Source organism: Glycine soja, chromosome 5, assembly GCF_004193775.1.
Source record: "Glycine soja cultivar W05 chromosome 5, ASM419377v2, whole genome shotgun sequence".
In the NCBI taxonomy this organism is placed as follows: Eukaryota; Viridiplantae; Streptophyta; class Magnoliopsida; order Fabales; family Fabaceae; genus Glycine; species Glycine soja.
In genome coordinates, this window is record NC_041006.1 from 4,730,694 (window position 1) to 4,802,782 (window position 72,089).

General features: G+C 32.0%; 3 protein-coding genes, 1 long non-coding RNA gene and 1 other non-coding gene across 6 annotated transcripts; 1 reads left to right on the forward strand and 4 right to left on the reverse strand.

Annotated features, from left to right (window-relative positions):
• The first annotated feature begins 236 nt into the window (after positions 1–236).
• Positions 237–14,724, forward strand: LOC114412107 (SNARE-interacting protein KEULE-like). Of its 2 annotated transcripts, none has more exons than XM_028375892.1 (22): positions 237–475; positions 576–757; positions 2,353–2,411; positions 3,474–3,555; positions 4,027–4,105; positions 5,243–5,293; positions 5,386–5,482; positions 5,586–5,618; positions 6,024–6,149; positions 6,257–6,448; positions 6,540–6,623; positions 6,712–6,810; positions 6,929–7,005; positions 8,219–8,315; positions 12,407–12,532; positions 12,689–12,784; positions 12,914–13,039; positions 13,113–13,190; positions 13,623–13,813; positions 14,082–14,172; positions 14,264–14,353; positions 14,451–14,724. In XM_028375892.1, the coding sequence occupies exons 2-22, from the start codon at positions 682–684 to the stop codon at positions 14,502–14,504; spliced, it is 2,004 nt and encodes a 667-aa protein (XP_028231693.1). In that variant the 5' UTR covers positions 237–475; positions 576–681; the 3' UTR covers positions 14,505–14,724. The 2 variants fall into 2 exon arrangements, with proteins under 2 accessions (XP_028231693.1, XP_028231694.1); XM_028375893.1 differs by having other exon boundaries at positions 238–475; positions 12,914–13,033.
• A 6,304-nt stretch (positions 14,725–21,028) lies between these two features.
• On the reverse strand, positions 21,029–23,007 carry LOC114411447. The gene is made up of 3 exons (XR_003666439.1): positions 22,823–23,007; positions 22,491–22,587; positions 21,029–21,232 (listed from the first exon to the last, which is right to left on the reverse strand). It is a non-coding gene; the product is annotated as an uncharacterized LOC114411447 (long non-coding RNA).
• Positions 23,008–27,043: 4,036 nt separating this feature from the next.
• On the reverse strand, positions 27,044–29,941 carry LOC114412108. The gene has a single exon (XM_028375894.1). It carries the CDS (start codon positions 29,663–29,665, stop codon positions 27,398–27,400), a length of 2,268 nt encoding a protein of 755 aa, XP_028231695.1. The 5' UTR covers positions 29,666–29,941; the 3' UTR covers positions 27,044–27,397.
• A 13,471-nt stretch (positions 29,942–43,412) lies between these two features.
• Positions 43,413–43,485, reverse strand: TRNAK-CUU. Its single transcript has one exon. It is a non-coding gene; the product is annotated as a tRNA-Lys (tRNA).
• A 1,316-nt stretch (positions 43,486–44,801) lies between these two features.
• Positions 44,802–48,079, reverse strand: LOC114412109 (methylsterol monooxygenase 1-1-like). The gene is made up of 5 exons (XM_028375895.1): positions 47,750–48,079; positions 47,259–47,581; positions 45,638–45,785; positions 45,506–45,538; positions 44,802–45,312 (listed from the first exon to the last, which is right to left on the reverse strand). Exons 1-5 carry the CDS (start codon positions 48,077–48,079, stop codon positions 45,253–45,255), a joined length of 894 nt encoding a protein of 297 aa, XP_028231696.1. The 3' UTR covers positions 44,802–45,252.
• Positions 48,080–72,089: the final 24,010 nt, after the last annotated feature.

The following is a 72,089-nucleotide window of genomic DNA, read 5'->3' on the forward strand; positions in this document are numbered from 1 at the left end:
GAATATTTTTATCCTTAATGAAGAAATCGGATAAAAACTTAAAAAATAGAATTTAATGATCAATATTAATAATATAAAATAGTTTTATACTATTATTTAATTATAATATATTAATAATATAATTTTTAAAATAATTATCATAAAAATAAAAAAAAGTTATAATTGAACGCGGTATAAAACTTTCTTTATCATTTTTTTTTCTCTGAAAAGTAAACGAATCCGACGATAAGGAGGGAGGTAGTTGTAGAGAGGCGCATGATAGCAGAATGAGTTGGCGTTAGGGGGGTGGAGCCCACTGGCGGTTCAGCGACATGCGGTTCCGGCTCAGGAAAGGACCTCGTCCTCAATCGGTCCACTCCGCTTCTGCGAAATTTCTTCGTCTCTGTCTCTGACCTCCTAACGCCTTCTCGATTCCTAACTCCTTCAACCCTTTGCACCATTCAACACGTCGTCATCATGCTCCCTTCAACTCTCGGTAAATAACAATGGCACCATAAATTTACTCTTCCGTTCTTCCTCTTCTTTTGATTTTAGTTTATTCATTCAAATTGAAGATACCGTTTCCGTTTTCGCAGCCTGATCAGATTTTCCGTTTCGTCGGCGATCTCTCTCTCTCTCTCTCTCAGTTCGCGATCCATCACCGGTTGGAGGTTTTAGGGCACAGAGACCAAGGTCGCCGCCATGTCAATGTCGGATTCCGATTCGTCCTCCTCTTATGGCGCTGAATACAAGAGTCTCAAACAAGTTAGCCGCGAGCGTGAGTATCTCTTCCTTTTTTTTTTTGTAATTAATTTGATTCCTGATTCCTGATTTGCTTCTCTCAGCAATTCGCATTTAAGTTCTAAACTCACTTTAAGTGTCTGTGAGGATAGTCAAACTTTTCTTTTCTCTTTGTTTCTCTTTTTCGCTTTTGGTTCTGTTAGAGGTTCTGATCTCGGTGAATACAAATACAATTTGTGCTTGGTGAGTGTTGTCAGCTAAATGACAGAGCGCGTGAAGGCAAGCCAGCAGCTGGTGAGTTAAAATGTGAAGCTTGCCGGTAGTGGCATCTGTTTGTGGTAATGCTGGACAGTAGATTCAACTGCTTTAAGGGGAACTCTGCGGACATTTTACTTAGTGGGGATTCGGATCTTCTAGTCCGGGAGATAAGGAATTTGCTAGAGTGACATTCAGTCATTAGGATCAAGTTTCTGCACTTTTCTTGTTTGCGGTGAAAATTGTTAAGAAAGGACACACAAGAAAGGACATGTTAAGAAATGATTGTATACGATTATGAGAAGATATTGGTGTAACACTGATTGAGGAAAAGATAACAGGAAATTGGTTAAGATGGTTTGAATACCTACAAAGAAGGCCACTGAAAGCACCAATGAGGAGAATAGATTGCATGGTTTTCTGTCCTTTGAAAAAGGAAGAGAGGGAGACTAAGAAGGACATTAGGGGAAGTTGTTAAGAGGGATCTCATGGTAGATTATATCTTTGAAATTTGGTCTTCAATCGAGCTGAATGACATTGTGTGGTCCATGTAGCCAATCCCACTTAGTGGGATAAGGCATTTGTTGTTGTTGATGTTGTATGTATGTTATTACTTGGTGCTTATGGTTAGAGAGGAATGATAGAGTTTTGGGATAATTTCTTGCTATTAACCATTTTATCTCTGTGGGATGAAGAGTTTGTCTGAATCTCTGTTACACTACTGCAAAATTGTTTTTGCTCCTGCTAAAACTGCTTTGGAATGCGTGTTTTGACATCAAAACTCCATTTGAAATGGTATCCTATCAGGCTAGAAGTGGTCTTCCTTGTTCCTAGTGTCCTTATGGTGTGCATATCATAATTATTTTAGAGGAGTCTTTTTAGTAGCAAACATGTATGGAGATTGACAAGCTTTGGTTAATTTATGTGTTTTTCATGTTTGTTGGCTATTTGTGTTTTTCATTTGTTTAGTTGATTATCTATTTGTTTGTTATTGTACGCCACTTTTTTTTCTCTAACTGTATATCTACTTATGTCTCCAGAAACAAAACAAGGAAAAATACAAGATGAATGAAATCACTCCAAATAACTTTTACTGTTCTTTAAAGAGTTGAGAGAACACTCTATTACTGTACAATGTCTTATGATTTTTTTTGCTATTAATATTGACACCAAACTCAATACAGGATTGTTTTATCCTCCTCATAAGCAGATGGACATTGAAAGTTTAAAACATGTTTTGAATAGTTGAAGTGCTTTTGTATTTTCTTTTTCTTCCCTTTAACATTTTAATAGTAAATTGCTTAAAAGTTAACCATGATTAATTGCTTTCTGATCTGATCATCTCGTTTAATTTCTCTGTTGTGAAATTTTCTGTAGGATTATTACATGAAATGCTTAGGTCAGCGAAAACAGGGGATTCAAAATCTACATGGAAGGTATAAGATGCTGAATTCTTCCTGAGTTTTTCTGCTTCACCATAATTACAGATGGACCATCCTTCTGTCTTTTTTGGCCTCAGTCTGTAATTTCATTCTAGGAATTTTTAGAAGAAATTTCATTTTATGATGCTGATGATTGGACATAGGACATATTTAGAAAATCTTTCCAATATTTCACCTTCTTGTAAGTACAGTCAATTAGCTAAATCATGTTTAGAATGGTTTCTTTATCCATTGGATCTATATCTATGAGCTGCATGTCCAAGTAGTTACTAGTTAGCAATTTATAGTTTCATTATGGAAATTTGTCATTTTTCTGTACATTCTGTACTACTATCAACTATTAAGTGAGCAGCAGAGTTTGATGACTATTAGTCTGTGTGTGCGAGAGAGAGAAGGGAGGGGGATTGAGTTTGGAGACAAAGTGCTGGCCTGATCAGGAGATTCCTGGAGCATTAAAAATATTGTGAATCTTTTTCCTTTCAATTTAAGAAGGTTAATATAACATTTAGCAGTTTGTCAGGATGAGATCTTTTTATCACTGCTGTTGAGTAATTTTTTTTTGGGGGGTTTCTCTTCAATGTTCTCCTCACAGTGTACTCTCCTTGTTAGGTATGTAGAGTGATTTTAGAGCTTTTGCAATGTTCTTTCCTTTTAATGTATAGGAGTGTTAGATATCAAAACCATTCATAAACCTTTACTGGACAACATAACCCTTTGGAATAGTTGGTTCATTACGTGGTATTAGAACTTATAACGACCAAGTGGTCTAGAGTTCGATTGGGCTTGTGCATTATTCATGCTTCAAGCTCAAAGGACTCTAGTGCAAGATTGTGAGGGATTGTGTTGGATGTAAGAACCATGCACGAGCCTTCTAAAAAATAAGCTTTTGGGATTCTTGGTTCTTCACATGGAGGATGACTTTAAATCCACACACAGACACAGTCACACACACTCCTTTCTTTTTCAAGAAATCTGCTAGAGCTTGAAATCTAGTAAAAACATTGATACTTCAATTGTTTATCATCTTGTATTGGTTCATGAGCTGCTTGCCTGCAGGTACTAATAATGGACAAACTTACTGTAAAGATAATGTCTCATTCTTGCAAGATGGCTGATATCACTGATGAAGGCGTTTCATGTAAGAATCCCAAGATTGATTCTTAAACAATAAGTAATTATTTTTCTTCTGTCCACTGTCAGTGAAAGACTTTCCATGAATTTTTCATGATTTGGGTGTAATGCCATGCTTGATTTATTCTGAGTTCTGATATTCAAATGTAAAATTTAACTTATTTATACTCCAAAAATTGCAATCTGAATATACGCTATTCTAGATATTTTAACTCTGTTATATGTGGTTAATTTTCTGTTAATTTGTTGTTTCTAATACCACCATCCCTTTGCCTTCACTTTCTCTTTTCTAAGAATTAAAAGAAAAAGTTACCTAAACAAAAAGAGTTAAGAAAAAACACAGTTGCTTCCTTTCTAGCTTGATGCCATTGAAGGAATATGATTACACTTTCGGAAGAAAATTATTCCATAGACACCCATATTTTGCTCAACTAGTTCTAATTCTTGTATGGTATGTGATTTGTTTTTCTTTTTGTAGTGGTTGAAGACATATTCAAGCGAAGGCAACCATTGCCCACCATGGATGCTATATACTTCATCCAGCCAACCAGAGAGAAGTACATATCTTTTCTCTCACGTTTGTGGCATATTTAATGTGTTGTCTTAAATTAATTTGAATTCCTTATAGACCGTAAACACAGTAGTAGAGGGCCTAGAGGCTGATTTTCTGTTGGCATGTCATGGTTGTTTTTGCATGATTTCTGTTAGTTTTACTGGAAAAATTAAACTTGCTCATGCTGAAGATTATTGTTTGGCATCGTGTCAAAAATACTTGTGAGGAAAGTAAGAGTGTTGATGCTGGCCAAGAAAACAAAAGGAGAGATTGTGTTACTGATAGTTTTCAGTTTTAGCATTATTGTTTTGAAAATGTGCAAGGAATTTATCATTGTTGTGCATGACTCTTCCTGTATATTTATCTGCTTGTTTGGTATGTATATTTCAAAGTTTGTTGTGAAGTATGTCGCTAATCTCTATAGACATGCAGTTTCAAAGTTATTTTGTGAGTATAACTCTAATTCTTGGTTGAAAATAAAATCTCAGTTAATGGGCCAGTTTGTTTAAACTTATTTGTTGAAAAAGTGCTTATTTTAATAAAATAAGCAGTTTTTTGTTTCTTTAATGTGTTTGTCTAAACTGCTTCTACTTAAAAAAAAATAGTTTTCTGCTTATTTTAAGAAGCAAATCCTATCTGCTTATTGAAAAAGCATTTTTTTTAAAAGTGCTTATTTAAAATTATTTTTTATAATTGTGAACAAAGTGGCCCAGTAAAGGGTTTTGAATTTGAGTGTATTATTTCTTTTAATTTTTGTTCTTCGGTCTCTTATATTTTCTGCCAATTAATTTCCCTTTTATTTTATTGTTTATGAATCTGATTCTTTGTTAAACTTCCTCCCTCATGTCTACTCAATATTTCATGAATTATACTGCACTTTTTAATATTTTTTCCTCTTATCTACTAAATGTATCATGAAACATAACTATTATATTGTCATTCGTTCTATCACTTTGTCCTTCTTTCTCTCCCTTCTAGTGATGCACATATCATTGAAGTTATTGAATGATAAATATTCTGATCTTTTGTGGCTGTAAAATGGTTCCATTTAGCTTTGATGGAGGCTTTAGTTAACCTATGCAATGGGGTTTTATAGAATTGTTTCACACCTAATTATTTTCCTTATTCTTTTTGTTGGCAGTATTATTATGTTTTTGTCCGACATGTCTGGAAGGAAACCCTTGTACAGGAAGTATGTGATCTTTATGCTATCTCCTGTGAGTGCAAGTTCATCTTGACTTCGGGAATTGGTCTTCAATCCTGTTTTGTCCTGTGTTCTTGTAGGGCCTTTGTTTTCTTTAGTTCACCTATTGCCAGAGAATTGGTTATGGAAATTAAAAAAGATGCACAGGTGTTGCCTCGTATAGGTGCTCTGAGAGAGGTGAAGATTTTTTTTTTATTTAGAATCTACATGAAAATTGAATTTTCCCCAAAATAATTTCACATTTTGCTTAGTGTAATTTTGTCCCCTCATTTGAATGCAGATGAACTTGGAGTATTTTACCATAGACAGTCAGGTATGTGGTTGTACATTTGTACTTTATTTCACTGCTCGACCATCATATTGTCATCTCTTTTCATATGAATACAATTACTTTCCTTTGTTTCATTACTTAGTAAGTTTTAAAACTTATGACATGTAGGAGTGCGACATGTATATTACTTAGCAAGTTGACAATTTTAATCATTCATGTATATTGCTTTTACAAGATCTCACCAACAAAAAAATTGATATGTATAGTTATGTTGTTGGAACTCAAAATTCATGAAACCTGCTTGCTGAGGTTCTTCCCCTTAGAGATATTTATCAACCTTCAAATGTGCTCATTATGGTTTCTTTGTTAATTTCTAATGCCATCCACATCACATTATTTGGTGTTGTCATTCTTCTGTGTAATGTAATCTTTGTCATGATAATGCAGGGCTTCATTACAAACAATGAGAGAGCTTTAGTGGAGCTATTTGGGGATGAGGAGAATAATCGTAAAGCTGTTGCATGTTTAAATGTGATGGCTACTCGGATTGCTACAGTTTTTGCTTCATTAAGAGTATGTAGTCAATGCCTTGCTCTTTTATCATAGAAATTAAAAAATTGTAATCAATGTTCTATAATTGTTCTAAAATTGTAATCAATGTTCTGTAAATGTTTCTCTAGGAATTTCCTTTTGTCCGCTTTCGTGCTGCCAAGTCCCTAGATGCAACCACAATGACTACCTTCCATGATCTTATTCCTACAAAACTTGCTGCTGGTGTCTGGGACTGTCTTATGAAATATAAAAAAACTGTACCTAATTTCCCTCAGACTGAGTCCTGCGAGTTGCTCATCATTGATAGAACTATTGATCAGGTTTCTTATCTCCATTTGCCAGTTATGGATGTGTGGTATTATTTCAACAAACTGTTATCATATTGCTTATAATGCTATTCTGGATATGTAGATTGCTCCTGTGATACATGAATGGACATATGATGCCATGTGCCGTGATTTGTTGAATATGGAGGGAAATAAATATGTTCATGAGGTGTTCTATAATATCTTTTTCCCCCTCTAAACTGTTGTGACTTGTGTCCACTTTCTTGTTATAAATACAAATATACTGTATTCTTAAGGTTCCTAGCAAGACTGGTGGTCCACCTGAGCGAAAAGAGGTTCTTTTGGAGGATCATGATCCTATATGGCTTGAACTTCGTCATGCACATATTGCAGATGTATGTCCTTCTTTTACTATTTGGTGTAGGCTCTATAGTTTACTATTTAGGGTTATCTCTTCCATTTACAACTTAAGCAACATGATCCTTTGGGTATTGATGGCCTTGCCAATGCCAGGCTAGTGAACGGCTGCATGAGAAGATGACCAACTTCATTTCAAAGAATAAAGCTGCACAAATCCAACATGGTTCAAGGTTAGTCTTAATTTTGTGGGAGTTTTTCATCAACGACATGGTGATCTAAGAGGCTATTGATTCTGCCCTAACTGTAGTAATGGTGTAAAATATATTGGAAATAAAAAATTGTCTAATTTTGTAATTCGTATCCAAAGCTTTTATGATTTGAGAAGATAGGAAAAAATTTATTTCTTTTTTGTGTGCTTGTGCGTGCATGCGGGGGGGGGGGGGGGGGGGCCCAAACATGGAGTGTTGAAAGTTCTGTTTATCTGTATCAGTAGTAACACCTCCACTTACCACCCAAGGATACAAATAACATTTGGATATTGATAGGTAACCCCTGGTTAGTTAGTTAGTTAGTGAGTGAAGTGGGTGATGATGTATATAAAAAGGAAGAGGGGTCATGAGGGAATCACTCATTGTGTGGGAATTTGGAGAGAGTTGGATCTTTCAAAAGTCCAGGAGCGTTCACTTCATTGTCTTTGCCTTGTTTTTGATTGTGAAACCAATTGGGACCAGGATTGGGAATTAGGGTTCTTAATAAAATTCATTCCTTGTGTGCTTAATCTGAACCAGTTCCTTTCAGATATCATTTCACAATGATATTTGTACTATGTGAATATGTAATTTGACAGTTTTATCCAACAGTAGGAATATTCAAATATGTATTATGCATGGCTGAGTTACATTATTTAAAAATTTGCATGCCTAATATTTAATCATAGTTGGAAAGAGAGAGAAACAAAGTTGAAAAGTAAATAGGCAATTGACAAAATTCAATCTTTTCACCTTTATCATGAATGTTTTACAAAAAACATATTTGTAGTTTTGTACCATTTATCATTTTTCTTATGTTTTTATATCAGTTAACACCCCCTCATGCAGAGAGAGCTTGGGCTAAAAGCATAGACAGTATTCAAGCCCACTCCACTTTGTGTTAAGATTCAACTTTTTGTTTAGAAGAATGGGCATCGATGGATCGAACTCTTGACCACTTGGTCCTGATTGCATGTCAAGGACCAATCCTTTTAAAAGCTAATATATACTGTAGTGTAGTGTAAAATGATCAAATCCTTGATTTGAAAAATAAACCAGAGGCATGCTTATTTTCTTGTTAAAATAGTGTGGCCCTTGTAAAATTTAATGAAGCCTAGATCTGTAATTTATATGTTTATTCATTATCTAGTTACTGTCATCATAAACTTTAAACAACTTTGCTTTTCATCTATAGAGGTAGTGGTGAAATGTCGACAAGGGACTTACAAAAGATGGTTCAAGCACTTCCACAATACAGTGAACAAATTGACAAGCTCTCCCTCCATGTAGAGGTTAGTTCTATAGATTTTCTATAAACATTTTAAATTTTTACACTCTGGTAATACCATATTTTAATTGCATGTAGGATTAGTTGGGCATTTGTTTGAGTTTTGTTTTTGCCCTTATTACCACCTTCTCCCTGTTTAGAAAAAAAAGAAGGAAAGTGACACCATAAGTAATGGCCTTTATTTATGTTTTGGGAATAAGAATGTTAAGGTGGATGTATAGCCACATAAAAAAGGACAAGATACAAAATAATTGTATACAAGGAGATATTTGTAAGACACTTGTTGAAGACAAGATGACAGAAAATTGGTTAAAACTTGTGTAAGGAAAACCACTAAAGGAACCAATGAGGAGAGTAGATTGCATGGGTTCTAGTCTGAAAAGGGGCAGAGGAAGACCAAGGAGGACATTGGAGGAAATTATTAAAAGCTATCGCATGGTGTATAATGTATATGAGGATTTGGTTTTTGACCAAGTTCAACGGTGTCATGTGATCCATGTAACCAACCTCCTCTAGTGGGATAAAGTTGTTATTGTTGAGGAAATATTTTGTTGACAGAAAAGAAAGGAGAAACACATTCCTCCTTCCCTAAAGGCTTATTATTTCATTAGTAGGTTCCTTACTTTTGAAGTTACAGCGATTACTCATTACTTACAATATTCTAATGGGTTAAATATTTTTTGCCCCAACAAAATTCTAAACTTTTGATTTTAGTCCCTCATTAATTCAATATATGCAAAATCAGTCCTTGTTAATTACCTAATGTTAAATGATAACGTGGGCATTGAAGTGGCTAACAAAGTGGTACGTTATCATGGTAAAACTAAATGAGTAAATATGTTTTTGGTCCCTACAAAGGTTGTGAATTTTGGTTTTGATCCTTGACTCGTTAATTTTTGTTCTTTTGATCCCTATTTTATTTGAAATGTTCACAATTGGTCCTTGTTATCAATGAAGCTCTATTGAGTGATAACATGTTCATGATTGGTAGCTCTAACTAGGTTCATCTGCATTCTGGGCTCCATCTTTGCAAAGAAACTTATTCAGTAAGAACTAATTGATTAGCTACAAGGACATAAAATAGAAGTTAATAGATATAGACAGTTAGTTAGTTAGCAGCTGAGTCATTGTTGACTCAGCATAACAGTTAGTCAGTTATACAGACAGTTAGTTAGCAGCTGAGTCATTGTTGACTTAGCATAACAGTTAGTTAGTTAGACTAACTGTTATGTAGTTAGAATTCTCTTAACTTTTCAAGCCTCTGTTCTTGAGCCAAAAGAAGAGATTGGATCTCCTCAAATTCAAACTGATCAATCATGTTGCTTATTGCAGTAACCAGTGATTTATATTCACTTGGCAAACCTTCAAGAATAACATCTATCTGTTCCTGAACAGAAACAGTTTGTCCAATGGCTAGTAAAGAATCAACAATTGTCTTTATACGAGTGAGAAATTCACCTATGGAGCGTTCACCTTTTCTGGTATTCCTAAGTTCCATGAAGATATCTGGATTTTGCTTTTGTTTTAGCTTGAAAGTGATTATGTATCTTTTCCCATACTTGATGTGCATGAACACAGCCAACAACTTTTGACAGAATTGCCTCAGATAAGGACGACTGAAGCCAAACAAGTAGTGACTGGTCTTGATATTCCCTTGCTGCATAAGCTGGATTTTCTTTATCCATGTCTGCATCTTCTTGTGTAAGATACTTTGGAGGAATAAGAGGACTGACAACAAAACGTTGAAGACGATGAACCTTTAGAACTGGTTCAATTTGCTGCTTCCAAAGCAAAAAGTTATCATCCGTAAGTTTAGCCGTAACATGATACGCAAAATTATTGTCAACACCAGAGGAGTTGACTGGACCTCCGGTCACCGGAACATTATTGATTGGTGACGACGACATAGCAAACACAGGACGCGAAATCGAACAGAAACAAGAAAACACAACTGAGAACCTGATATGGAGATTGTGAGAAGCAAAACTTCAACACTTAAACACTGAGATCGTGATGCAAAAGGAAATTGCGATCAACGGAGAAACAGAATTGCAAACCAAAAATCACATCCAAACAGGATTAAAAACTCGATTGAAGAAGACACAGCATCGGAATGCCAAACAGAATGAAAAATCGAGGATTCGCTTGAATCACACGAACAAAAATAACAAACTGAATAGAATATGTTGGCGGAAGCAAAAAAAATTAGGATCAAACTGCCATTGAAGGCTTTAGGAAGCTCTGGATACCATGAAGAAATTCATATCAGTGAAAGAGAAAGAGATAAAACTGAAAGTTAAGAAACTGTTATTTTATTATGAAATTGGTTAGTTACAACTGAATGCTCAGCAGTGTATTTATAGAGAATTCTAACTACATAACAGTTAGTCTAACCTACTAACTATTGTGCTGAGTCAGCAATGACTCAACTGCTAACTAACTGTCTGTATAACTGACTAACTGTTATACTGAGTCAACAATGACTCAGCTGCTAACTAACTAACCGTCTATATCTATTATTCCTCCCTCAAACGCAGAGTGTTCTGAAACGCAGTGAAAGAAAGCACTGTGAGTTTGGACCTCAAATCCAGAAAAGATTGCTTGGCAAGAGGCTTTGTCAACACATCAACTAGTTGAGCATAGGCAGGCAGGCACATGACACACCAACAAGGATTTATCCAAAACTTTTTCTCTCAAAAAATATGTCTAGTTCCATGTGTTTTGTCCTTGAATGAAGAACAGGATTATGACTCAAGGCAACAGTGCTGAGATTATCACAGTAGACAGCTGGAGTAGTGATTTTAATGCAGAGTTCTCTTAGTAAGGATTTAGTCCATAGAAGTTCTGATGCAGTAACAGCCAGGCTTCGATATTCAGCTTCTGTCGTTGATCGAGCAACAGATGTTTGCTTCTTTGACCACCAAGAAACAGGATTAGGACCGAAGAAAATACAACCCCCTGAAATTGATCTTTTGTCAACCATATCCATTACCAAATCAGCACCACAAAAAGCTTCCAAAGTATAGGGTTCTCCTCAAGGAGCAGATTTTAAAGACAACCCATAGTCTATAGCACCCTTCAGATACCTTAAAGTATGCCTGACAACCTTCCAATGTTCCTCCGTAGGTTCTGACATAAACTGACAGACCTTGTTTACATTGTAACTTAGTTCTGGCCTAATTACAGTGATGTACTGAAGTGCCCCAACAACTGACCGATAGATAGTAGCATCAGCAACAGGGACTGAAACAATCTTGGCAGAGGAGTGAGTATAGGTTTGGCATCAACCATCTTAGCCTTTTCAAGTAGATCACAAATGTATTTAGCTTGAGATAACAACAAAGAACCATTACTCAAATGTTTTACTTCAATACCCAGAAAATAATCCAAATTACCTAGTTGTTTAAGAGCAAAGACAGCATGTAGTTTGGTAATTAATTTTGGAATAAGAACAGAAGATGACCCTGTGATGATAATATCATTAACATATATCAACAGATAAAGGAAGTCAGAAACAGTTTTGAACACTAGAAGGGAAGGATCACACTTGTTTTGAACAAAGCCAAAAGTCAGAAGTGTTTTGGTTAACCTTTCATACCAGGCCCTAGGTGCCTGTTTTAAGCCAAAATTTTAGTTCCTTGTTACTGAAAAATATAGAACTTATAGATATTATCTGTTATCATGCAGTAAATAAATGAATAATAATATTATGCTTGGTAACATATTTTCCATTTTTGGTAGGGCATCCCTCACATTGAGATTAACCCCTTGGGAACTGTTACAATTGAGACCAGTGACCTGTCACAACAGTGGCTGAGGGTTAATTCACATGGGAATACCCTGGTCAAAGACCCCCCCCCCCTCCCCCGGTGTGTAATATTTGATTTTCATTAAGATCTTTGCTGATTGTGACTGAATAAATAACTTTTGTGCTTAATTAAGTTTGTTAGATATTTGAGTATTTCTGATAGTTCTTTCTTCAGCAATTGCCATTAGGGTTTTAAGTTTAACCTGTTAATTGAATTTATTACAATGGTGGAATGGATTATGATAATGAGTTTCATATGTGTACAAATGATGAGCTTCTTTGTCCAGATTGCAGGAAAAATTAACAGAATCATTAGGGAGTCAGGACTTCGGGAACTTGGGAAGCTAGAGCAAGATCTTGTTTTTGGAGATGCAGGGATGAAAGATGTGATCAAATTTTTGACTACATACGAAGTAATTCTAAGATATAGGAAATGAAAAGGGTGTACCTTACACCTAGTTAGTCGACAAAATAAGAAAGTTTTTTATTGCAGAAAAGGTCATGAAATTACAAATAGAACTTTTGCTTTTTCATTTGTTAAAATTCATTTACTTACCATGTTTATGCAGGATACAAGTCGTGAAAATAAGTTGCGCTTGTTAATGATTCTTGCGTCCATATATCCTGAGAAATTTGAGGGTGAAAAGGGTCTGAATTTAATGAAGGTGTGGTTTCTTTAGACTTGGTGTCAACTATTGCCTCTTGCTGTTGACTTAATATGTCAAATAATACTGTTATCAATGATGGTGCTATGCAATATTCTTGTAACATGTAACCTTTCAAATACTTTTCAGGTAGCAAAGTTGACAGATGAGGATACAATTGCCATAAATAATTTGAGAATGCTTGGGGGAGAACCTGATACCAAAAAGACTTCGACGAGTTCTTTTGCTCTTAAATTTGATATGCACAAGGTAAAGGTAATTTTTAGTTTAAATATATTATTTTTCCAGTGTAATGTTATTTCTGAAAATTGTTTCTTTAAATTGTCAGAAAAAGCGTGCAGCAAGGAAAGATCGTTCTGGTGAAGAGGAGACATGGCAGTTATCACGTTTTTATCCCATAATAGAGGTACAAATTAAGTTGATACAATTTTCCCACATAAAACATATTTAATTTTATGAAAATTTAATGGGGAGGATGTAAAGCTACTGTTGAACAATCTTCTCTTATTTAGTTATGAACTTTGCATGATAGATGAGCCTATGATGTTTTCTAGGGCCTAAAGAATCAGAAGTAGTTGGTTCTTTGAATATTCCTACAAGTCTTGTTGTAAATATGCTGGCTAACAGAGACTCGGAGTAGGGCACTCACTCAGCTAGTGGTTATTTGCTATTATGTCTTACAGTCTTTTAGTCTCATTGTATTATTAAGAAAATAAAGGACACTGCATTTCCAAGTCATGACGTTTTTAATTTATAATGTTATCTTTATGATGATTTGATGGGTTGCTTATAAAGCCTTTAGAGCCTCATATGTGGTGACTGGATGATCATTATTCAGGAACTCATCGAAAAAGTTAGCAAAAATGAATTATCAAAACTGGACTATCCTTGTCTAAATGACCCAAGTCCAACTTTCCACGGTACACCTTATGCTGGACCAGTAACTCAAAATCCTCCTGCTCATTCAATGAGATCAAGGCGTACACCAACTTGGGCTCGACCTAGAGGCTCTGATGATGGATATTCAAGGTTTTACTTTCTTTCCTCCTCAATACAAGTCATTAATATGATGAGCGCTTCTAGTGAAATCAGTTTTTTTTTTCACTTCATTTATGAACCCTGTTCTGTCTTTGCCACTGCCTTATTATTCTTCCCAACTTCTGAGCTGTGTACTTGTGTTGTATACTTGCATCAGTTTGCTATTATAGATAATAATTTGTAGGGGACTACTGAGTATCTGTTGGAATTGCATTCCAAAACTCACATTTAATTTTCATCCTTTTCTGCTGGTATATAGCGATTCGGTGCTAAAACACGCATCCAGTGATTTCAAGAAAATGGGGCAAAGAATATTTATATTCATTGTTGGTGGAGCGACCAGATCTGAGGTTTGAATAATACTTTTGATAAAAAGAGGTTGTCATATTCACTCTTTTTCCTTCTAGCTTTTCTGGTCTGATACGTTGTTTTAATCATCAGCTTAGGATATGCCACAAGCTTACTGGCAAGCTGAAGAGGGAAGTTATACTAGGCTCGTCAAGTATTGATGATCCTGCACAATATATCACGGTATTATAGTGTTTACCTTTTCTTCAAGGTCAAATATGTTGTTCCTTATATTGCAATTTCCCATAACCGCCCTTTCATATTGTTTTTCGTTTTGTAGAAATTGAAGATGCTGACAGCACAGGAACTTTCATTGGATGATCTCCAGATATGACGATGTCACCCACTTGAAAACTGGAAGATGATCTTCTGCTTCTCTAATATACGTGTTGTATCCATAGTGTTTATTCATCTCATGTAACAAATTCTTTGGACATTTGACCCGTGGTATAGTCAAGCCACTGAATGTTAAACTGTGCATATATTAGGAATTGTTCATTGGATAGAGACAATTTTAAATTTTGAAAAATTTCTGGTAACTGCTATTCGTTCAACACACTTTCGTTAAAAGCGGCTTTACAAGAATTGGTTGGATTGGATATTAGGAGCAGAACGAGGGCTGTTGCTTCCTGCACCCTTTTTTGGCTTCCGGATTTGGCAATCCGGTATGTAAAATTACATTTCGGATTGGTACACCTTTTGGCTTCCAAAATGATCAATCTAGGTAAAAACACATTCTGGAAAGGTGCAGGAAGCAATTTTTAAACAACACAGAATGATTGGACCAAAAAAGGGGTTACTGGGAGCAAAATCTTTTGACTAATAAGGCAAGGGCTCCCACTGTAGGCAGCTAATTAAAGGGATTTTCTTCCAGTATCTAGTATTTTTTTAATATACCCAGCAGTAAGAGGAAAAAATAAAAAAATTCTTACATATAATCTCATACAGACTTATAAAAAAATTCTTACATATAATCTCATACAGACTTACGGATTGATTGATAATCCGTGTGATTCATATTATATTAAAAATATGTTTTACAAAATAAAGGTTCATACAGGTCTTGAGTCTATGATTTTTAAGTTGTTAATATGACAATTTAACTAATTAAGCTAATAAGCTAGTTGTATTATAAAAATAATTAACATTATTATATATAACACTAAAATTTTTAATGTATATTTAATACGTATATAAGTTTACATAATAAATTTTGTAATAATTAATTTTGATCTAATAATATTTTTTTTCATATATAATTTAAAATAAAAATATTTGTACTATTTGTTTTACAAGCCAAATTGAGTTTGTATGAATTTCAATACTACCTTTTTTTTTTTAATACTTATGGCCCTTGTTATAAGATTTAAATTAAAAGTATGGTTTGGTTTTTTTATAAGGTCTAATTTAAAATTTCTTATGCATTAATTATTTTTTAACAAATATATTATTAACTAAAGTTACTTCTAGAATGATGTGATAGTTAGAAAAATATAATTCATTAATGTTCCCATTAGTATTCTTTTTCTATTATACATAAATGTTCCTTTGGATATTTTAAAAAAATGTATGTTACTAATTCTTTGTGTATTTTGGTGTTTCTAACCATCCATTGATTTTTTTATTAATATATTATTTATGTTAATACATGTATGCTAATTCATACAAATGATATTGAAAATTTAAAAAGGTTGTTAGTTTTGTTCAAGGAGTAGTTTTGAAAGAAGAAAAAAAATACTAATTTAAGATAAATTTAATATTTTCAACTAAATTTATCAATTTTTTTATTTTGGTGAATTATTAATTGGATTATATAATAAGAACCAGAGGTAGTATCTAGTAGCTTTTTGAGAAATTTGTAATTTTTTTACTAACTTATTTTTTAGTATTTTATAATTTTTTCATAGTCAATAAACAACAAATGTTGTAAAGCAATGATTTTTTTTTCTCTCGTGAAGATTGAGGAAAATCATTTACTAACATTTTTGTTTTTTTCACTGTAACATAATTTTTACTATTAACTAAAATTTATTAAAAATCATATAAAAAATAGAGGTCTTACTTTTTATTTAATGAAATCTATTCATGATTTTATAGTTTTTAAAAATTTTATACAAAAAGACAATGGTAGCAGTACAATTTTTTTTCAAAACATTAATTTTTGAGAAATCCTAACAATACATGTTTAATATAATCTTTTAAATATATATTTTTTATTATCGTCAAAAACAATAAAGTTTCATTTCTTATTTAATGAATTTTTATGTGTCTTTCCCCTCTTCAACTAACTTTTTTTCTACACTGTTCTATGAACTTTTATTGATGCCAAAAATTTGGTATCAATTTTTAAATCTTAATATAACAAAGTAATATATATAACACGTGAAAGCTTATAAACATGATCTGACCTTAGCTCAGTTGGTAAAGCGGAGGACTGCAGTGGACTAGTATCCGGCAGGTCGGATTCTTTTATAATTCTTTCAATCAATTATTATAATATGAATTAATGAGACTTTTTTTTTTTTGTGTTGCACGTTGATACATAGGCTTAATTGTATTTTTATTTTTAACTTTTTATTTTTTAACCAATTTTATTTTCAATAAATTAAATTGATGTATTTTATCTCCAACTTTTAAAAAATTTATAAATTCACTCGCTGACTATTTATGTATTAATAAGGATAAAAGTTGGGGTAAAATTTGTTAAAAAAAATTAAAATTCAACAAAAAAATGAAAAAGTCGGATGGAAAATTTGCCAAAAAATAAAAGTTGAGGATAAAAATATAATTATGTTATGAGTAAAATGACATGAGTAAAACTGATAAATTTCTTAAAATTTAAGTTTAAAATATGTCAAATTAATTTGTTGGGATAAAATTCATTAAAAATTAAAAGTCTAAGGATAAAAAATGCAATTAAGTTATATACATAAAAAAATTACAATTGAAAAATTCATATTTTAAGTTTACTTGTAAATTTTTGAAATATGCAATGTTTGTTTGTCGAAAATTTCCAAATATGAGTTGCCCTCCACAGTCCACACACATATTTTCGGAATAATTCTTGTTAAAGTCATGTTCCTTTAAATAACTTTTTATATATTAAATTTTATTAATATAATAGTTAAATATCTTGATAACACAATGGCCATGATATTTATAATTATGTAATTTTAAAGCAATATTTACGTGTATATTTAAAAAGTATATTGTACATTAAATTGAATCTATTTACTAAAATATCAAATAATTTCAAAATTTTATAAAAATTTGTAGACTTTGATCTACTAACTTTTTTTTAATTTAATGACTAAATTATTAAAATTTAATATATACAAAGAGTTATTGAAAAAGAAAAGAACTTGTTGAGAGCTATCCTTAAAAAATATAAATGATGATTTATATATGATGGGAGGACAATGCCATTGTCTTTAAATTAAAAACTATCTGTTTTAGAATATCCAGCAACAACCACTCCTTGATCCAAAGAGAAATGTAATTACTAATTAGTTCAATAAACTCAACTAGCTGCATGTGCATGCCTGCAGATACGTAACTATTTAGAGAAACAAATGCACTGTACCTGTAATCTGATCATTTACCTCGCACATTGACCACATGCAGCCAACATAACATAACCATTTGGATCCCTCCCATATATTTCATACTGTATGTAGTAAAAAGTCATTGGGTGAAATTGTTTCGTCATTCAAATAAGTAGATTACTTCTCCATATTGCCTAGTGGTAGCTGCTAATTAAGTAGATTGCTTTTTTTAAATACATTAAAATCTTCAAATGCTGCTTCAGATTCCATCATCACTCAAATATCTTCTTTTCCCAATGCATTCTGTACATAAATTTTTCTAATGAAAGAAACAGACATTAACAAGGTAAAAACTGAAAACCACCCTTTATTCAGCAAATCAGGATTGATCATATACAGATTAGAATTCAGCAAATATGGGAAATAATTAATAATAATAGAAAATCTCAGAGATCTGAAAGTTTCCAAGGAGCATATTTCAGTAATATTGTAGAATGCAGATTGTTTCCTGTGAATTAAGAAATTTACCCGACCCCAAGTTATCATGTGTAGGGAATGTAAGTTTGGTGGGTACGATAATGTAGAAAGTGATTGACTCTTTCATCCGTGAGAGTACAGAGCATAGAATAGAAGGAATAGAAATGGGACATGGAGGGGAAAACTTAGATTATGTTTTGCTTTCAGTTGTGATGCTCAAACGTCCATTAAAAAATTAATATTGAAAAAATTCGATCTCTTATTCAATTTTCAGTTTGTTTGGGTTGTAAACTAAATTTTACCTCAATTTGAAACAAAAGAAAATAGAATATTAATTTTACAAAAACTCAGTTAAAAAAATCATTCATATTTAAATTTATAAATTTTAATCCATATATGTTTTTCCTCTTTCCCTTCTTTGGGGGAAACTTACAATTTTTTTTTAAACCACATATATTTTTTTCATTACAGACAATCTTATTCAAATCGAATAATATCTTTATAAACAATAAAATTCTTTATCCAAGTATTTAACGCAGTTTTATATCCTTCACTCAAACTATACTCAATCATTAGTTAAAATACTCAACTATCACTTTTGAATTTAAATAATAAACAATAATATTTTTTCCTCATATTTTGATGGTCCTAATGCATGTCTATATGTAAAATTGACATATTTGTAACTGTAAACGATTATTCAACTTTTTAAATCAAATTAAGTTAATTACACAATCATATTCAGTAATCATCATGTTGTAATATGTGACTTGATTTTTTTTTCTGGATCACAAATATTTGTTATTATATAATCTTGTTTTAATAAAGTATGATTATTATGGATGATAAAACTTTTTTTTACAAATATTTAATGTAATTACATATTTGAAACTTGAATGCAAGATTATTTATTAAACTAAAATAACTTCACACCAATTGCACTAGAGTTTGACAGTCATGACTCATTTTTTGGTTTGGCTTCAAATGATGTGAATGCACGTACATTACCGGCTTATTGGAGCTCATCCGATTATAATTCCACCATATACATGCAGACATGGACACGGACATTGACACAAGAGTATCTCATTCAAAATCCTGTTGGTCCTAAAAGTAAAAGAGGATATGTATGAAGCATTCAACGATAAATGTTGATCGTTGATCCTCGTCTGAAGTCGAAAAACATTGAACGTATTAACCTAAAAACAGGCTACAGACCAATCCCTTTCGGTTATTTTGTGTGTGTGTGTATGGAATGGCCCTATTGACGAGTGGGCAAATTCAAAGGCCTAAACAAAAACTAGCCTTATAAACGGATTCACTCACTATGGCAGACACAAAAACCTACTTTGATATGAGTTGCTGGTGCTAGCAAATACATTGCGTAGCGTAGCGGCCAAAAGGTCCACTGAAAAAACAAGGCCCTCTTAGATTATTATTTATTGTTGTGAGTCATAGGTATGGGATGTTTTTCAATTCACTGGATTAAAGATTATTATTATTTGGGTATGTGATTATTTACAAAAATAAATAAACACATGTCCTTTTTGTTAAATAAATTATTTTTTATAAGTGAACGTAACAGTTCAGGATTGCTTAAAGTCCTCTTGAATTAGCATCATATTATAAATTCATATTACAATATTTCATATTATTTATCACGTATGTTGGCGTATTTGTCGTATTTCCTCTAGTGACTGGCCAAGGTGAGGTGACTTGTAAATTGAGCAATTGGGCAAAATTTAAAAGAGGTGCTTAGCCATCATATCATGTGAAGGTGGATAACTAATCCAACCAAAATTTTCTTTAGCACTAAGCTAGCCAATGAAATGCCAATTCTGGTACCCACCATATCTCGTTTAGAGATTCTGTACAGGGACAAACAGGCAACGAAAGCAACTTCATTCAAGCCCAAACTACAGTTTCTACCCTTTCCCCATTGCATTGGATTCTCAGTTGTATCAAGGGTATATTAGTCCTTTCATAAAACATCTCCATGAGGAACCATGATGGTGTATCTAGTTCTAGGTGTCCACGTTGAAGCAATACACAGTTGTGGGAAATTATAGCAGTATAATAAGACTAAAAAATTAAAACTCTAGGTTGAACTTATGTATCATCATGGATTAATTTACTAGTTCAGTTTAATTTATTCGAGCCTGTGACGACCTACATAAAAGTTGGGAGAGAAATATTTTAACCATTAGAGTATAACACAGTTTGAGTGATTGTGACACATAACTTATCGAATTAATTAGATGTGTCTTACATTGTTAATATCGATTACAATTCGGGGAAGGTATTATTATTGAAATCTGTATGCTTGATTAACTTAATCTCAACACGTGAGAGTTTTTTCTTTTCATAATGCTAAATTTTTAATTAAATTGAATCCAAGTGATATTAAAAACAAAAAAGTGTGTCTTACAAAAAGAAGAAAAACCTGGTCCGAATAAATTGTGAGGGCCAGGCTGAATTGTACACCATATAATTAGGTTTCTCAAGGATTTAAAAAGCCGTAAAAGTAAGTCATAAACACTTTGGCACATATGAATGATTTTACTTAAACACCCCTCCCCCACCAAAAAAAATAATACAGTCCGATATTATATTTAAAAATTATATTTAAAAAGTAACTCAAATTGTAAAGGGTTATATAATTTATATAACATTTATTTATGATTTTATCTTTTCTATTATATCAGTCATTTTGTCACACATTTTTTTCTTTTTTAAATTAAATCTCTTTCTTTTTATATAAAAAAATTTATACAAATACAATTTCTCAATTATAAATTACTAGGAGAATAGTAAGAAAAATAATAAGAAGCATGCATAAGGAAACATGACACAGGTTACTTTCATGAAATAGATACAGAAAAAGGGAACAGAAGAAAAAAAAGATCAAGTGTTTCTTTCACAATTTAAATCCAATCTGTTGAAGGAACTGCTATTTGGTTTGCTCTATCCCTATGGTTCTCTTATCTCAAACGGAGTAGGAAAGAAAATACACTCATGCTTGCTAGTAGCTGCTGTGCGCCTGAAAATTTTAGCTAGAATTGGTTAAAAGGAACAATAATTAATTCTGACTAGTCACTGTGGAGGGAGCAATCGTACAATAATATAGTCTTTATATATATGTACATGAGCGTAAAGGGAAAGGACCACAGACAAATGTATATAGATAATCAAAGCAAAAACGTATAAGGAAAACCAAGTTGAGCCTGGGGCTGGTGGAAAATACATAAAGATTGAAGACTTTTTGGACTCGTGTTTATGAAAGAGAGAGAGAGAGATAAATTTCTTAACCTAAGGGTACGATAAAAAAAAAAAATATGTACTATACTTTCCATGTGAAACAACAGTGAAGAAGTAGTCAAGTAGTTCAATTCGTATCTTTCTCTACAAAGGAGAAGCATTTTCAATTCAGGTTATAAATATATGTCCAGTTTTGACTAAGAACGGAAATAACGTGTTGAAGGGTAAAAATTCTAGGGTGGTCCATGCTTCATGCACTGTTTTGGTCTTGAAGAGGGAAGAAACATTTTCAATTCATGTATAGGGACATGCAAAATTAAAACATATGGAACTTTAAAAGATGTGAGTAGTTGTCCAAGGACTTTTGATTTAAAATTTGTATACTGTTCATTCTTAATTCAATCTATAGTCAATGATCAATTATATTTAGTAAAGCACCTTTTCTTTTTATGTCCTTCTTGGTTTCTCCGGGTGAAAATGAAGTTTATAAACATACCATCATAAGAAAGGAATCCACCATGTTAAATCAAAATCAATCTACATGAAGCTGCTTAACAACTGATAACAACTAAGTCTTTTTCTCATCCATTCTAATAACAAATCTCATAAGTTTGAGGTCACTAATTGTAACACAATAAGCTCAAACCTTAATTACAATCTTAATTGCATGTAGAATTAATCAACCACATCAAACCACCGAATTAAAGTCTTTGATTGATAATTTATAAAGTCCACATGTTAAGATGGTTGTTGTTGATTATTGGTTCTTGAACATGCACCATTTTCATGCACTTCTTGCTATGCTAAGTAAAAGGAAAAGGCATATGCTGGTTGCTTAATTTGGGCAGTATTTCCAAATATTCAAAGTTGAAATCAAAAAGTCAGCAATTAGAAGGACGCATAATTTGATTTGAACTAGCTATAGCAGAAGATCGAGAAAAAGAAAAAAAGGAGTAAAAGGGGTGAGACATAGTTTGAAGGATGGGATGTCATTAAATTTTGTGAAAATAACGAAACAAAGGCTGCAATGGAATGATTACCAAAGATTAAAACTAAGAGATGTCAGGTACTCGTGTGGGTACCCATCTTGAAGCACAAGTCACAACGGCATTCTTCTTTCTGCCAAGCATCAATGCTCTTCCGAGAGGAAAAGGACATACAAATAAAGTCAGCTAGTATTAAGTAAAACCAACAACAATAATAATAATTAATAAAATAAAATGGGGGAGGGAAAGATTAAAAAAGGTTGCATAATTAGTGCATTGGAACAGGGGAAGATTCTCGTATAAAGAGAGTGTCGTCCAATACTAATCATAATATTTCCCTTTTCCTTTCCCTTGAAACCACAAATGTAGAGAGGTGCACTGCATACCATACTGGTGAAAAAGGATCAATCTCTAGAGAGAGAGAGAGAGAGAGAGAGAGAATGAATGAACTTTTAGCTTTGGTAAGGCTTTGCCGACAATGATTTCTGTCTGTCCACTAAATGAGTAATTAGAAGACCCAACCAGGGAGAGGTGGAGATAAGATACAACTACTATACTCCATTTTCTTCCTTCTAGCTACTTTCCTACTCACTTCATTGACAAATATATGTTTCATAAACATCAAAATATAAAAACCTTAAATAAATTTTTATTCCTAATAAATATCTAATTTTATATTTATTTTTTAATAAATTTTTATTTTATGTTAAATTTCTAATAAAATAATAGTTTTATTTTTGTTCCTTGAATTTTTTTTAATTTATAATAAATTAATGAATTTTATATTTATTTTCTAGTAATTTCTTTTTCATTTTTTATTAGTCAGAGCTATAACAAAATTCGTTATTTTATCATAAAACAAACAAAAAATTCGTTAATTTATTAAAGATTAAAATAAAATATCAAGTACTAAAAACAAAATTATTATTTATTAGAAACTCAAAGTAAAACATAAAAAAATTATTAAAAAATAAACACAAAAATTAAATATTTATTAAAGATAAAAAAATATTTATGCCTACAATAAATAAAAATCCTTTTTATATTTTGAGCTATATTTTTCAATATATGTATATAAAATACCAAATATTATATTGTTTTTTATATTAACATATGGTTACTAGCTAGACTTAAATCTCCTATCTTGAATTCAGTTATATAAAAACGTGATTGTAAAATGAAATCTTAGTGGAGGTTGTTAATGAAATTATCTAATAGAAATGAGTCGTTAACAAACCCTTGTATATACACTTACATCAATGTATAACTCAAAAATGTTAATTTTTAGAAGTTTAAATAATAGATCTGTTACGATATTCGCCTAAAGTTAAAGACTACTCCCCCACTTAGGTTAACCCTTTCACCCTTTTACTGTTTGCAGTGGTGGGTGTGTGAATGTGAAAACCATCATCCAAAAGAGAGATTCGTATTTCAAACAGTTCCGAGGATATATATTATGATTATAATGACATTAGATCATAGTCTCATGGAATAGAGGGTATGTCAGGTTTCTGTTTCCATTTATTTCTTTATATATAATACGTGAAGTTTTATTTTTCCTTGGGGGTAGAAGTATATATGATACTATTTATTAAGAATTATTCTGTAAAAATAGGAGTGAAATAGAATAGTGGCAGCTTTTCCATAATGAGTAACTGCTTTGCTCATGAGGGAAAATGATCGATAACTTAAATCCACTCTCTCAAAAAGAAGAGAGGGTCCATCTCAGCCATTATCAATGGCAGCATAATTGCCACATATGAGCATAATAAGTACACTATCAATTAGCCTTTGTTTTTTACCGAAAAGGAAGACATACAAAGCACATCATGAAATTATTACAAAAATCAATGTTTTAATTCTTGTTTTATGGCACATATAAGAACCTGCTGAGAAAATTAAATTATAAAAAAATGCAAACAGTATGATCTAATGAGAAGAAATAAATGGTTTGAATTCAGATGTCAAATGGTTTGGCTGTTACTGAAAGTTAGCTAATCAAAACACTTGTTAGCTAGCTAGACTAACTTCACAAATTAAGGAGAAAAAAAAACCGCCTGAAAAATTCTATTAACTCCCTTAATTTGTGAAGAAATAAATGGTTTGAATTCAGATGTCAAATGTTGTTGGCTGTTCCTGAAAGTTAGCTAATCAAAACACTTGTTAGCTAGCTAGGCTAACTTCCCTGTGTTCGATTTCAACTTGATTATAGTATTAAATTCAAATATGTAGATGGAACTCTTTCAGTATTTTGTGAAGATGGATTTTTTATATTTAGCCCCTCTCTGCCAAACATTGAATTGAGTTTTGAGCTCGTTCCCATTGAAAAAAACTTGTTAGCATGGTTATTTTAAATTATTTAAAAAAATCACTTATTTTTCATTAATAAAATAAAAAAAGAGCACAAAGCTTGTTTAACTACTTTGGTGGCAATATTAAATCTAATCTAGCCTCGTTTCAAACCTAAAGGGAGGGAAAGAAGAAACGAGAAATAAACTATATCAAATCTTTAGGTTTCTTATAGAATCAAAGTTTTGTTTATACTTTGTAAATTGTAATGTAAGTGGGAGAAAAACTAATCTACGTAGTATTTCACTTGATCGAGCTGGATTCCACCCCTTGATACAGATATAACTGTGTCTTGGACTTATCTATTCTATGATGTTATGTTGTTATTTCAAAAGAATATGAGCATCCATATGTGATACTGTCGTTTGAATTTGATACATGCGATAACAACAACATAAATCCTTCCCTTTTACTTTCAAATAAACTGTTAAGAGCACCTTTTCTCTCCTTCAACCAACAGTTCTCGAAAGCAGTTTAATTAAGACTTTAAGGAATGGGACTTTTTAGCAGACAAATCAATTTTAATAAATTTTCCTTCAACCCCACAACCACATGTAAAGTGGAGATAGTTAGCGTTTGAAAGAGAAAAGAGAAGAGAAAACCAAAAAAGAAGGAACTTTGTAAAACTTGGTTGTTGAAGAATGCTCCTCGGCATCTTCTGTGCTGCTTCATGCCGACAATCTTCCCTTGCAGGTCTTCTCAGAAGCTTTCTCACAAAATCATGGTCATGGGGTGCATCATCCAATGGCTCTGCATGAACCTCACAACCTTTGGAATGTTTAAAGAGAAGTTAGCCAAACCACAAAGATTAATGATTTGACTCAAGAAAACTTTGATATCTAGTGTTTTAACAAACAATGCTTGATAAAATAGAGAGAGATTCTAATATTATAAAAATATTACTCTTGGAACAGCAATTAGCAAATGTTTTCAAGATCTTTCACCGTTAATTTTAAGTTATGAGTGCGTAAAATCTACGTGTATGAGTCTAGAATCAATGGTGTAAAACTTAAAAAAAAAAAAAAAAAAACATGCATTAGTTGCTGCTTCATGAACACGTAATAATTTTTTGGTTTGTTTCAAGGTGGGTTCACAGTTGAGACCAGAGGAGCAAAGATTGGATAGATTTAGGTAGACCTGCCACTTAGGAACCAAACCCTTTATTTTTTTTCTCTCGAGTTTGAGAATCATGCGTTTGACGCTTGACTGGTAAGGACTCCTTAGTGCCAAAAAGATTTCAAGTCAATTCCATTATCGGATACTTTTGGTTAACTCCTCTTGATAAATGGTCCAATAAGTTCTACCACCAACCAACATTTCCAGGCCTTGCTCTCCAGTGTTTTTAACATCTAAACAGGAATACCCTTGACAAGTACAACGTTTTTTTTCTCGTGGGTATAGTTATGGTGCCCCTAGGTTATACCTCTGAAGCTTGTCATGAAGTAATGTGACATGCTTTAGAGATATAACAGAAACCTCTATATTCTGCTACTTAAGAACTCAATTATAGTTGCTCCTTTATTGAATGGAAATATGAATTTGAGCTCAAAAAATTCACAAGAGGAAACAACAAAATTTTGGATTTTTATTTTTTTATAGCTAAAACCATAAAGATGTTTAGTATCCTTGTGTGTGATTCTCTGTAAACGGAGGTTGATGAGGAGGCTTTTTTGCCAGCGGAAAGTGAAGTCAATTTGTGACCGGACAACAGCTTTAGATAACAAACGAAGAAGGATCAAAGTACCTAGCTTCTTTATATTCTGCTGACAAAAGAATCTGGATACCAAGATGATTAAGGAATCAACATGGTGACTAATTAAGCGGCCATAAAGTTACACCACATGGCTTATGTGAGTTCAAGTCGAGATTAGGATGATTCATACTCAACTTTGACTTTGGGACAGAAAGCTGATTGCCTTTGGAATGGCAGCCTTCAATCTAGAGTGATTGAAAGCGAAGCACCTTTCCAGATTTTACAAATCCAATGGTGTTGTACCTTTGAAGATTCTATATAAACATGAGTTTGAAAAATAAATAAACCACACATTCCATTAAGACAATTTCTAATTTCTAATGCCAAAGGCTACACAAACTATAAAACTAAATATGCATTCATAGGCAGGCATCAATTGCAGCTTTTAGCTGAAAGATGCAAAACAGAAGAACACTGTTTTCACAATTAAGTCCCCTTGAAAATGCATGCATGCTTGCTTCTGAATTTACAAATATGGTGACAAAGTTTGAGTGGGGAAACGGTCTTAAAATCAAAGGAGAATCGATAAAAACTTCCCCTTTACAAATCTTATTTATCTCAAACTACAAGAGGAATAAAATTTCTACAACATCCTTCCAGTTCTGGCGTTATAATCTTTCCCGCTTTCCCGTATTTAACAACTTAACGATCATGTCAGGGTAAAAGATGGAGAATTGCTCAAAGTCCTTCCAGTGAGTGTTCAAAATGCAAAGGGAGTGAATAAAAAAAGGAGGATGGAAGAAGACATGAAAAAGAAGAGGGTAGTGGAAAGAATTCAATAAATCCTAAAAAATTAAAATTCCTAACTGATTAATTAACCCAAAAATAATAAAAAAAAGAGGGCAAAAAAAAAAAAATGTTACACTGAGGATGTATCAACAAGAACGTCGTTTAACACATCATCCTCACCATTTGCCAAGGTAAACAGCTCTGCATCCTTATCTTGATCACTGGAAAAATCCCTTCTCTCAAGTTTGGAATGAGCTGCAATAAATATCAACTTCTGCACCTTGTTGAGTGCAGTTCTGGAATGGTGGCCTTGTGCACAAACCCATCTCCACAATGACCAATTGCATTTGAAGCCACACGAGGTTGCGTGAAGGAATATTAGCCTCACTGCAACTTTCCCCAAGGACTTGAATTCAGTCAAATAAGTTTCCCACACAAGCCTACTGCTCTGTGGATTGACAATCCTCATCTTCCCGGTGACCGGATCCCTCTCCTTCATCTGAACAGCTTGAGCGTAAACCGGGTCAAGCCCTTCTGTCCTCCACTTCATGAGCTCCATCAGAGCAATATGCGCTTCATCTCTTGCAACGAGTCTAGTTATGAGCCTATCGACATCCTTCTCCTGTTCTGGTGTCAAGTACTTAAACGGCGGAAGGTACTTCCCACTAGTGTCCCTCACTAAGTAAAGCGGGTCAAGAATGTAAGCAGCAGCCCAAGCAGGATGGTAATTCTTCTTGAACCTTTTCTCAACAAGCTTATCCACAACCCCTTCTGCAATGTGGAACTTAGAGCACCAATCTTTAACTTTTGCCCTCAACTCATCCCAAAGGGGAAGGCATTGCCCAACCAGAGGCCTCTCTGCCTCAATCTCCTGAGCCATGTCCTTCACCAATTTAACCAAACCATGGACAGCCTCCAAGTCATTCCAAAACCCCACATCGCGAATCATGTCTCCGACCTCCCTCGCGCCCTGGTCCTCAATGGCCACCATCTTGAAAGGCTCATCCATGAGCACCAGCTGCAAGGCGCGGACGGAGCTCAGTGTGTCCTCCATCATAGCACACACGGGCCCAAACTCGAACTCGTGAGCCGGCACCCGGAGCAGCCAGGTGTGGCCATACTCCTGCAGCTGGTACTTGTGGAAACTGTTCCTCACCTGAGAGGTGTAATTGAACAAATTGGCGAGCTTGAGACAATTCTGAACGACGGTCCTGAACAAAGGGAGCTCCTTGGCGAAGTCCTTGATCAAAGTGTTGAAGCCCTGATACTGACAAGTGAGATTAACCATCCAATGATTCTGATTCTCGAGATTTTTCAAGGCCTTGGCCTTGAACCTGTCCGCAACTATCCCAACACACTGTTGCACGAGATTCCCACAAATGCTAGTGATTGTCTCCCACATAACCTCCTCCGCATACTTTGAAGGCGCAGAAGCAGTAACAAACAACGCCCTTCTGTACAAACTGGTCCCATTCGGTAGATTCACGCTCAAATTCACCAACCCCGAATTAGAATTAGAATCATCCTCATAATAACTCTCCCTCTCCCTCTTCCACTTCCACCCATCAGACGCAATCTGAAAGAACATCGCGTCCCTAATCCTCGCCTCCGACTCAACCTTAGCCTCCTCGAACCTCGCATCCAACCTCGTACCGGTGAACTCCCTCGGAAAAACCGCCGGCAAACCAACCTGCGCGAGAAAAGCTCGGAACTTTGGATGCTCCAAGCTCGAGAAAGAGACGGCGCCGCAAGACTCGTAGACCCAATCGCCGAGAAACTCAATCGCGCTGTCGATTTGGGCCTTACTCAAAGCGAGCCCAGGAGAAGTTTTGGGACTCTTGAGCTTCTTCACACTGTCCTCCAACATAGCTAAAGCTCCCAAATCATCTTTCCCACCAGATAGCATCAAATGCTGCTGCTGAGGAATCAAACCTGACCCGAACCGAGAGGGTGCGTGGTAGAGAGAACCCGAGCCTGAACCCGAAGCTGAAGGGGAAGTGGTGGTTCTCTTGCGGTGGTTGAAGGGAGAAGCTGAAGGAGGAGGAGAAGTGGAAGAAGGAAGGAGAACAGGGGAAACAGAAGAAATGGGTTTGGCGGCGGAGTTGAAATTGGGGCACGTGCCGCGCTTGAGGTGCTCGGAGGCGGTGCGGGAAGGGTTGGAGGCGGAGAAAACGGCGTCGCAGAGGGTGCAACGGAGTTTCACCGCTTTGGGGAGCCCCGTTTCGGTGTTGTGAACCAGCAAGGGTTCTAAGTGTGTCCAGTACCATGCGCCTTTTCCTTTTATCGCTTTGTTTCGAACCATCAGAAGCCCCTCGTAGCGCTTCTGCGCCGTCTTCGCCGCCGCCTCGTCGGCGGAGGCCGAGTCCGCCGCCGCCAAGCCGGCGTTCGTCGCCGCCATTGCGAGTGACAGTGAACAAATGAGAGTGTAAAAAAAAAGGGGCGATCACGATTCACGATCACGATTTCACGTCATCGTCGTCGTCGTCGGGCTCCGAGGAAGGGAGCATTTAGCCGGAGAGTGGCCGGAATTTGAAGTTCCGGCGAGAGTCCATAGAAGAGGGTTTGTTTGTTGTTACAATGATGAAAGAAAAAAGGAGAGGTTTTTGAGTGAGTGGGTGAAGAGAGTGAGTGAATGAGACCGAAATAGCAAAGCGAATGAGAGTGGAACAGATACACGTACGGCTACTACTCCACTCTCAGATCAATGACAGAGAAAAAGGGCGACGCTTTTTCACGCGCTTGAGTCTGCGCGTGGGAAACAGCTTTCCGGGAACGCGACTCCCACGTAGTTCATGATTGGGGAGTGAGACACACGCGCCATTAGAGACTTTTCTTTCCTCGTTTTCCCCTTTAGTTTTGTTTATTTTCTCTTTTGTTTTTCGGGTCTTCGTGTGGGTCTTCCTTTGTCCTTGTCGCTTTCTTTTTTCCTTTCTTTAATTTTTTTTCGGGTTTTTTTTTATAATGCTGTTTTTAGCCATAAAATTATCCTCTCTATGTTGTTTTTAATCATTTTTTTTGTTTTGTGGGCTGAATTCTTTTAGGTGAGTATTAATTAATTGATGCTTTTAGGCAAGTGTTAATCATGCTCTAATTAGCCTAAAGTATTAAATGTGAAACATTTTAATTAAAACATGAATATTATGTTTTATTATGACTTTTAATGAGTTTCTTAATGTTCCTTTCAGTTTTTATCATATTGAAGTTTTGGTAATAATAAAAATATTGAGTTTCATTAATAATATCTTAAAATAATAGTAAATGAATTTTTTTATTGAAATTCATGCCAATAGCACATTAAAAATTACAATAAAAATATATTACTGATGCATTTTAATAAAAAAATATTACTTTTAATTTCTTAACTAGTATTTTAGATACTAATTAACATTTGTTAAAAACATTTTTTCCACTTCCATTATCAAGAATTAGTTGAACAGTATTTTTTGAATAATGTAAAGAAAAAATTAATTGATATAAAATAAGTAAGAGATATAATAATAAATTCATAGTTTATGATTGAACAATAATAAAAAAAAGTTGTATATTAATCATGCACTTTTATTTCAAAGGATTTTAACTTAAATTTTATATATTTAAAATGACTAAAAGTCTTAAAAATATTTTCTATTAACAAATATAGCTCTATTTGGTTTTAGTATTTTTAAATTTTTTGTAACTTTAAATTTCTGACATTTTTAGGACTCTTGTTTAGTTATTATCATCAACTTAAGCTAATTTGTGATTGATGGGACTTAAAAAAGTAACACTTGAGTTATGTCATGTAAGATTAGTAAGAATATGTATAAGTTTAGGGTTAAAATATAGAGGTTTGGATTTGGATGTTGAGAAATGAAAGGAAATTGAAGGGAAATTTTTAAAAATTGGTATAGATCTCATATTTTCACACATTATTTTAATTTAAATATTTATTGTGAATTCTCTTTCATTCTTTTTAATTTGACCCAATCAAACTCAGAGTAGACGAAATCTACTAAACTAGTTCTTTACCAAATTGGGTTCATGACAAAGGAGAACATCCTTTGAACCTTTACCCTCATCTAATGATGTGTGATGTAGAACTCTGAAGCTAATCCTAAAGCTTCACATGCTCCCCTGTATATGCATCCTATTGCTCATCATTGTTGTCAATGTTGATCCTCTTCAGACTAATGTACACAATCATTCCTATTGATTAAGTGCATGGATCCATCATCTTCTTTAAAATCCAATGACCCAAATCTTTACCTTCTTCTATGAGTTTATTGCCAAATTTGACAACTTAATGTTCTTGTGCATGATGTGATGTGGATCGAGGTTATGTCAGCCCTTGAAGAATCTGATAAAAGAGATTTGTCAGTTGTTTCTCGTGTAGATTATGTTTTCTTTTCAGATAGTGTCTATGAAGTTGAGAAGAGCATAGATTTCTTTGTTTTGATCATACATCTTGTGGCTCTTCAACACATTTAGATTGTCCACATCCTAGAGGGTTTGGAATTCCAAATAAATATGTTGATGTATTGACTCTTCATGATGATTGTATATTAGCTTTAATGTGTGCACACAATCACTCACTTGATGCATCATCTTGTACGTCATCCCCTTAACATGATGCAAATCAGTTGTGTGATGAAGTTGGTTTGACAAAGAATTGATTTGGAACTTAACTTAGAATTTTAATCACAAACTCATCATAAATAGTCTCACTAATTTGAGTGTGTGAAGTCTCAATCTATTAGTCACATTAGCAGCAAATCAATAGAAGTTGATACCAAGGACCAAAAGGAAACACTAACAAAATGTTGGGAATTTGAAAGTTACATTTTTTTTTTAGAGATCAAAACCAAATAAAAAGATATGTGAAAAAATTTAAAACATTTAAATCTAAGTAAAAATATAGTTGAATTTTTTTAGTATGCTTATTTTTATTTTGAAATTTAATTATTTGGTCTTTGTAATTGCACGAACTTTAGCTTTGAGTCCCCAACTTAAAAATTGCCCCTTTTAGCCCATTGCAATCACTTTTGGTCATGTTTTGTCCTTGCCATTAAAAATAAAAATTAACATAGATAACGGGTGTTAATGTGATGTTGCATTGGCCTTCCAGAACTGTTGTTAAAAGGTTTCTTGTAGTAATGAATTGCATGATTGTCTTTTCTTCTTCCCCTTTTTCTTTTTCCTCAATACTTGTCTTCTCCTTTTATTTTGTGAGTTTTATTTCTTTTTAATTCGTTTTCATTAACTAATTCCCATTTATCCTAATTCATAGAGTTTTGAGATTGCAAAGCTTAGTTGCACTTCTTAGAAAAGACGAGGTAGTTTGTGAGTAATAATTTATCCTTGTAATGGCAAGGTCTTGCTACATCGTTTCAATTGCTTGGATATTTGTGTCATGTAACTCCATTTACTCTAGGTTCTCTAATAGTGCCACATAATCAAAATTGACGATGTGAAACTACTAGATTTATTTTGATGATTGTTAAACTATGATAATTTTGAAAATGAAAACACTTTTGTCATGCATCGCCAATAAAGATAGTTTTTTGTTGGCAATGCATGGCGAAAGCATTATGTAATCTAAGAAAAATTAAATGACAACTTTCATGTTTCTAACGGTCATATATTAAAATAATGTAGTAAGTCTTGTCATTGCAAGAAGTGCTAACACAAGTCACTTCTCCCAGGCTACGTGTCTTGTCTAAGAAGTACATATGATCTCTACAATATCAAAACTCTCTTATTTATGGTCGGTGAGAATTAAGAAAAAAAATAGGGGATGTTGATAAGAAAAAAGAAAAAAAATGAAACGAATAAGGGAGAGAAAAAGAATAAGGAAGAAAAAGAAATAAAAAGGGCATTGAAAGGGACTAGAACATAAAAAATTGGTCATATAAGGACTAAAAGAATAGTTTTAGGATGCAACACACATCAATGCCACACAATTCACTATTAATAAGTTTTTTTAATGGCATGGACCAAAATAAAACCAAAAAGGGATGTTTTTAAGTGTATGAACTAAAATGTAAAGTTTGTACAACTATATAGACCAAAACATAAAAATAGTGCAAATATATAGACTAAAATGAAGTTTTCAACACATGTTGATGTCACATTAGCATAAGTTAATGACGTCAATTTTTTTAATGATTGGAACTAAAATAGAATTAGAAAAAATGCTTGCACAAGGATTAAAAAAATAATTTTTAAATGCATAAAACTAAAAGGTAAACTTTGTGCAACTACAGAGACCAAAATGAATAACTTTTTCTTTTTATTTTCATTTTTAGAGATTTTTCTCATGAATTTTTTCATTAAATATATTGAGAACATGAAAATTGTCGAATTTCAAATTGATTCTGAAAAAGATAATATTTCTAATTTTCTTATAAGACCTAATTTAAAAGGTGATGTTCGGTAAGACTCAATCCATAATATATCATGTGTTAATTATTTTTCATAAAAATATTCTTAATTATGAATTATCCAGAGTTTAATAAATAGTAAAGAAAATACATTAATGTGTTATGCTCTTTAAAAGTCTAATTTTAAGGTGGAAAATAAGACTACTTTCCATAAGGTTAATAAATTTGTTGTTGATCATTCAGAGCTAGGGTCCCTGTTAGATGAATGATGCAGGAAGTTGTTATTAAATAATCCAAGTTTTGTTATTGGCTTTATCAAGAGACAAGTCAATGTGTTGCCCATAAATTGGCTAGTATGACTTCATCTTTACTAGTCTTTATAGTTTCTATGAATTTTGAATGAAATGATATAAGTACTTATATGTAAAGAAAGATTCTATTTTTTTTTTTTGGAAATTTTACTTTCACTATTTACATTCATAGTCAATAAAAATTAAAGTTATAAATATAACAATGATAAGAGATATTAAAGAAATTAAAACTAATAATAATATTTGAAAAAAAATGAATGAAAGCATGTGTCGTTGACATCAGAGATAATTTTGAAAAGAAAAACATATAATTTAGAATAAATATAATGCTACTAATTAATTTATTTATTTAATCTCGATAAATTAATTAATTTGATCAGAGGAAGTACTATGTGGACTGTACTCTAAGGATTTGAATATAGCTACACATGTTAAAAATAGTAATATTATACTTGCAACATATGTTAAAAAAATTAATTTGAATAAAATATTTTTTATAAATTAAAATATTTTATTTTAAATAAATTAAATTTAATGCACACTAATTGGATATTTATTGTTTTTCATGCATAACAATTTTTTTTTTTTGTTTTTGCACTTATTAGAAACTCAAAACTACAATTTGGACAAAAGTAAAACAAAAAATATTGGCTTAAATATATTAAATTTCTACGCAAATATAACAATTTCCATTTTTAGTTTGTGTAACAAATATCTGTTTTTATCTATGTAATGTTTGTCCTTATCTGTTTTTGTTCCCAACCATGAAGTTGTTGTTAGCAATATTATATTTCATATTTTTAAATATAATAACAATTTTGATTTTATATATTTGAAAATATAACAATTTTTGTTGTAGACTTCATAAATATATTTGTTTTTGTTTTTAGTTTTTTAATTTGGGTCTTTACGAAATATGGTAATTTTTATTTTTAGTCATTATCTCATAAGAGTAATATAAATAAGTGATGGTAAATATCAAGATCATCAAAAATTTAAATTGCAGACTAAAAAAAAATTATTGCATTAAAACATGTTTAAACTAACAATATTTTACTCATGATTTAAGAAATTTTCGATGAAAATCTAATTTCCTAAACATTTTAATTTTACTAGTATTTGTGAACTGTTTTATTTCCTTGTTTAAGACAAATAATAAAGTAATGGACTAGTTGAGTTTGTATTTCTTTAATAAAAAGTCAACTTTTTCATTAAGGTTGTTAGTCCCTTAATAAAAGTTTGACCAGTCAAATTTATTTATCTATTTAAAAATTTTGGTTTTTAATTCTTGAAATCATATTGTTTCTGTTTAAAGATGGTCAAATACTTTACTCCTTGTCATATGGTCGAATACTTTATTCCTTATGGCACTTTGATGTGTCGTTGGCACTCAATGAAACAATCCTTTGAAAGGTTAGATGCCTGTAAAAGGCACTCCCACACTCAAGTTAGTTAGGTCTAGACACTAAAAATAATGAGAGTGGATAGAAAAATGTGTGTTACCTTGAGAACTTAACTCTTTATATACACATAATAATGGGTTTTACCTCTTCTCAAAGACTTGAGAGACTTAAAGCAAATTTGAGAATAATGTCTTTTATTTACTCAAAATAAAATAAAAGTTTTAGGGTTTCTTTAGCTATTAACTATTAAATCTCTTTTTTTTAAACAAAGTTATGACATTGGTGAAGAGTTGTTGCTCATTAATTGTTACTTACGGTACCAATAAAAGGATTAACAGTTACTTATAATATTTTAATTAAAATTTATTTTCAAATATAATTTTACAATAATTTTTTTTAGGTATATTCGTACTAAAAAAAAATTAGGACCTTTTTTTTGGAGTCTAAAGCCCTTGCTTGGGCTGCTTGGACTTTAAGTCGGCCCTATTAATTGAGGGGGTGTAATATGGGATTACATGACAATGTTAATATAATATTAAGATAAGATAAGTTAAATTTCTTAACCTCAATGGAATGGTTGCCAACAGGGTACTAGGCTATGCTGAAAGGGTTACAAGTTGTGGCCAGAGGGGTGCTAGGCCATGTCGAAGGAGTGCATAGGTCATGTCAAAGGAGTTCCAGGTTTAGGCTAAACCACGTCGAAAGGGACTTAGGTCATGCCAAAGGAGTTCCAAGTTCAGGCCAAAAGAGTACTAGGTTATGTCAAAAGGATCTTAAGTCATGCCTAAGAGATTCTAGGTTGTGGTTGAATGAGTATTAGACCATCCCAATGGAATACTAAATTGTACCGGTATACATATTAAATAAATAAAAATAACAAGATTTCATTTTTATTAAGGGATTAAAAATTATTTTTTAAAAAAGTTTAATGACCTTAATCAATTAAATTTTTATTTCAAGAACTAAAACCAGAAAAAAAAAATCAAGAAATTTTACTATTCAAACTTTTATCTGAGAACTCGAAAACTAAAATTAAGAACAAAAGACTTAGTTATTCCTAAATAGTTTATTCAATTTGTTGTGAAACATGAAACAAGTATTGCACTGTAGATCGTACAACGAGACAACTTGAGTAACTTTTACGTTTTGATTTTCATTTTATATATTAAGTTGAATGATTTCCCAATGCAATACTTGATTTGGTATAATGTCAGCGCAATATTTGAATAATGATATAAAATATTTACGGATCATATACATTGAATAATTTGTGAAAAAGCATTAAAAAAAGAATTACTAAAAACGTGTTAGAACATCTTAGGACAACAATGATTTTTTTTCCTGTTGATTTAGGACAGAAATGATGCAACACATGTGGATGAATTCAATTTTTGTATAAGATTATTTTTTTACAAGAATTATTATTTAATAGAATTTGTTCTTAACTCCCCACCCCTAAAATGTTCCTTTTGTTTTGTGATGATGTGGGTCAAAAATTTTGACAACAATCTATTATATACTATCATGGTTTTAATATCTATGCAATTAAAAAGATAATTATTTACTTATTTTTTTAAAAAACTAGCTATCATTATAAATTACCTAATTAAACATATTGAAATGATTTTATATATGTTAATATGACATATTATGTTTAAAATATGATGTTTCGACCTCAAATTCACCTATTATTTGCTTAGGTGTTTGGTTCAATATCACAATTTTATTCTTATAAAAACATCTTAGTGGGTTGAAAGGAGAAAATATTTATAAACGATTATTGGTCTCGACTCTTAAGCGATATAAGATATTATGACTACTCAAACACAAGATATTAATAAGATCATAGTTTAATAGGAAATCTTATGTGGAGGTAGAAGATCCAACTTAGATGTGAATGTTTTATTTTAAACAAAAAGGATCAACTTAAAAAGTTTGATTCAAGATTGATAAATGAATCTTTCTTGTATACCGATATATTTTAAAGTCATATAGAATCTCATTTAACTCTAAGTAGAAGAATTTATTCATGTTAGATTGAATGATGAACTAATGACTAATAAGAGAATATCAAATCTTAAAAACAAATTTGTAAATTTGAGGATTGGTTCACTTAACATTGTTAGAAGCAATAAAAAAATCTAAGATAATCAATCTCAATAAACGATCCAAAGTAGTCAACTAGAATGACATACTTATCATGATTGGAAGTTTTTTATGTGCATCACCCAAAAGATCTTATCATTGGTAAAAAGACTAAAGGAATAAGAACCAAATTGTTTTTCTTATGAAAAATGCTTTTTTTGCTTTATATTCAGAGTTTAAACCTAAGATCATGGAAGAAACACTAACAAATGATGGACTGATCTTGGCTATAAAAGAAGAATTCAACATATTCGTCAAAAACAGTGTGGACCTTAGTCCCTAAACCAATAAACCTAAATACAAAAACGTCAATGGAACCAAATGAGTGTTTTGCAACAAGCTTGATGAAGATGGTAAAGGGCTTGTTTGGATATAAGCTATGGTACTTATGAAAGTTTCTCTACTAAAAATATAAAGTTTTCTTCCCATAAAGAAGCTTTCAAAAGTACTTTTAGTCTTGTATTCAAACAGACTCAAAGTTGTAAGAAACAATATTAGTAGCTCAAGACTAACCAACAAAAAGGATACAAACTTTACCAAATACTTGTAGTTAAAATAAAAGTTATTATGGTCTTACTTGCATTTGCTACATATAGAAACATTAAACTTTTTGAAATGGATATAAATTTTTTTAATGGTTTTATGCAAGGAGATTTTGTAAAACAACCACCAAGTTTTCAAGACACTAGCCTTTCGTACCATGTTTTCAAACTCTATAAACCATATTAAATTGTGTGTTGGTTGTTTAGAAACACACAGTCTAACATAGTTTTCAAAATCTAATATTGTTTTGAAACTTTTGTTTGTCAAATTAAATTATTTGTTTTTGTGCAATGGTTCTTCCATGAAAATTATTTGTTGACGGTGTGATGTTACTTGCAATGACTCTAACATTCAAGTCAATAAGAGTTAGAATAGAAATATGTGGGATAGAGAGATAACATATCTTATATAGGTGGTATGAGATATCTGAAACCTTTTTGATCTACTATTGAATGGTAAATGAAATATTTTTATCTTAGAAATAAAAAAATTATTTATTAATTATGCTTAAAAATAAGAGAATTATCTATTGTTAATTATTAGACTTATATGATTAGTGGATTTGCCTAATGAATCATTTAAAACCTAGACCGAGGTATGAAAAAATTAGATTAGAATTTAAAATTAATATAAAAAAATCCGCATTCATAGATTAAAAAAAGGTAGTTTCTATTCTTATAAATATACCAAGCAGCAACTTAAAGTAGTTAACTTATTCACTAGTTTTTAAAAGTGTAAATAACAAATAAAAAAAATTCAAAACCTTTATTCAGATATTTATTTAATTTAATAACATGAAAATTTACTTACCCAATAGATATTATATATAGTCTTATTTCAATTATATAATTCAACCCCACGATATGTGGTAATGGAATTGGCTTAAATTTAAGTTGCAGTGCTCATGTGAGCATTATGTCAAAAGGAAATCCTGTGTAATACTGCTAGCATGTTTGGATTTTCATTCTCACCAGCTTGATGCGCATTACAAAAGCAGTCAATAGTTGCTGGAGTCTGTTTTGACATGATCGGAAACGCTTCAAAACAAACATGCAGTACATAAGTTGAAACAGTGTGACAGCAATTTACCAATATTAAATTAATGAGATTAAACTGTATTACTGTTTTTTAGTAGATTAAGCATCGTCAATGCACCTTTTTTGTGACAATAATATGAAAGAATAAACAGAAAACTCATTAGTAATTACCATCTCTAACCCGCCAGAAAAGAAAAAGAAAACTAGAATTGGTTTTTTGTAGTAAAAGGAAATTGAAAATGAGTTAAATGATCATTAAATGAGATGACACTCATATTTTTACATTATACTTTAATTCAAAAAAATTATCTCAATTCACTTTTATTGCATTTTATTTCGTTCTACCCAAGCAGATCCTTAGTTTCGCTGCATAAATCATCTAGCAAGTGGTTAAGTTTTAGTAGTAAATAAATGATTAAATGTAACTTTTGTTCTATTAAGTTTTAAAAGTTTTATTTTAGTATTTTATGTTTTTAAAAATTTCATTGATATTTTATGTTTTAGAAAGTTTCATTTTGATTTTTGTTAGCAAATCGACACAATATCCAAAATTATTATCACGACATTGAAGTTTTAGTGTTTTTTTTTTTGTTTTGGTACATTAAGTTTTAAATGTTTCATTTTGATATTTGATGTTTTTGAAAATTTATCTTAATATTTTATGTTTTTGAAAATTTCATTTTTATTTTTGTTAGCAAATTGATACAAGATTCAAAATTACTACCACGACATCAAACTAAAGTTTGTCATCATCGTCAGGATCCAACATTTCTAACCTATGTTGGTGTTGAATCGTTATGTGGTTACAGAAAGGCACCATGGTGTTGTCTTGTGGATAGAGGTTGTAGATCTAATTTATTTGTTGATGATGATTATAGTGTTGCATGGGATGTAGATATGAGTGGCCAGTGGTTGACCGTGGTTGTATTGTTTGTGTTGTAGTAGTTATGGAGTTTGCTGAAAAAGATGATGAAGGTTAAAAAAATAGGTGATTGAATGCATTCTAAATAGATAAAATTAAAAGTTAATGACACATTAAAATTTGTTAACGGAAATAAAAAAAGATCAAAATGAAACTTTTAAAAACATAAAAGATCAAAATAAAACCTTTAAAATTTAATGTCCCAAAATGGAACAACACTAAAATCATAATGGATAAAAAAGTAACATTTAACCTAAATAAATTATAAGCATATTTTCAAGCATGCTTGTAATATATGACAGTTACACAAAGGTACAGACCACACAACTATTGCCGAATCAGAAGGTGCAAATAGTCAATGTTGAAGGAGTCAATAACCGGATGAAAAAATTGGCATCCATGATCCACCTTCCCAATGAAAGCAATTTTTGAATACGTAAAAAGATGAAACAGACCCCTCTGGCACGCATTGGTCAATTTTGAATAGAAATTCAAATGTGTATTAATCAAGCCCCGAATTAGGTGAAGTTCTACACTTCATTGTGCTGTTCTGGTGACCCAATGCTCAGAAAATAAAATAAAAAGGCATGTGATGTGATCTGTAATACAAACAAAACAGATAATTTTGGGATGGGATTGCTAAACAATGCCTACTGGGTTTTGTCTTCCCTATACACTGAACAAACTACAATTGGGCCTTAATTAATTAAACATAGACTCTCTTGTGTGTGATCATTTCAGCAATGGCATGTGCGCTCTATTCTTTAAGCGTGTCATTTTCTTATGTTTACTATAGGAAATTTGTGTTCATTAGTTTCTGCTATATAAGTCCTTTTCCTAGCTAGCTTTTATTTTCTTCCACTGGAACCAGAAGAATATGGTAATTCTTTCCATCTCAACATATGAACAAGAATCTGAAAAATATATAGTACTACAGTTTACAAAAGTCGAATATTTTTCTTTCTCGTATTTTTCATTTTTGAGGTCAGTGTCGGGTATTAATTCATTTTATCATCGGATTTTTTTTATATAGAATAATGAAGTTCTTTTAATTAGTACCAAAATAAACCAGTTGATGTGGTCTTGAGAAATTGGAGTTGCTAGTGAAAACTTCTAATAATGAGAATTTAATTTTTTTAATAAATATGACATCATTAATGATAGTGAAAAGTTCTGACAGATTTTTTTTCTTGACTTTTTTTTTTTATTTTTATATATATAAACCATTCTATTTTCTTTTTATTTCCATCTCATTTTTTTCTTTTATTTCTTTCTTTCATATTTCACTCTTCCTCCAAATAAAAGTGTTACGCACGTACCCAAAAAACTATCAAGTGTACCAAAAACAATAAAGTGTTGAGCAATTGTTTTAAGAAATATCATGCAGCCCGAAACAAAATTCTAAGAGGTTTGAAGTTTTGATAATTATAAAAAAAAAAATATTGTTCTTAAACCTGTTAAACAACATTAAAAAATAAACTTAAGTTTTACTGTCTAGCAAATAGCAATATCCAATATTCATGCAGCATCAGCTTCTGCATCTGACTGAACAAGAAAGATGCAATCTTCACTTATTGAGTGGGAAAATAGAAGTTCCTGAAGATGTCATTGTCAGTTATCAACAATTTTAAACCAAAATTAATTAAGTCACTTGTAGAAAATGAAAATATTGAACCAGTGCACGAACCTCACACTCTTTGATGACCTTTATCAACAATAATGTGACATGCACAAAGTCCTCCCATTTATTTATCGTACCGTAACAAGTTAGTTCTAAAAAACGATTAGCTATCATAAATCCGCACAAGTCCATCCAAAATGTAGTCACGGGTCTTAGAAATACAACTGCACAATCAATCATATTTTCAAGCTCCAACCATACTTGCCCCATTCAGCCAGTTTTTAGTTTTTACATACACATGCGAATTAGAATCCTCGTTATTAATTTTGCATCACATACTTGTAATTCACAATGCAAGAAGAAATTATCAAAATTGTTAATAAATTTTAATTTGTTTATCCTCCTGAATTTGTATCACGATTGAATTTTCATTAATTGATTCTCAGCACCCATCGAGACTCTTCAATATTCCAATACGAAGAACAAAAAAGGAGGCAAAAAACACACGAAATGCAAGCATTTCACTACGACACAAACAGTAACTAATTAAAGGCAAAAAGAAACAACTTTTATTTCAGCCGAGTTCTAGTGATGGGTAGAAAGCCTATATTATATTATATTATATTATATTATATTATATATATATATATATATATATATATATATATATATATATATATATTATGTATAATCACGTATCTTAAATTTGATTTGACTTAAACACCGCCACCGATCCACTTCTCTCAGAGGATGTTAATTTTCTAATTAATATCCATATATAACTTATGTGTAAAAGAAAGTAAAAAAAAAATTAGTGATACACATGGAATATACTTCTTCGGATGTTGAGCAGAAGAAAATTTCCAAGATTAGTGAAAATAATGATAATCCGTGGAGATGTATAGTAGGGAAACAAGATAGAGAGGAAAAAAACTGTGGATTCAGATTTTTGGACTGATATTTCTAACAAAATCAAAAAATTAATATTTATCGATAAAAAAATAATGATAATTCTAAATAGCTTAATATTCTCTCCTTATTTGGTCATGGATTCGGGTCGGATCCTATGGTTACGTTGTGATTCTTACCCACGCGTATGGAAAATAGTGGGAAGTTCATATTTATAAATGATACAATGATACACAGAATGTCTGGAACAATGAGAAAGCACATTTGCAATTTCACTGACTTTATAAAAAGTGGTGGAAAAAAAAAAAACAAAAAAGCAAGCATCATGGGCAACATATCCTGAAAACTTTGAAGCATGAAAATTGTTTAGATTATAAACAGCTGGCCACAAAGACCATGTGATTGTCGGCTTCAATAATCGGTGACATTCTGGGAGATTTTCTGCTTCCATTAGAAGAATTACCTGCATAAGCTGGAAGCTACATGGGATGATTAATAAGTTCATCATCCTCAATTCCAACTCCAATGTAAGAAATGTTCACTTAATGGTAATACTAAGGAGTAAGGATAAGAGAGAAGAAAATTAACAACACTGAGACATGTACACCATATTTATATTAATATTTCTCTGCTTTGACGTTTTTACTTTTTGGAAGAAAAAAAAACTCTTTTATCTGTGCTGAAGTCAATATGTGCAACGGAGAATATGGACCACTACTGCGAAGAAAATCGCCACTATTTTGGTTTTTGGTCAGAGAAAAAATCACATTTCACGATCCATCGATGGTTTTGGGCAATAATTACGAATTGGACCTAACCTAATATACAGTGGGCCTAAGAGGTCGCTCAGTAGAATCTCATAACAATAGAATTAGTTTGAATAAAATAAAATAAACGCCCACCGTGGGGCTCGAACCCACGACCACAAGGTTAAGAGCCTTGCGCTCTACCAACTGAGCTAGACGGGCACTTGTAGAATTCATTTGTATCAAAATATAAGATGAATAACTATGTTCTCATACTGTAGTGTGGTATATTGAGTGGGACATTTGAAAAAAGTCATGAATAACTTGTTAAGAATTATGAAAATAAGCTCCTATAAAAAAACAAAATATTTTCATTAACTTTCTTAATAAAGTTGTCCAAATATTTTTTAACTTATTTTAATTAAATTCACAATCAGATATATGTGATTAAATTTTCATATAATAAGAATTCTTGAATAAATTCTTATTGGACAATTGAGGAGAGTAAATATTGGAAATTTTTTTATTAATGGGACATATGCAACTACATATCACACTTTAACACAAAACTTTAAAATTTGGGTTTATGAATTTTTCCTTCACTTTTATATGGTATTTAACCTTCTCATTGATATAAAATGTAGGACTTCACCTCACACTTGTACTTCAATAATTTTTTCCTCAAATGTGAATCTCTTTCACATGATAGTCTCCTTCTCGAATGAAAGTCATTTTCAATCCACTAGTATTCAGTAGTGACCGTTAGAGCTTAATCATGATTGTATTGACCCACCTAACCATTGTCACCAACATGCTCTAATACCTTGTACCACTCCAACACTGTGAGACCCATTGTTTGGCCCTCATACATGAACTCACTCGCCAAGTACACTTTCGATACAAGAGATTCCAACGTCCATGGATCTATCGCCTCCATTTTATTCATCCGAATCGGTTACCAAATCAAACCATCGACTTTGATACCAATTGTTGGTCAATCAAAGGGGTAAATATTGAAAATATTTTTACCAATGAGACATGAATAATTACATAATTGAACTTGACACCACATTTTAATCCAAAACCTTAAACCTAAAATTTATATATTTTTCCTTCACTTATAGGATGTTTAACCTTCTCATTCCTATCACATCGTTTATCTAAAGAAACTTTATTGATGGCTTTTAACTCAAATGTCAAATTTTATACTTGCACGCTCCAAACTTCCTGATCCCTTTTTTGTGGAGAATATAGTTTTAAAGAAAAATTATCACGTTCAACTGAAAATTATAAACTGGACATGGACAGATGGTATAATTTGAGTATGTAAACTGTTGTTTCTAACTTCGGATACACATTGAAAGGTGAATAAATGTCAATCCAAACACCCACTAAACCAGTTTCAAATTTCAATATTAAATAAATTCCGTGCATAAGATATTGCACAAACCAAACCAAACAGCACAGAATTGTAGCCATCAGCAAGCAACCGCGCAGACTTGCACATATGAGGGACTGATTATGAACACTTGGTGCAATTTCATAAAACCGAATTTCCAAATTTTATTATAATTTTCGAGTTACATCCGAGCAGAGGAAGCCTATTTCATAGTATTTCTGAGTTTACAACCCATTGGTGAAGGAACATTCTGACAGACATGAACCAAAACCAAAATGTTTGAATTCCAGAACATGACAAAAGAAGATTCTGAATTTACAACCCATTGGGGAAGGAGCATTCTGACAGACATGAAACCAAAACCAAAATGTTGGTATTCCAGAACATGACAACAGAAGAAATTCCTCCCGCGCCCCCTCTTCTAACACGAGACTACAAATTGTAAAGCTCCATTCTACTAATATCCACCCTGAAGCTAACCAAAGACATATATTTTACCACCAACAGATATATTTGTCAACAAGAATTTTGGTGGTTCCAAAGAGTCAACAGGCAATGCATTCTGAAACCACCTAGGACACTTCAGTCTCTCAGTCAGTCTTGTATGATCCTCCGTTCTGCTCAACACCATTTGCCAACTCTTCCTTCAACTAAATCAATTTACAAAGCAACAGAGATGGGGAGGAAAAAGTCAATCATTGCATATAGTATACCCATATTATATAAATTGTCCAAAACAAAAAGAGAAGTGTCAACAGAATCTAAGCAAAATAAAAGGTTCTTAATGTAACTGAAGTCACAAGAAGCAATCACATTTCTCAATGACAAAGCTTATAAATTTACCTTCTGAAGTATTTTTTTCTGATACCTATATCCCTGTGACAAACAAAGTAGAATCTTAGCAAATCAATATGACATGTGGAAAGACTGTGCAGATATTTATGCAGCAAAATAATTCCAGAATGATGATATAACCTTGTCAGTTCCATAGATGTAATCACAGTATGTGAAAACTGAAGCAAAATTGCTTTGGCTTTGTCTTCCAACATAATGATGGTAATCGTGATACTCAGCGCCACCATAAAATGGAATATATTTTGTGATACTCCTGGGAAAGTCATACCTGTGACATGATAAGGTCGGCAATACAATATAAGGCCAGGTGCCAAAATTACAATGCAGGAACTAAAGAATGATGAGCAAACTTCTCATAAAGGGGAGAAAGGAGAGAGGGGAGTATGCTGGTGTTTATCAATGGGAAAGAAAGAGTGGCCTCTGGTAAATCCTACAGGCAAAATCAGCAATTATTAGGAACTTCAAGTTGGACACACCACAAGGATATTCCATCCCCGCAAAATTAACCATCGTCCTTATAATTGTGCCCTTCTATAAACAAAACCTTTATAGAAATCAGTTTGACTCTCAGTTTTGCATCAACCTGGACTAGTTCTCTATATTGCTGAGACAGCAAACACCAGAAAGATTTATTTCTTGGTGTAGTTTACTTAATCAAAAATTGGCAAATTGTCCTAGACAAATAACAATTTGACCTGTATATTGTTGAGACAGCAAACACCAGAAAGATCCATTTCTCAGCATGATTAAGAACATTATATGTACTAATGCAAAAACTAGCAAAGGTTTGTCCAAGACAAATTTCAATTTTAACTTGTGGTTGCTAGATTGATCACAACAAACAAAATGTTCCCCTACAATAGTAACCCTTCAAGAAACTTTTGCTTCCTGATAAACTACAGAGGTCCCACAAGTTCGTAACCAAGTTTCTTCTTCGGCACAGAACTCTCAATCAAATCAAATATAATGATTTCACATTATTAAATGATTACAAACAGAAAATATAATGCTCCTCAACCTTCGTCCAGACTTCTCTTCAGTTAAAATCGGAAACTTGGCTAATAAATCATTGTGTTTACATGCGTGTTTGATTTACCATCCAGGATTCACATACGCACAAATTCACACCCAAACCAAGCCAACGTAAAAGCAACTATTAGAGCGTGTTTGGAAACAAATTCTGAGGCCAAAAACCTCATGCCTATGATGTGAAAAGCACACTTTGATGTGAAAAACCACATCGGTGATCCGTTTCCAAACACGTACTTAGTTCCATGGTACAAAATGCGTTACCAAACAAGATAGAATTTGGTAGATAGGTCACAAGTAACAGTAATAAATCTTAGGTGCAGTTCAAAGATAGTACGGAAAAAGGACATAAAGTTTAAAAAAGAAAAAGTAATACACTTTGCCTCCACTAAATCTAAACGGATGAAACAAAGGAGAACAGAACAGAACGGAGTGTCCGTGCGCAAAGCAGGAAGAGATGGAACCCTGATTCAGTGCAGTCAAATTTGCACACATCCACACAGTTACTGTATTACTGTTGATACATAATTTGAATGGAGAGAATCCAGATTTCTTTCCAAAAAATGCAGCACATTAGCTATAAGAGATTTCTATTACTTGGCAAGCATTTTATCAGTGGAAAATTAGAATAAAGCAATGAAGGTTTTAAAAAGAAAAAGGTGAGAAAAAGCGAGCAAGGGACTGTTAGAGATCGAAAGTAAGTTTTTGTTACCCGCTGTGGGTGTCAATGGCTTCAATCTGGCGCAAGGCTATCCATAGCCAAAAGGTGATAATGTGACCAGGAACCATGGCAGGCCCGAGAAAGGAGGGAATCCCGAGGATCAAGATCTCGGCCCAGTGGGCATAGGGCGCCGCAAATCCAATGGGAGCATGGTACTCATGGTGCACGCGGTGAATCTTCTCGTAACCCCAATCGTTGTGCAGAAACCGGTGGATCCAGTAATTGGTGTAATCCTCTACGAGAAAGTAGACCAGAAGCTGCGACAGGATCTCCCTCCACGACGGTAATTGCAACCCCGTCCTGATCCCAATCATCTAAAAGATGAAGAAGAAGAAGAAAAAAGTGATTAATAAATCAATAAATAAAAAAATCACGGTGACGGTGAAGGTGAAGGAAAAAGGGAGAGGTTATGGGTTCGAATGCCCAAAGTGACATTTCAAACAAAATTAACAAACTAAAAGATAGTGCGCGGAGAGGGGAACCTGGATGGAAGGATAAGAGATGAGTTGGAGGGGGCCGACGACGAGGAAGAACATGCGCATGACGTCTTTGTAGCACTTGAAGGTTTCGGCGAGGGACAAACGGACTTTAGGTTGGATCTTGTGGGAAGCGACGAAGGAGAAGCGCTTGAGTTCGAGGAAGACGAGGGGGAGGGGGACGAGGGAGAAGACGAGGAAGAGGAACAGAATGTTGTGGCAGTAGAGGAAGTAATCAGACTTGGAGGCGGAGTAGTTGAACCAGAGGGTTTCCGCGGAGGTGAGGTTGCGGCCCAGCGCCGCCGCGGCCTCCGGAATGGAACCATAGGGGAGCATTGTCACCGGAACCCTAGGATTGGCGGCAGCGGAGGACTGTTTTTCTGTTAGTGTAGAGTGATGTGAAATGGATGTGAGAGAGGGGAGGGGACAGGGAAGCGGTGTGTGATTTTTGCGGACGTGGTGGATGCTGCGCTGGATGCTTGTCTGTTGCCACAAATATTTGCGGGAATTTTCAAAATGCATAACTGCCCTTATTTATAGAACTCCTTTTCTCTTTTTTTTTTTACAACGGAACACCTTTTTTTTTTTTTTTAATGCATGTGAATGATGTTATGATACTGATACACAAGGATGATGCTGATTGCTAAAATCTTTTACTGCCTTTTTCTTTCCGAGGAAAACTTATCTAGATATTATTACCTGAAATAAGAAAAGCATCCGTTTTTCTATATATAGAATAAGAAATTAAATATCATAACCTTTTTAATATAACAAATACTTTTGTTAAAGATGATAAAAAAATCTACAAATATTATGTATTTCTATCATACATTATTAAAAAAATGAGTTAAATGTAATTTTGTTCTTTTTATTTTTTTAAATATATAATTTTAATTTTCATATTTTAAATTAAAGATATTTAATTCTTATTTTTTAACATATGTGATTTTGGTCTCTTATTTTAAAATAAAAATATTTGATTATTCAATTTTAAAAAATATGTAATTTTGATTTTTTTTCAATTTCATCAAATTCAGAAAACATTAATTAATAAAAAATTTAGATTAATCATGGCCCTTTTTCCCTTATCAAATTAGGATAAGATAAAAAATATATGATAAGAGTTATATAACATTAAATTATTTATTTAATTTACGTTATAATCAAGTTAATATCTTAATAGTCAATATTTTTAATCAAATTGATATTTGTTTCTTCCACGGTACATGTTTGGAGTGATAACGAGGAACCTCTGTGTATTTGAGGGTAATAAGGTCACTTGTATTTGTGTCAAAATTTGATATTTGGTATCCCCAATTTTATATGTTTGCATCATCTCACTTATTTTTAGGTGAGAATAAATAAATAAACACCCTAATTTTAATATTTATATCACTTATTTTAAGTGTTTGAACCAATTATTTCTTTTTTCTCACTTTTCTTATATGTTTATCATTGTTTCATTTATATATTGATTTCAAAGTCTCCAATAAATTTAGTAATTTTTTGTTATTTATCTCAAATGTTTCTTTCTACTTTTTCATCTCTCACTTCCTTTATTTTCTTGCATTTTTTTTTCCTTTGTAGCTGTCATTTACTTTTATAGCATTTTGATCCTATTTTATATTGTGTAACTAAATAGTTTGATTCACGACTTTTATTATAATATGTTTTCTTCTCATATAAACACATCTTAATTAAGCCATGATAACTTTTATTTGAAATTTATAATTTTAATACTTGTCCTTACCTTCATGTATATGGTAATTTTTATTAGATTTTTTTAAATACATTGTTTCCATTGGCTTCCGATTCTAGATCCCCCAATGAATGATAATACCACTCTCATTATGACGTGGAAATTACTCGTTAAATGTACAAAAAAAAATTATGTCAAGGTGATTCCAAACACGTAGATAATAGATTTCGGCCGTCCACATCTACTTTTTTTTTCTGACATAAATTTTTTCTATTCTTTGAAATACAAAATTAATTTTTAATAGAGTAATCTTTGTACATACTAATTCCCAACAAATTTTGCTCATATTCACAAAATTAATTTTTAATAGAGTAATCTTTGTACATACTAATTCCCAACAAATTTTGCTCATATTCACAAAAAATTAGTCCTTACCATTCGTTTTTCTTAATCTCTTTTACTTTTGTTTTTTTCTCCCTTGAACCAAAACAACTTTTTTTCTTATTTGGCACCATTGTTTTGTTCTTTTTTCTGTGGGCCTGTAGCCATATGTAATGTAATAAATTAATAATTGAGACTGATAAAATATATATTCTATTTGTATTAAATTATATGCTGTATTGGAAAAGTTATTTTATATCGATATATTTATTATATAAGAAAAATAACGAAGTATTTATTGTTGGTCAAAACTTAATGAAAAGCATATTTCCGTGATAAGTTTTGTTTTTATAAATATTTACAAAAATATTTATTTTTAAGTTGTAAGAAATAATTACAAACTTAAGAAATAAACCTTTTCAAAATTCAAACTAATGGAAATAATTTTGAAAAGGACAAGGCCGACTAAACATTTATTTAGCTCACTTTTTTTAACAGAAATTTATCTCACTTAATAATGAGAATTTTTCAAACTAAGGAAAATATTTTTTATGGAAGGAAAATAATTTATTGAATATGTTTGGTTTTAAATTATCCTTTGAAACTTTAGGATTGTAAACTTATTTATTTACTATAATAAATCTCTTTCAATTTTTTTCAATCCTTAATAGAAGGGCGTAAGCTTTTTTATTCAATAAAAAATTTTAAAAAATAATATTATGTAATGATCAGATACTACATATTAAAAAAAGATGACATTAATCAATGAAGAGAATGAAATAATAAACCAATGTGAAGAGAAAATGTCATAAAAAAGATAATTCTTTTTAATAAAATATTAGTCATTCCTAGTAAATCAATAATTCGATTTTTAAGCATTTTCAACGTAATACTGTTTACACTGTAAACTAACTAAAAATTATATTAAGAATGATTTGTAAAATAGTTGTTATAAAAATAAATAAAATTATTATTATGTGTATTTTTTATTTCATCTTTATCATTTTATTAATAAGATTTTTTCTCTAACTGTTTTGTTTTACAATTTTGTTAACATTTGTCTTGAGAATTGATTTTAATTAAGTAAAAGTATATAGTGGAGTTATAAGATGATTTGGCAGTAAAATGAGAAGAAAATAAAAAAAAATCACGGATTCGATTCTTTTCACTAAAAAAAATTGATCATTAATAACTAATATTTGTCAATATGAAAAATAACTAAAGGTATAAGGTTTTTAATTTGAAAGGTATTCATTTTATCCCAGCTAAAATCTTTTTCTTTAATTATTTAAAATTAATTATAAGAGGTAATTGTTAATAAATTATTTATTTAATAGATCAACATATTATTATTTTTTAACTTTCACCCTTCCATCTGTTTGCCTCTATTTCTATTTGTCACGTCATGTATTTTGGAAGACATCAAAATTATTAGATCGAAAGACATTTTCGTAACTCTAACTTGTTTTTTGAAAATAACAAAATGCCTAAATTTTAAGTTAAAAACTAAAAAAAAAGTCAAAATTTAATTTAACCTTAATTATATTCCAATGAATAAATAAATGTACGTACAAAACAACAATATATTATTACCAAACACTTAGATGAATTAGTGTAAGATTATTTCAGTTTAATGAAAGATTTTAAATTTAAGTACTGAGCATAAGCATACTGTACGTGTAGCATGATGACCATTTTCACTTCTCGATACTCTCAGCTCTTATGTTTACAATGCAATGATATTTTCTAGGAAAAGATGACAAATTTGTAATGCCAGAACGTAACATTTACGAAATATGATTCAGCACTAACGAAGGGTTTAATTTACTTAATTAAGTAGAATACGTGAATTCTTTTAAAACTTTTGATATTTATTTTTTATTTCTTCGCATAAAAAAAATGATTCAACACCATTTTGTCCAGTTAATTATAAAGGATAATGTAGGAAGTATATTGAGTTGTGTTTAAAAAAACAATTTCAAGGTTACTTATTACTTACTAGGAATTTGAACACACGAATGTGTTTTTAGGGCAAAAGCCAATTATATTCCAATCATGTATCCTACAAACTTTGATTCTTTCAGTATATGTTCCCAGACTGATGTAAAGGATTTCCATGGGTTATTTTTTTTAAAAAAAATTCTCCCCTGTTTGTAGTGCTACTATTACATAAAGCACATTAATGCCTATAAAAAAACATAAAAGCACATTAACTCCATAATTTGTATGTAAATAGTTCCTTACCTTTATATAATTAAAAGTATTAATAGATGTTTGTATTAGTTTATTTTAAATAATAATAATTTGTGTGCAATTTCTTAACAATTTAAAAAAAACAAAATATAATCTATAGAGTTATCAAAACAAATAAGGTTAGCAAGAGTTATTCTTGAAATAACTTTGATCACTTCTTTTATATTATTAAAAAATAATATAAAATCATTTTAATTTATATAAGTAAATGATTGTTGTATAAAAAAAAGAGAGTAAATGATTATATATATATATATATATATATATATATATATATATATATATATATATATATATATATAATTAAAATGCTAGTTTTCTTGATACATTAGAAACACGCTAAGTTAATTAGTATTCAACATTTTTTATATTAAAAATGCGATTAATAGATTTAGTAATTAATCGTGTAAATTCACTTAGAAGAAAATGTAGTTAATTAAGAAAAGTGGGGGTGTAAATTATGATTAAATTAATATGGGGATGACTAATGCACACATGTGTTTTTCAATAACATAAATATTTAAATAAAAAATCAATAAACTTCTATGTGTCAGTAAATCAATTTTGAGATAGTATTATCGGCAAAGAGCAAACACGCTCCGTGCCATTGGTTCTCATTCATTTTTTTGGTAAATAGCACTAGTTTATAGTTTTGCTAGTGATGTTTGGTTTCTTTAGAGTAATACGTAACCTTTTTAATACTATGTGGTCACTCTTTCTCCTCTCTCATAAACATTAAATTATCAATTATTTTTTATCTCTCATAAACATTAAATTAATATATATATTTTAAAAATATTAAGTGTGTCTGATTTAGATTTATTTATAAATAATAATAATAGTTGTTCTATTTAAATGAATTTGGAAAATAACTATTTTTCCAAAAACAATTATAGTAAAATATAATAGTAAATTATATTTTTTTATATTTTTTTTCAACCAAATTGTTGCTCTCTTTGAGCCATATTTAAAAATAAATAAATTTTTTGTAATCTTTATGAAGCAAATCCTTTTTAATTACTTTTTTTTTAAAAAAAGTAATCATTTGTTTAAAAAAAATTACCTAATCTTTTCCTTATACTCAATTATATGTTCATTGTGTATTGTATAAAAATCAACATTTTCATATTATTTTGATTTATTTCCACTTAATATGTTCCTGAAATTATAAAAAAAAATACTATAAATTAAAGTATACATTTATCAAAATTTCCATAATACATTTATTATGATGAGAGATGAAAAAGGAGAGAGATTAAAAAGTTAATGTTTACGAGAGAAAAAAGGAAAGAGATGATTTAATATTAATGAAAGAGTAGAGAAAATATTGTCTAAAAATTCAATGCTGAAAGAGATGAAAAAAGAAAGATAAATGATTATTTTAAAATTAAATTATAAATTAATTTAATATCCTTATATATATTAAACTTACTAATAAAAATAAATTTATTGATTTTTTTTTCAAATATTTATGATATTGATTACTAATGCACTCATAATGAAAATAAAGTGTGTGCATTATATATATATATATATAATGTTCTCATTTGATAATATATATTTTTATTATTATTTTTTCCTTTCTAAAATAATTATTATTTTAAGTTATTTTATACATATAAAATAATAATAAATAAATGAAAGAAGATATTAATTTTATAAAATCAATCTTATATATAATTTATTTATTGATTTGTTATATATCATAAATATTATAAGGAATATAAATAAATAAAATAATTAATGATATGTTGAAAAATTAAATTAATACTATAATAATTATTTTGAGATAATTTTTTTTTACACTATAATTATAATAAGTATAATGTGACACAAGAAGTATTGTGTATACTGACAATTTAATTGATTAACCAAGCTCCAATGTTTTGATCGCCGCAAAAGGCCAACAAATTTGAAGTTTTAATGTAGTATTATAATAATGGAATGGTTAAGTATCCGTAATAAAATATCCAAGTATCAACTACATTCTGTCATGTCATTAAGATGCGCAGTATATACGCTTAAACGATATTGTTCTCTTATTATTAGGCGTAAGCTCGTGAACTATAGTTTAAAATAAAATACTGCGCATAAAATAACTGTTCTATTTAAAGAAGAATAAGTTTAAAATAAAATATAAAAAAAACTGATTCAGGATGTTTTATTAATAGGAACGAAAGAAATAAATGAGAAATATAATAAAAATAGAATTAGATGAGTCCCGCCCCTATTGTATAGGTAAATAATAACATAATTAATCAGTTAGTTCAACTGATAACTTTCAAGTGTCTCAATTTTTGTATATATCTAAAGGAGAAAATAAAAAGATGATAGATTTAATTTTTGTGCTGTCCCTTCTCAAGTTGTCATCGTGCTGTCTCTTCAAAATGATGTCTTTTTTAAAAATAATACGGGAACATTGAGAAGGGACATAGGTTAATTTTAAATATCATCACACCTATTTATGCCTTCAAATTAATTACAGATCCATTTCTTTAAGTAAAATGAGAATTAATTTTGATAAAGTATATTTTATAAGCAAATAATAGATAGATGGATACATATATGTCAGTTTTGTCTAAATAGACCCGTGCTCTCACAGGATCATCTCACATGTGTATGTATTTGTATAATAGTATAATCTTTTTTTTAATGAAAATATAGTAGCATGCATGTATCTAGTACTACATATAGGATAAGTTTGTTTAAACATAAAAAAATAATAATTATAAAATAAGTATTTTTTTAAGAAATACATCAGATGTGTTTCTTAAAAAAACAAAAAGAAAACTGTTTATTACATTTAAAAAACACTTATTTAAAAAATAAATTAATCCATAATTAACTAATAAATCATGAAAAACAACGGCGCAGCTGGTAAAACCTAGCACAGGTGGAGGTCACAGGGGGCTCCATCCCTCGCCGTTCATAAAGTACAATCCCTGTGCATCTTTTTGACTCTTGGCTATTCCACATCAATTAGGACACATAGTAATATATAGCAAGATATGACTATAAAAAGCTGGCCACCCTTTCAAAAGGTGAAAACCAATGTTTCTCATGCCAATCTAAAATGCTAGGACGTGTCAATTAATTATACATTTTTGGCTCCTTGTTAATTACACCTAGATATTACCATGATGCTTAATTAAGCTTTGAAATTCTGGTATTAGACAATTAACATTAGAACACAGGTGTGATAATCTTTTTTGCAATGGAAAAGGAGCTAGCTCTAGTCCTTCACATGAGCCAACCGGGAGCATGAGTACTTATCACCCCTATCTTTTAATCATTTGTTCCCTTCACGCTCTTGGTTGCTGTCCTTCTAGTCAGCTTATTCATATACCCTTTGCAATCGATTATGTCTTTGATTAATGTTCACATTTCACAGATCACTCTCTCTCTATATCTCTCTCTCCGATCATGATAATTATATACTTCGATTCTTACCTTGATTATAATCTATAAATGTCGTAGATATTGATATATTACTCTTAGTCATGGAAATTCGCGGTTATTATTTCTCAATCATATATATTTGCATCGACAACATTGTTATCCTAGCCTACTCTCATCTTACTTAAAAATTGATTATCAGTGCAGTGATCATTAATCAAGTGTAATTAATACTACCTAATTTCTTTTTCTTTTACTTCTTGGTTTGACTATAATTACTATCAATCAATTCCCTTCCCCTTTTCTGCAACTTTGGCAAACTCCAAAGTGAAAGCAACGTCATCTTCATCCAGCTGATCACTCCGAGTTACTGCTATCAATATTTCAGCCCCACCTTTATTACGAGACTCATAAGTGCCATAATTGTAATATCAGAACTGCAATAATGCAATATACTCCTCCTTCATCAAGCATGCTCCATTAAAAATTGGACGAGTAGTGCTATTTTGAAACGGCATTCTGCTCACATATATCTGAAGTACTTCAAACTAATTCACTAGTGCTATTTAAATGCTGCTTTTTTTTAGCTCCGGATATTTTCTAGGCAAAAATTAAAGAATAGTCTCTTAAAATAATATCTATTTAAATGGTGCTCCTGAGTGTACAAAATATGATCAAATATAATCAACAACGTGCATTAATTGCACGAAAGAATTAGTTCAGTTGATTAAACCAAGTACTTATTTTTTAGTAGCTATCTTCAATTAGCATGGATAGAAAAAAAAAAGCATTATACGAATCTAGCTCCTAACTGTAGAAACAGTTTTAAATATTATACGGCTATCTATATGGACAAAAAAATGATGGGGTGGGACAGGGGATAGATACTTTGAGACTGAGATGATGATTGGATCCGATGATGAGCCCCTACCCATCAATTGGATGAGTGGTCTAAGCGGTGACGATGATGTGATGGGTGCAAATGATTTGGTGCGTGGACTAAAATGACCACTGAAAAAGATTCTCCCAAGTGTTGCATGTATGTGTGTGCTTTCTTCTAGCTGTAAAATGTTGACAAAAATGTGTTACATATCATAGGATCTGCAATATTATGGTGCGAACTGATTTGCATGCGGAGTTTAAGCATTGATCGAGTACCATGTGGCCTATATATAAATGATCAATCTAGTGATGCAGAGTAATTGTGACTGTTAATGCTCATGCATGCTGGCTTTTCTCAAAAAAGGAGCTTTAAACGATGGCGGATCCATTCATTAAAAACCACAATGTGGGTCTTTCTTGCTCCTGGATTTACATGTACCACACCTCTTTTTGAATTTTGTCTTAAAATTTATCTTACATTATATTATATCATATTACCTGAAATTATATCTCTATAGCTTTTGGTTTCTTGACCAAGTTGAACATCCACTGTATCACCCACTCATTGTTTTTTTTTTAACCTGGTCATTATATACAATCGATTCACTTTGCCAGTTACCTCAGCAAAAGAGCACACGCATAGTGAGCTAGCTAGTCTCCTAACTGCGTTCAAATCTAGAGGGATATGTCCTTGACTACAACGAATCAATGACATTAGCCCCTGAAAGAGAGGACATGGCAAGCCATGGAAATGTGTGCTACATAACATGCCTCAAGTTATATTATTCATGTGATTAAAAATATAAGATGATCGAGTTTGATTTCAAAGAAATAGGTGAGAAAGGAATTTGTTTTAAAAAAAGTGTGAATCTCACGTTTCTATCACACTATTTTAATTTAAATATTTTTTTTCATTTTCTTTCACACTGTCAAACCAACCCATAAGAATAAAAACATAATTCATATAACTATATGGATAAAAATTAAAGTATATTTAAACCTTCATCTTATAGCAGGGTCTATTAATTAAACATTAAAAAAAATTACACTAACATTATTTTTTATAGTTTCTTAAACTTGTACAGCGATATTCTTAAACAATATTTAATTTTAAAATCAAACCAATTGAATGATTAAAAAGCAAAATCAAAGTGATTGAAACGAATGATTTTTTTCATGCAATTCTAATTAAAAAAAATTATGTATAATTTTCTTTTAGTATTGTCCATTTAAGTATGATATAATTGTCTAAATATATAAAGACATGGATCAAAGTTACTCAATGATTAACTTTTGGTAGAATTACTCTCTTCAATATAACTTTAATATATTAAATTTTAATAGAGTAAAATACATTGATACTCCTTAAGGTTTGACAAAATTATACAAAACTTTTTATTTTTCTACCTCCTGCATTAATCCCATTAATTGTTTGAAAATCATTACTCTGACACTTCTTATACATTACTCTATCCCCCTTAAGTCTCTAAAAAAAACACTAACCCCTTAATTGTTTGAGAAACATTATATATTATATTCTCCTGTTATAAATGTTAAAAAAACAAGAAAAGTTTGTGTAATCTGACGAAACCTTAATAGTTGTATGTGTAATTTATTCATTTTAATAATCTAATTGATGAATGTTTTGATATTATTTCAACGATCATGCACTCAAAATTTTAGATAAATAATACATTAATAGTTAGATAATCTTATAGATCACATTTACTTATATTTTACAAAAGTTACACATTAAATTGCATTGATTTAAGTTTAAAAATAAATTTAAAATAAAATTGTATAAATTTAATATTCAATAAAAGATTTTAATTTAACGAATGAATTATTAATTATATATATATATATATATATATATATATATATATATATATATATATATATATAGTAATTCAAGAAAGTAATTTTATCAAGTGTTATGTTGAAATAACTTGATCCTCAACCTTATATAAGTCCTATTTTAATAAGTTTCTTTATAAACAATTATAAGAAAATAAAATAGGAAGATAAAATAGATTGAACTTCTTCCATAAGTTAAAATGGATTTATGTAATTTTTTTTAATAAAAAATTCTTTCATCTAACTTCTTCAAATTAAAATGATGAGGTGTATAAGTTGATTTTAACTTATGTGATAAACTCATTTGATTTAGTTTTCTAGTTTTTTTGGATAAATTTACTCAAATATGACCATAAGATACAATATTGGAGATACACTTAATGAAAAAGGTCATGTTTAGTAAGTCATTTGAGTTAGTTTTTAATTTTTTTTATTAGTTAAAAAATTTATTTGATGATTTAATAAACAATTTTTTTTAAATAGTTTTTAGTGTTTTTTGAAACATTACTTGAATTAGTATTTTTTAAAATGTTAATTTCTAACTTATCACTTTTTATGTTTTCTTCCAATTTTATTCTTAATATATTTATCCAATTTTCTATTTATCCTTTTAAATAAATGATGATTTTTTTATTTTTTTGTCATTTTACACTTTTCAACTATTTTAGCAAGTAATTTTATCGAACTCTTATCATTTAAAAAACTCCAACTTTTTAACTTCTAGCTACTAGCCAGTTTTCAACTAATTTTTTAACTTTTAGCTAATTTTTTATATAGTTTTATGGATAGCCAGTGTTTTTTTATATAAGAGTTAGAATAATAAATTTGGATCATATAACTATAGATCAAAATTATTTTTTTAAGTTATATGTCTTCCTATTAAATTTGAAATGATTTGAGTATTTTAATCTTAACTATTCATAATAAAATATAATAAACAATATTTATTTCTCTCACTCCCATAATATTTCAACCTAACCTTAATATATATTATGTGAAATAATTACTTTTTTAATATAAAAAATAATATTATTCTATAAATATGGAATAATAAATAATCAATAAAATGTTTGAATCAAATGTATAAATAAAAAATTAATTATCAATTTATTAAAATTTTATTATTTTAAAAAATGCAAACTATCCATTTAACTTGTACATATTTTATTATATCTCATATTAACTTAAATATATACAATGCATAAATCTTATAACAAAACAAAATAGGAGTGTTCACGATTTGGGATTTATCCATGACCTATTTCAATCCAATTATATCATATTGAATTGGATTTTAAGTGTTTGGGTGGAACCCGACCCAATCAAATTAAAATAAGATCATAAACGGGTGGATAGCATGTTATATTTTTTTTGAACCCGACCCAACTCTTGTCATATAGTTAAATTTATTATTATATATAAATTAATTATTAAATACAAAACACATTAATTTTTAGCTCACATAATTTATTAAATTAAATTACACATGATTTTTTTTTCTTTTTTAAGTTGTTGTTTTTATCTTTGTTTCATATTGTTTATGTTTTTTCATGCTAATACAATATTTTATTTCTATCTAAAATAAAATTTTCATATTAACATTGAAATTATTAATTTTATCCGTCAAATATTGTTATAATTTTTTTTGTCTTAACCCCTTCAGTTAGGGGAAATGGACCTTGACTTACTCAACGTTCGATTGGGAGATAAATAAAGTCTGATTAAGAATTTTATCCATCAAGGATCGAAATCGGATAATACCAAAACAAATTATTATTATAACTTTGTTTCTTTTGAGTGCATTAATCATTATATACTTACAAACCTTTAGGCAAAAATAAATTATTATTTAATTTTTTTACAAAATAATTTTTTTCTTCAAATATTCAGACCCGATTAACTTAATCCGATCCAATTCGTTTATGACTGAGTTAGGTTGAACTGAATTTGTAAAAAATATTGCACAAATCCAATCCAATTCAACTTGTATATTTTTTATTGGATTGGGTAACAAGCCTAATCAAATTCGATCCCCGAAAAAATTACAAATGAGTAAAGTTCATCTACATGTAATGGTTAGATTTTTGTTCTGGTGAATGTAATTATTAGATCTGTAAATGAATTGTTACAGATATAATTAATATGAAAAACTAAATATTCGTCTAAAAAAATGAAAAACTAAATATTATGAGTGAAGTAATGGTGAATTTCTTATTTCCAAATCAACAAGTCCAATGGTCGATTATGTAATCATGTAACGTGTTGATTAAACAAAGTAAGTAGTTTAAAATTTGTTATTGATTAGATCAAATAAGCAAATGGTTTCTTAATCATGAAATACTATCCCTGAGCTATAATGATAATTTAAAATATCATTGCAAGAGATGATTTTAGCACTCGTTATTATATATAATTATTATCATCATCTTCCAACAATACAATTTATTGAAGTTATTTACCAGCTTACATATATATATATTTTTTTATCTTAACTCTTTATTTTATCAGAAAAAAACCGAGACTAATCTACTCCAGTTGAGAAATAAAAAAAATCTAATAAAAAATTATTTTCATCAAAGATCGAATTCTGATACTACTCGAACCATTCAATTTTAATATGCTAAAATAAGATTTTGAATTTAATTAAAATATATTGGAAGTGTAAAAGTTTTTGTATTATTATCCAATCATGGATTAAATAGTTAAAAATTATGGATTTTTCAAACATTTAAAGTAATTTTTAATTAATTAACAATGTAAAAATCTTTTAATTAATATACTGTATCACAACTAAATTTTAAGGGAGTGCTTCGCAAAAAAAAAAGTTTATTTTCCTGGAAATCTTAGATTGAAAATTTGGCTTCTCATGTTTGATCTTTCCTATTAAATGCCCCTTAAGATATTTTTAACATCATTTAATGCATTCTAATGCACGCTAATCAGAAAGAAAATCCTACTAGTATGATTTATGCACTCAATTAAAGAGACAAAAAGTCAAAAACAAACATTATTTTTATCTATATTTATTTAATGTAAGAATTGAAAATAGATATCTTGTTCAACCAACTAAGTTATATCACCTTGCCATGTTCACCTACGTTTAACAAACTTGGATGAAATTTTGACCATCTCACAATAAAAACATTTTTTTTTTATCCAACTTCTATAGTTAATCTATTTAGATTTTTGGTCAACGGATGTACAGAGAATAAAAGGCCACAAAGAAGTGGCCCAAGACAACAAAGTGAGAGCAGTTGAGCAAGTGCTTCTTTATGCAAACTTCTTTTTTCTTAGTGCACCTTCCGAATATTTTTTTATTTTTTTAAATATTCTGTTAAGAAACAGAAAATTATGCTACTCTACTCCTAAGAAAACATCATAAAAGACTAAATAAAGCTATGAAGAAGATAAAAAAATAACTTGGATATTTTCATTGGTTGACTCCTTTACCTAAAAGAGAAATACATTTATATATAAATCTAGTTGATGCTAATCAATAAATACTATCTATCCACATATTAATATCTCATTATTTAATATAAAATCTATAATACAAGTATTCAACTTTATCTTATATAATTTTTGAGCCACTTAATCATTCTTCATTAGGGTCTCTTTGGACCTATCCTATCATATCCCACTCTCATTTTAGAAAAATCCTTCTCCTTTCCTTTTCCGAAATTACTTCCTTTTTCTTCGCATCCCTTTTTTTCTTTTTTCATTCTCTCATTGCCAAGAGTTCATCTCTCCCTCTCTTTTAGCATTTATTTTCGTCATTTCCGCCCTCCTGATCACTCACTCTCTCTGGCTCTGCTATCTTTGTATTATGGATCATATTTATTTGACTCTTCTTTTTAGTTGTGTAATATTTGAGTCTGATATCTTATTTATTGAGTGATTTTAATTATATGATTATTCATCTAACAACATGAATTTATATTAATTTTTAATTGAGTAATATTTTACTTGTAATTGTTATTTTTTTTTTCATTACTGTCGTTCTCTTTTTAAAATTATTAAAAGAGTTAAAATCTTAATTTCTAGAATTTAATTTTTGAAATGAATTTAATATATTTTAAAAATACGTACCATCTAAGTATTAATATATTTCAAACATTAGTTTTAAGAAAGAGATACTTTTGAGATTTTTTTTTAAAAAAAAAACACAGAAAAAAAATATAATGAGAAGCTGAGATTAACAATGGGGATATGCTAGGTGCACCCAGCATTATTGCTGGTGCACCCAGCAATTTATTGGAAGGTCAAGTTTGCCCTTCATTAAAAAATTTTAAAAGACTCCCTCTTTTCTCCCGGATTCACTTTGTGCTTTTGCTTTTGTTTCTTTTCTTTCCTCTTCCGGGAGCATTCTCTTCCACCGCGAGCCCAGCTGCTGCTTCTTTCGCCTGGACGCCATTGCCGTTCGAGGTAAGTTTCGTTAACCTTCCATTTGGTTTTATTATGCACTGTGTAGTTGTAGCATTAGGCTAGGTTAAAAGAACCTTAGGTTAGCAGAACCATAGGGTAGAAGACGAGAGCAGGAGGTGCCGGAAAAAATGGGGAAAGGGGGCTGACGGCGAGACTTCCGGAAGACCCGTTAGGGGTTCTTCCGGAACTTCCGGAAGAACATTTTCCGGAAACTTTCCGGAAGAAGTGTTCTTCCGGAAGAAACCAAACGTTTTCCGGAAGAACCCTGCTTCCGGAAACTTTCCGGAAAAAGGTTTCTTCCGGAAACTTTTGGGATTTCCGGAAGAAGTTTCCGGAAGAAGTGTTCTTCCGAAATTATTCCGGAAGAACACTTCTTCCGGAAAGTTGTTTTTTTTTCTTTTTTTTTTAAATGAAAAATGATTTTTGTTTTTTTTTAAATGAATTATTATATTTCTGTTGATTATTTTATTTTATAGATTTTATGAAAAATGAGGTTTGGATTTTTGATGTCATGTTTTTTTTTATAATTTACATTGTGTATTTTTATTAAATATTAATTTGTAAATTTTTTTTTATAAAAGTGGTTGTGTTTGTTTTTGTTTATTGTTGATTTTTTTAAATTAGTGTTTTTTCTTTAAAAATGAAGTTGTCTATTTTTATAATTAAAGTTGTGTGTTTTGGAAGTTTTATAAAAATACTATTTTTTTTAAATTAATTAGTTTTTTTTATTATAAATGAAGTATTTTATTTTCTAAAAAAATTGTGGATGTTTACTAAATAATTTTTTTTACATTAGTTGTTTAATTTTTTTAAAAAAATTAAGTTGTGGATGTTTAGTAATGAATTATTTTTATATTAGTTGTGTTTTTTTTATAAATGAAGTTGTTTATTTTTTTTTAAAAAAATAACTTGTGGATGTTTACTAAATAATTTAGTTGTGTTTTTTTTTAATGAAGTTGTTTAATTTTGTTTTTAAAATTAAGTTGTGGATGTTTATTAATAAATTTTTTTTACATTAGGAGTGTTTTTTTTATAAATGAAGTTTAATTTTAAAAAAAAAATTATGTTGTGTATGTTTTAAAATAATTTGATTTAAGTTAGTCTTATTTGTTTATAAATAAAGTTGTTTTTTTATAAAGAAAATTGTGTATATTTTGACCGAAAAAAATACGTGTTCGACATGATTTGCAGATCATGGCCAGAACACGAGGTTTAGGTCGTGCGATAGGTAGAGTTGTAGGCAGAGATAGACCTGCTGATGAGGATGCTGCTGATGTTCCTGAGAGGCGTAGGCCTACTGCCTCAGCCCGTAGGCTACGCGTTCATCAGATGACTGCGGAGGGACGTGATATGGCTGAGGACGTCGCTGACATGACTGATGATGTCCCTGAGCAGCCTACGGAGGCACCTGAGATGCGTGTGGACGCACAGGGTGCTGATAGTGGTGAGGGGTCAGATGGTGATGATGCTGCAGAGGGATTCCCTGGTGGTCCACGAGACCCGTCAGTGCTCACATCATTTGCCGAGCATGTTGCACATGTCGTGTGGAGTGGACAGGTATTTTAATTTGTTAATTATTTGTCATTGTTTATTTATTTGTTTATGATAAATTTTTTTTAATAATTGTATAATTTGTACTTCAAATCAGGAACGTCCTGATTTGAAGTTAGTGTCACATGGGAGGAAGGTGACACTGATTGGGAGGCCAGTGCCTGAGATTGAAGGCCTGGTGGCTGCCACAGGATTAAGTCCACTGATAGATTGTTCAGATATTACTGGCGATCCTGGACTTATATCCGCATTTGTGGAGAGGTGGCACAGTGAGACTAGCACCTTCCACCTTCCTGTAGGAGAGCTGACGATCACATTGGATGATGTGTCGTCCATCCTACATTTGCCCATCACTGGCGCCTTGCACAGTTTCCACGCTCTTTCTACGGAGGAGGCCAGATTCTTGCTTACGGAGTTGCTGGAAGTGTCTGAGGAAGAGGCCAGAGCTGAGACAGCACTCACACGTGGAGCATATGTACGATTAGGATGGGTTCGTGACATTTATGAGACCAGATGTCAGGCCCGGCGGTGGATTGTCGCAGCTCGCGCTTATCTGCTGCACCTTGTCGGTTGCACTCTTTTTGCTAATAAGAGTGCAACATACGTGCATGTGGTCCACCTTGACGCTTTCCGGGACCTCGCTCATAGTGGTGGTTTCGCTTGGGGGGTTGCCGCGCTGGTTCATATGTATGACCAGTTAGATGAGGCTTGTAGGACCACCACCCGACAGCTTGCGGGGTACTTGACGCTACTTCAGGTAAATTTTGTGTTTATTAATATGTTAGGTTCGATTATGATTTAAACATGTTTTTATGTTATGTTAACCTCAATTATTGTGTAGTGCTGGATCTATGAGCACTTCCCTAGTGTGCATCAGTGCGTGACTGACGATACATACCAGGAGACGTCCCCACGTGCTTCCCGGTGGTTGACGTCGAAGGCGCACATGAAGGGCATCACAGGAGCACCCTACAGGGCACGTTGTGATGGTTTGACCGTCACAGATGTGTCCTGGTTGCCGTACACGGAGCATCGGGGTGTTAGGGCGTTTCAGGAGATTTCATCATTCCAGGGTCAGCTCAGATGGGGTCCTATGATCGTCACAGTTCGACCGGAGAGGGTGGTACGCCAGTTCGGTTACATCCAAAGCATCCCTCCGCCGCCTGTTAGTGCACGATTGTCACAGGATCAGATAGATGACAGGTGGATGGAGTTTGCGGACCACTTACTACCTGCGGGTCAGCCTTGTCTAGTGCCTGGGCAGGTATCTGCGGATTACATTGAGTGGTTTTTCCGCATATCTCACCCTTTCATGACACCGACCCAGGCAGCTGACCAGCAGAGGGATGCACCAGCTGCAGACCCTGAGGACTACATACAGCCGCCCAGCCCCCAGGTTCCAGTGGCATTTGACCCCCCTCCATATGTGGTAAGATTATTTGCGCGTTTAATGTTTTATGAGTTGTTGTTTATTTTGAATTTCATAATAAATGTTTTTACTGACTTTGACAGGATGATTACGAGGGATATGAGGCGATTGCACAGAGGTTGGAGCGTGTGCTCAACCTTAGGATAGTCACTGCAGGCACAGAGTTATATGACATTATGCAGGACTGCCTGACGATCGCGAGAGGGGGACCCAGTGCTGATGGGACGGTCAGGGCTCGTCAGAGACGCCGCACGGACCATTGATCATTGTATTTATTTTGTTGTGTTGTAGTTGACATGAATATTTGTAATTATTACAGTTTTTGTTTAATATAGTTGACGTGTTTTGCACAGTTTATTATTTTATAATATAGTTTGTTATTCCGATTGTTTGTGGTCCTTAAGCGAAGTTTACGGTTGTTTTAAATTTATTTTTAAAAAAAGGGAACCTAGAATCATGAGTTTTGTTTGTCAGAATTACATAAAAAATAAAAGTTTTTAAAATGATTAATAATTCATAAGTGAACCCTTTTTCCATGTTCAAGTACCCATGTTTGTAAGAATTACATAAATGAACCCTTTTTCCATGTTTGTAAGAATTACATAAAAAATATAAGTTTTTAGAATCATGAGTTTTGTTTGTAAGAATTACATAAATGAATCTTTTTTCCATGTTCAAGTACCCATGTTTGGGATTTTTTTGCGTGGGTGTGTCTGTGCCCTGAGACAATGGAGGGCGGCCATTTCTCATGTTTGGACGTCAAAGAATCCAAAAAAAATAGTCCCGTTCCCCAGTTCCGTCAACTAACACGTCAAAACAAAGCCTCAAAATCCAAAAAAATAGGAAATGAACCCTTTTTCCATGTTCAAGTACCCATGTTTGGGATTTTTTTGCGTGGGTGTGCCAGTGCCCTGAGACAACGGAGGGCGGCCATTTCTCATGTTTGGACGTCAAAGAATCCAAAAAAAATAGTCCCGTTCCATGGTTCCGTCAACTAACACGTCAAAACAAAGCCTCAAAATCCAAAAAAATAGGAAATGAACCCTTTTTCCATGTTCAAGTACCCATGTTTGGGATTTTTTTGCGTGGGTGTGTCTGTGCCCTGAGACAATGGAGGGCGGCCATTTCTCATGTTTGGACGTCAAAGAATCCAAAAAAAATAGTCCCGTTCCATGGTTCCGTCAACTAACACGTCAAAACAAAGCCTCAAAATCCAAAAAAATAGGAAATGAACCCTTTTTCCATGTTCAAGTACCCATGTTTGGGATTTTTTTCCGTGGGTGTGCCTGTGCCCTGAGACAATGGAGGGCGGCCATTTCTCATGTTTGGACATCAAAGAATCCAAAAAAAATAGTCCCGTTCCCCAGTTCCGTCAACTAACACGTCAAAACAAAGCCTCAAAATCCAAAAAACTACGAAATGAACCCTTTTAACAATTAAATTTTTGGACCACTGAAACAACGCATTCAACTTTATTATGGGAATTAAACACGCCGTAAACATATAAAGGTTACATCAACAAAAAAACAAAAAATTAAACATGACATTCAGTTGTTTAGCGACGTCCCACTGACCTCGTCTTCAACATATTTAGTAAAGACAGCTAAAATTTCTATTGGTCCATATTTTTTCCAGTAGTTAGATTGTACTAACACCTTCAGCAGTTCTTCGTTGGTGATCAGCTCATTTATTTCATATTTTATAACCGTATCTGAATACTCAAACCGAGCTGGTTGGCGGAAAAACAATCGTCTTACCGTTTGTGATTCGTGAATTCCAAGAGGGGGAATCCCTTTAGGTGCAACTTGCTTGATTAAATTCTTCAGTTCATCGATGGTACATGTTGAAGGAATTTGAAATTTCTTAGGATTTTTTCCTGTGAACGCGCAACCAACAAATTTGTTCTGCGGTGGCATGTTCCATTTGCCGTTGTAATACAGGATCGCGTCATGAATACGAGGCATAGTGCGTTCAAGTAAGTTTATTATTCCATCTGGTGTTCTTCCAACGGTGCATAATAACTCAACCGGACCAACACAAGAAAATTGATCATTACACATTAACATTGTGTTGACATCGTCATCATTTATCAATTTGATACACTCAAAGCGAATTTGGTTACCTGTATCGGTGAATGGCTTCCGGTAGTGAATTTCATCCAAAAATTGTTTGTCGGATAGCTGAAGGGTATTGTGTATTCTGGTTTTTAGGCTTGCAAAATCACACCTATTTGGTACTCGAATGGGCACCGGAGTTGAAGTTTGGAAGTAAACCCCAGTATCATTGTGAATAATCGATCCATTTGGATAAATGAAAGCCAACCTTGAGTTGACAATCGTCTGACTGCTAGTTTCTCCTAGAAATGCCATAGTTTGTGTATCAGTTGGGAGATTATTTGAAAGCAAGATAATGTGTGATTTAGTAGCCTAGTCTGCCATATATATAGATGGTTGTGACCGAGCCTTTGTTTAACTTTGTTTACAAAAAAATAGACACGCGTAAATGTGTAGTCAAGTCAGCCAATGTGTTGTTGCTAATGTGTAGTCAAGTCAACCAATGTGTTGTCGAGCGACTGCTAGTTTCAAAATGTGTACTGAAGTCAACCAATGTGTTGTCACGCTCAAACTGTAATACGCATGCATGTCATTATGTGTTGTCAATTATGACAATGATGTATGCTGTACGCGTAAATGATTTTTGTTGGACCAACAATTTCCTTGCTTAACCAAACGAGTAGTTGATAATATTAATTGGTTAGTGACGGGTTACAACGAATTATATCACATAATGAATACAAATAAATAAACAATGAATGTTTAGTCTTCATTTAGGTCTACATAATGTGTTTTGAATGACATCAAGCTTGTGTATTCCTGCATTCTACTAATATATGGAATTGCCCATTGCTTTGCCTAAGAATAACAATTGGTTGACCACAACAGCGCTGGGGGCGGCAACGGACAATGGTCTTTCAAATAAACCTGTTGTACATGAACAAACATTATATCATGCGCTGACCGTGCCAAACGAACAAGCGAAGTCATTGCATAATTGTTACACTAACTATATTCAATGTACCTGAACAAAATGATTTCCAAACACGTGACCGACACATATGATGCGGTGGCCAGAAGAGTCAGGTGGTGGTTGACTTCTAAGAGGGAAAAATGTCATGCTTTGTTGTTGTGACAACGATACAAGGATTACGTTATACCGTGAAGCAATCACATATCCCATGTCTGTTATATCCATCCACTTGTCCACACTAACCTGAATGAACCAAACATACACATGTAAGTAATTTAAACATTGTTATTAAAAAAAATTAACCTAAAAACATACCTTTGAAAATCCATCAACAAGTAGGGACAACTTTAATTGTTCAAATCTCTCTGTGCCACCGAAGAGGTTCATGTACTCATGCGACCACCTGCCAAGTTCTTTAAGCAATTCATTACGCACTAACGGCCACGAATCTTCCCCCATACCTAATAAAGCGCCAATGGACCGATATCCACAGTTACCGTCCGCTTTCACATCCACAACGTCACGAATGAAACCTTGAAAGAATGACGCAAATTGATCCAACATCGGGATGATCCTTGTTGGCTGACGCGGTTGAGAACATGATGCACTTCGTTTCACTGGAGTGTTGCTGCTTTGAACAGAATGAAAAGCATCAACATACTCCCAGTAAGACGGATCACGCTTTGTGGATGTTTGACTTCTTTTCATCGGTTTCTTCGGTGCACCTTTAGTGTTCACCTTTGATGGAGGAGGGCACATAGAGTTATGATCAGGGTATGCGATTTCTCGAAGTTTACTCTTCAGATTTACTTTGCCAGCCACATCAAGTTCATCAAACCTTTTAGATATGACCTCTATTTCTTCCTTGATGGTGACTTCCGTCTCACATAACCCTTGGTCTGAAAAGCAAAGTCTCCTCCAAAAAAGATGGACTGACTCCAATGGGATGCTGGTAGCAGTATACCTAGAAAGCTCACATGCACAAGGAAGCCCGTGCGTGCTTCTCATCACACAACCACAAGAAGAGAGATTGTTGCCGAGATAACGTAGACGGTCAATCTCAGAAGCAATCTGATTTAAAGCATCCCTCGAAACCATCCCAAGAAGCCTCTTGTATAAGGTTTTTTTATATACATGGCCAACCACATGCGTACTGGTTTCAAAGGATGCTTTAATTTCGACGTGTTGCAGCGTGATCATGTTGTTCATGGCATCCCAAACACTACATAGGTCTCCAACGCTATTTTGTAGTACTCTTTTGAGAGCCCAATGAGCTGATTCAACCATACATTTAAAATACACAACAAACATGAAAATATACAACAATTAAATACCATTTAATATTAATCGTTACTAACAAATAAAATCAGTTGTTAATACCTGTTTGTTGTTGTGTTGCCTAGGTGCATGACCTTATTCGTCCATGCTGTAATAAATTTTTCCTTGTGGGGGATAATCCATGTGTCGTTAACATAGTCAACGAACATCGGCCAAGGCGAACAAGCAACTTGAAACTTCTGATATGCCTCATGGAACTCGTATTCGGACGGACAATCAACCAAAGTACCCCAGTTATCCATTACATAGTCCCACGCATTTTTTTCCCCGATTAAAGATTTGCACTTCGCCTTCACATTCTTATCGATATGAAACCTGCACAACAAATTAGTAGACTCGGGAAACACAGTTTTCACTGCATTCATCAGTGCTAGGTCTCTGTCAGTGACAATAACAAGAGGGAGGCGATCGTGTCTTAAAAATAGGCCTCGAAATCGTTCCAAAGCCCATATAATATTATTAACACGCTCAGCCTCCAGATATGCAAACCCAACAGAGAATGTCATCGCCGTTGGTGTCACTCCAACAAAGTCAAGTAGTGGGAGTCTGTACCTGTTTGTTTTGTAGGTACTGTCTATAAAAAATACCAGATGACATGCATTGCATAACTTTACTGCATCTGGGTGACACCAAAACAGATCACGCACCACAACTTCATCCTTCAATCTATGCCAATGAATGTATTGATCACGTTCGAGAAGCTTCATCAGATGCTGCATTTCGGTATCAGCTCCTCTTATTGAAGAACGATATGCACTTCTTGCATTGTAAATTTGCTTTATCGTGGTGTAACTGTCGGCATTGTGTTCCTTCAACGTTAGCAAGATATTTTTCGGTTTCACCATCGACTTTGTCATATCAGCAATAATTTTCTTTTCTTCCTTAGTCAATCGCCCGGCGTATGGATGTCCAACTAAGGACTTCGCCAATTCATGATTATGAATCCCACAGATCAACTTCACCATCCAACCTTCCCCTCCACGCACTGGTTTCCCACGAAGCCTGAAGGGACAACCACATTTCCTACTCCCGGTGTCTTTTCTAACGAATTCTTTATTTCTACACTTGTACGTACCACTCCTTTCACACCCAATTAACACAAATGAACTTCTTCCTCTGCTACCGGTCTCTGTGTCAGATCTCATAATCACTGCAACAAATCCATTTTCATGGGCAACTGTTCGAGCCCATTGCAAAACATTATCTCGAGTAGCGAATACCTACAACGCAACCCTAACACATTAATTTTCATACAAACCATCAATTCAACCAATGACTCAAATTATCTATGATTACCTGAGATGTATTAAAAGCATTTGAACAATCGACATGTGGTTCATTCACTCCACATTCTTCTTGATTATCATAATCATAATCCATATGAACTTCTTGTGACATCGCAAAGTCATACCTCCATTGATCTTCGTCCATCTTAAGGACATATGCATCATACACAAGTACATTCAAATTATCATATAACCACATCCAAAAATTTACTACACCTTAAATAACAAACATATTAATAGGACATATGCATCATACACGACTATATTAAAATTATCACTATATTCTAAATTTATAACTACATTATTTACTTAAACTAAACTTATCACTATAATAAACAACTAATAAAACATTTTTGTACCATTATACATTTAAGTTACCTAAATCATTTAATATTATACCATTATACCTAATTAAATCAATAATCCACAACATATATAAAACAAAAATAAAAAAAAATTATAAAACAGAAATATATATATATATACCATTATAAAACAAAAAAATTATAATCCACAATATATATCATTATACCTAATTAAACCAATAATTCATTATTAACTAACAGAAATATATATATATATATATATATATATATATAAATTATAAAACAGAAATTAAAAAAAATTACTAATAATTTAACATTCCGGAAGAAGGTCTTCCGAAAGTTACGAATGCAAATTCCGGAAGAAGGTCTTCCGGAAGTAGTTTCCGGAAGAACTTCTTCCGAAATTGGCCTTCACCACTTCCGGAAGAAGGTCTTCCGGAAGTTACGAAGGCCAATTCCGGAAGAAGTGCTTCCGGAAACTACTTCCGGAATTGGG

Coding starts and splice junctions, on each gene's coding strand:
- LOC114412107 (XM_028375892.1), top strand. CDS start 682: ATGTCAATGTCGGATTCCGATTCGTCCTCCTCTTATGGCGCTGAATAC. Junction 12,785..12,913: donor AGGGTCTGAATTTAATGAAG/GTGTGGTTTCTT, acceptor AATACTTTTCAG/GTAGCAAAGTTGACAGATGA. Junction 14,354..14,450: donor ATCCTGCACAATATATCACG/GTATTATAGTGT, acceptor TTCGTTTTGTAG/AAATTGAAGATGCTGACAGC.
- LOC114412108 (XM_028375894.1), bottom strand. CDS start 29,665: ATGGCGGCGACGAACGCCGGCTTGGCGGCGGCGGACTCGGCCTCCGCC.
- LOC114412109 (XM_028375895.1), bottom strand. CDS start 48,079: ATGCTCCCCTATGGTTCCATTCCGGAGGCCGCGGCGGCGCTGGGCCGC. Junction 45,786..47,258: donor GCCATTGACACCCACAGCGG/GTAACAAAAACT, acceptor ATCATGTCACAG/GTATGACTTTCCCAGGAGTA. Junction 45,539..45,637: donor ACATCTATGGAACTGACAAG/GTTATATCATCA, acceptor TGTTTGTCACAG/GGATATAGGTATCAGAAAAA.